The sequence below is a fragment of the Pelophylax lessonae genome (assembly GCF_965119305.1).
Source record: "Pelophylax lessonae genome assembly, chromosome: 4".
NCBI lineage: Eukaryota > Metazoa > Chordata > Amphibia > Anura > Ranidae > Pelophylax > Pelophylax lessonae.
The window spans coordinates 564,004,898-564,065,845 of NC_138771.1; the positions used below are offsets into that span (position 1 = coordinate 564,004,898).

The window sequence follows — 60,948 nt, forward strand, 5'->3', positions numbered from 1 at the left end:
GATCACGATTTTGTATAAGCGTAAGGGGGAGAGAGGGGATCTGAAAAATTGGCGTCCCATCCCTCTCTTGAACGTGGACTACAAAATCCTCGCCAAGGTTCTGGCCAACAGGCTGAAATCTGTCATCGGACAGATCATCCACCCGGGTTCAGACTTGTGGCATTCCTGGTCGCAGGATTGCGGACAGCCTTGCGCTTGTCCGGGAAACGGTCCAGTACATTCGAGGCTGCCGTGTGCACGCGGTCCTGGTCAGTCTTGACCAGGAAAAGGCCTTTGACCGTGTCTCCCATGAGTTTATGTGCAGAGCTCTGCGCAGGTTTGGTCTTGGGGACATGTTTTGTTCGTATGTGAATGTGATGTATAATGACATTTGTAGTACGGTGTTGGTGAATGGCTGGAAAACTGACCCTTTCCCTGTTCTCTCTGGGGTCAGACAAGGCTGCCCTCTCTCACCTCTGCTTTTTGTTTGCTGTATAGAGCTCTTTGCCGAATGCATCCGACAGAACCCAGAGATCAGAGGGATCACCGCACCGGGTCCGGACAGAAGGGTTGTCAAGTGCTCACTCTACATGGACGACGTAACGGTGTTCTGTGCTGACCAGCGCTCCATCGACTCGCTCGTCCAGATCTGTGAGGACTTCGGCAAAGCTTCAGGGGCAAAAGTCAACTGCGGGAAGTCAGAGATCATGCTCTTCGGAAAGTGGTTCCTGCCTTCTTCTGCAACTATCCCTTTCAGCATCAAGACGGACTTCATCAAAATTCTTGGAGTTTGGTTTGGAGCTGAGGGCGCAGCCCTGAAGTCTTAGGAGGAGAGACTGTCCAAGATGAGACAAAAGTTTGGACTATGGAGCCTCAGAGAACTCACCATCAAAGGGAAAACACTGGTACTCCGCAGCGAGATCCTCCCTGTGTTGCAGTACCTCGCCCAGGCCTGGCCCCCCCTGGTCAACACCTGCAAGGCCATCACCAGGGCGGTGTTCCACTTCATCTGGGGCTCCAAGATGGACAGAGTGAAGCGAGCAGTCATGTTCAAGGAACCCCTCAAGGGCGGTAAGGGCGTGCCTGACATCGCAACGTTACTGGGGGTGTTCTTTGCCTGCAACTGCATCCGCAGAACTTTGATTGACAGAACTTCAGACTCTGGAGGCAACTCCATGTCCCGTTTTTTCCTCCTGCCTCTCTGGAGGTCCCTTGGATGGGACAAATGGGACAGCTCCATCCCCTACAACTGGGACACTCCTTGGTACTACTTGGACACTTTCAAGTTCATCAAGGAGCTGGGGCTGCATGGAGTTAAGCCCGACTTGTGGAAGCCAAAAACTATCTACAAGTTGATCAGAGCATCGGACATTGCTGAGATTGTTCCAGGCCTCCCTTCAGCCACTTGTAAAGTGGTCTGGAGGAATGTTTCTTCAAAGAGACTCACCAACAGGCATAAAGATCTGGCGTGGATGGCTGTCCAGGGAGGGCTGCCACTCAGGACATTTATGCATGCCAGAAACTTGTGCAGATACAGGCACTGCCCCGTTTGGATCATCCATGAGGAAACGTCTTTTCACGTTTTCTGGGAGTGCTCATTTGCACAGAGCCTGTTGAGGGCCTTGGAACCTGAACTTAGAGACTTTGTTCCACAGACTGCCATCACACATTTTGCTGTGCTGAATGGACTTTTTCACTGAACTTTTTCACAGGAGGACATTGACAACGCCTGGCGTGTGTTGTGTTGCTTTAAGGGCGCTTTATGGTGCGCCAGAAAGTGCCTTATCCACCAGCGGGAGAGGATGTCCATTGAGGACTGTCGCAGACTGGTTCACAGTCTGCTCAGAGACTATAACCTAATGGATCTCATGGAGGAAGAGGAGGTCTGAAGATTTCCCCTTCCCCCACCTGTGATTTCATTCCCCTCCCTTTACCCCACTCTCCCACCCCCCCATCACACCTGTTGCTTTTTTGAAATGTCATATTATATCGATACAGTTTGAGTAATGCACGTATAGACAATGTTTTTAGTTTCATGCTTTAGGGGTATTGCGGCGTCATGCATGATGTGATGGCACGGGGTATCCTTACTCCGCACAACACATCAGGCATCATACCGCAGAATGAATGTATGTGATTGAATGTATTTATTAGTATGACCGGAAATGTATTGTAATGTAGTGTATTTATGTGCTGCGTCGCAGTACAGGGGAGAATGTACCCCGACAAAAGTATTGTTTTTTGTATATCTTTTATGCAAATAAAGATTACATTTTCAACCAAAAAAATAGGATATAGTAGTCTCCACAGTGCATCATTCTGTAATTGTCCTCCTGTCCCACCGCACTGATTCCCCTGCTGTCCTGGCCCTCCTGTGTGCCTGGGTCTCTTACAGGAGGCCCACTGGCATCCCCTGTCAATGGCCCAGCAGCCTACCAATCCTTTATGTGGCGGATGCATTTGTTTACTTTTTTCTAGGATTCTTTTTCCTTTATTATCATCCAGCCAGTACCACACTTCCTGTTTTAGGGTCTCTACTTTGAATGGAGGAGAAATAGAGACACATTTGGCCTGCAGCATTGCCAATATGTGGAGAGGGTAGTGTTAGATACACTATATAGATGGACTTGACCACTGGGTTAAAGCCAAACTCCAGGTAATGCTGTTTAAGCAGTTACAGCAACAGTTCATTTTCCTTTTAGCCAGGGCTGGGACAAGAGCTGGGCAGGAGGGGCGGCTGTCCTGGGCACTGTGGTATCATGTGAGGTGGGGGGGATTTGTGTTGGGAGGGGGAATTCAGGTGCAGAAGGGGAGAATAAATGTTCTAGGAGGGAAAAATTTGGGAGGTTTGCCAGGAGTGGTGAATTGAGGGGATTTGTGTTGGGAGGGGGGATAGGGGAAGAAGATTTGTGCTAGGAGGGGAATTTATTTTTTTGGGGGGGAAGGGATTTGTGCTAGCAGGGATGACTGGGGGTATTTGTGCTAGGAGGGGGAATTTGTGGGGGGGATTTGTGGTATAATTGGTATAATTGCCCTGGGCTCTAGATGACCTTGTCCTGGCACTGCTTATAGCTGTTTGTAAAAGTCACCACTTCTTAGGAGAGAGGCTTGCGACAATTCTCCTAGATCTACTACAAACTCATATTCACCTTATCAGCACACGTGTGAATCTGGCATCAGTTCAACTGTTTATAATATTACAAGGATAAAGGGTCATAAAGAGCATCTATAGCATTCTTTACAAATTCTAGACAAAAACTATGCTTTTTCCATTAAAAAAAATACAATTAATTTAATAAATAAAATCATGGTATTTCTAGGTCAGAAAGGTGATGTGCTCAGACGTAACAACTGGAGACGCACATTTCACATAGCCATGTGACTACCCACTAATCATTCCCTAGAACCAGAAGGATCCCCAGAGGATGTCCACAGCCACAATCCAGTCCCAATGACCCCCTAATCACGATAGGGAGACACAAAATCATATTCCCATATTATATTAAATTATATATGGAAAAGCGAAATGTAAGTAAAATATTAGGGACATCAAATATCCTACAGAAAGATCTCATATATGTCACATGGCACACATGCTCAGGTGCTGGTCACCTCCACAGAAGCAACAGGAATACTGCACAGCGAGATGCAAAATAATATTCTCGGCTTTGAGGAAAAATTAGCTGTACTGAATATATTTTCTCTTAAAAAAAGGTGACTTAAAGCGGAGTTCCACCCATTTTTAATAGGTTGGAATACATAGCTGTATGTAATCCCCTTTAAAACGGCTTTTACCAATGGAAACTTTTTTTTTTTGCTAGTAAGTACCTTAATTTCGGCTTTATTCCTCCTCTCCTCACTTCCTGGTCCGATCGGCGATGACGTCATTCGGCGATCCGCAGTGTCTGCTGGGATGTATTCAATTCCAGAAATCTCGGAGTAGCTGTATCTGTACTGAGCCGTGCCTGCCCCGCCTCCGCCCCGCCTCCTCTCATTGAGTTGCATTGTATGAATGTATTAAGGCCGTTCTCTGCCCCGCCTCCGCCCCGCCTCCTCTTACAAATCAATGAGAGGAGGCGGGGCAGAGAACAGCCTTAATACATTCATACAATGCAACTCAATGAGAGGAGGCGGGGCGGAGGCGGGGCAGAGAACAGCCTTAATACATTCATACAATGCAACTCAATTAGAGGAGGCGGGGCGGAGGTGGGGCGGAGGCGGGGCAGGCACGGCTCAGGACAGATACAGCTACTGCGAGATTTCTGGAATAGAATACATCCCAGCAGACACTGCGGATCGCCGAATGACGTCATCGCCGATCGGACCAGGAAGTGAGGAGAGGAGGAATAAAGCCGAAATTAAGGTATTTACTAGCAAAAAAAAAAGTTTCCATTGGTAAAAGCCATTTTAAAGGGGATTACATAGATCTAAAGTTCCAAAAATGGGTGGAACTCCACTTTAAGTGGGGTACACACTAGTAGAAAACCTGCCGAAAATTCCCCTCCGAGGTAAAATCGTACGATTTTCGCCTAGTGTGTACACAACTTTCAGCAGACGATGCCGACATTTTCAACGGAAAAAAAACAGAGGGACAAACACCAAAATTTTTATCGTCCGTCCCCAGACGACCAATTTTCGTTTAATGTGTATGCAGTACGTCCGTGAAAAATCGGATACGAAAGACCGCGCATGATCTGAAGTTGCTGACAACCCGGAAGTCTAGGAACAAATGTCCCAAAAAAAAAGAAAATCGGACGAGAAATTTCGTGAACATTTATGCACTGTCAACTAAAAACGGTAATGAACGCTGAGCAAGAGAGAGAAAAATCGGAGGATATTTTGTCCGATTTTCGTCAAGTGTGTACGAGCCTTAAGGGGGATAGGATGACCATGTATAAGTGGGCCATAGGGTGAACATGGTGTAAAGTCATTCACTTTGTAAACAACTGATATGTAATGTCTGTAGCCTTGCCATTGGAGAATCAAATGGTTTAACTCTTTGCTGCCAGAGCAATTCTTTTGCATACACCTAAAAAATTATTTTAGGCCTGAAGATTCCCTAAAACCCCCAAATATGTATGTATTTTCTAAAAGCAGAGACCCTGCAGAATATAATGTTGGTAGATTCCATATTTTTATGTGACACAAAATCAACACAAAGGTTTACCAAGTACAAATTTTCAGTAAAAAAATAAGTTAATTTTAGTGCACATAAATGCACTATATTATCCAATTACTCAACCTTTAGGTTAAATATAAAAGATGAGGTTGCATCGGGTAAATAGGTACTAAAATTGCACACGCCTGGGAATTGATGACACACTTTGATACTCACAATTTTCAGTAGGTGGTATTTTAAAGGCCCTGATATGTCATCAGTTTACAGCTATAATCTTCATGCATAGACACGCCTTACATTTGTGTTTGGACAGGTTCTCTTGGATGAAACATCAGGTGTCCCTCAGCCATTGACCCTGTACTGTGGATTTTAGGTTGGCAATCAGAGGGCAGTAGAACATGACTCAACCTCCTGTTTTTCCTGCTACCCATCTGAAAGAGAGGCCTTACAGCCAGCCTAAGCAGAAAGCACAGGAAGATTTCTGGCAGGTTGTACTGGTATTTTTTTCAATTATTAGATATAACATAATGGGTTTATCAGTGTATGTATGTATATACACTTGTGCTCATAAGTTTACATACCCTGGCAGAATTTATGATTTCTTAGCCATTTTTTCAGAGAATTTGAATGATAACGCAAAAACGTTTCTTTCACTCATGGTTAGTGTTTGGCTGAAGCCATTTATTATCCATCAAATGTGTTTATTCTTTTGAAATCATAATGACAACAACAACTACCCAAATGACCCTGATCAAAAGTTTATATACCCTTGTGATTTTGGCCTGATAACATGCACACAAGTTGACACAAAGGGGTTTGAATGGCTATTAAGGGTAACCAGCCTCACCTGTGATCTGTTTGCTTGTAATTAGTGTGTGTGTATAAAAGTTGAATGAGTTTCTGGACTCCTGACAGACCCTTACATCTTTCATCCAGTGCTGCACTGATGTTTCTAGATTCTGAGTCATGGGGAAAGCAAAGGAATTGTCAAAGAATCTGCGGGAAAAGGTAGTTGAATTGTATAAAACAGGAAAGGGATATAAAACGATATCCAAGAAATTAAGAATGCCAATCATTAGTGTTCAAACTCTAATCAAGAAGTGGAAAATGAGGGGTTCTGTTGAAACTAAACCACGGTCAGGTAGACCAACTAAGGTTTCAGCTACAACTGCCAGGAAAATTGTTCGGGATGCAAAGAAAAACCCACAAATAACTACAGGTGAAATACAGGACTCTCTAGAAACATGTGGTGTGGCTATTTCAAGATGCACAATAAAGAGGCAATTGAAGAAAGATGGCTGCATGGTCGAGTCACCAGAAGAAAGTCATTACTACATAAAGGCAATACAATATGCAATGCAATATGCCAAACAGCACAGAGACAAGCCTCAAACCTTCTGGCACAAAGTCATTTGGAGTGATGAGACCAAAATTGAGCTTTTTGGCCACAACCATAAACGCTACATTTGGAGAGGAGTCAACAAGGCCTATGATGAGAGGTACACCATTCCTACTGTGAAACACAGGGGTGGATCGCTGATGTTTTGGGGATGTGCGAGCTACAAAGGCACAGGAAATTTGGTCAGAATTGATGGCAAGATGAATGCAGTATGTTATCAAAATAATACTGGAGGAAAATTTGCATTCATCAGCCTGTAAGCTGCGCATGGGACGCACTTGGACATTCCAACATGACAATGATCCTAAACACAAGGCCAAGTCAACCTGTCATTGGCTACAGCAGACTAAAGTGAAGGCTCTGGAGTGGTCATCTCAGTCTTCTGACAGCAATATCATTGAGCCACTCTGGGGAGATCTGAAACGTGCAGTTCATGCAAGACAGACCAAGAATTTACAGGAACTAGAGGCTTTTTGCCAGGAATGGGCAGTTTTACCATCTGAGAAGATAAAGAGCCTCATCCACAAATACCACATAAGACTTCAGCTCTGAGGAAACTGACGTTGTAGTCGGTGAAACGCGTCAGAGTTTAGCGTCCACCGAATCGCACATTGTGCTACTGCCTGTCCTTGTGTCTGAGGATTTCCGTCCATTCATTCGTTGGGCTGTTCCCCTGTATGCACCCGGCAAACCGACAAACCGGATGTGACGTGAGTTGGTCACCTTCGACCTGGAAGTCTATCCAATCGGTGCCGGTGTAGCTCAATGCACGGGGTGAACGCCGTACTGACGGCACCACGGACCGGACAACTTGGACAACCGGACCAAATCACGGACCTCCGCAGCTTTTATCCCCGACCAAGCGGCTCTATTTATCTGATTCATCGAGTCATCACCGCAGCAGGTAATAGCTGCTTGTGAATTTTCACTCTGCTGACTGGGTCCCGCCATTGGGACCACAACGGCTTCCCTGCCGGATTGTGAATCTGAGCTAACTGAAGCCTTCCTAATACTGGATCCAGCTACTTTATGACCTATATACAACTACTTTATTGACTCTTCAGAAGTCCCAAACAGTTATTGTGTTTTCCACGCTGATCCGTGACCTCTATAGAGGGGTCCCCACGTTACGGACTATTGGTGCTGTGACCACACTCCATTTTCTGGATCCATTATAGATCCTGTCTGCTCCAGCAACAAGCACTATCATGTTTCTTCATTAGAGTCATCTCTTCATTTTTTCATCTTTTGGAACCTTTACTTTTGGAACAACCAGAGATAGTGGGACATTGAGCTCATAGTTTGTATTTGAGAGGTCCTCCCACATCACCGTACACGGCAATCAACTCACTGAGTGTGTTGGTGCATGTTCGGTCCTGTGATATTGTATCTCCTACACACTGGGTCATTATGCAACAAGTTGTGCCTGCTGGCCTTTATTACAAGCCGCATTGAGTTATCATTGCATTTATTGATGTTCCTTCAATGTGTTCAGATATCATGTTTTGAGTCCTTATAGCACATGTGCTCTTGTGTATTTTAATGCTTTTATACTATATTGTCATTCAGTGTCCCCCACACCACCCTGATACCTTTTTCTAATTATTTTTTAATTTCTAGGCATACGTGCCTAATAAAATTTACATTTTATACCAATTTCAGTCCTCAGTGCCCTTAGTTGGTCCTTTTTCTGAGATTGACAGACCACGGTTTGCCATCTCATATCTTCTTCTTCTAAGACTTCAAGTTGTCATTGATGTTAAAGGGGGCAATACACGGTATTAAGAAATGGGGTATGTAAACTTTTGTTCAGGGTCATTAGGGCAGTTTCTGTTGTCACTACGACTTAAAAAGAGTAAACACAGTTGATTGATAATAAATGGCTTCAGCCAAACACTAACCATGAGTGAAAGAAAACTTTTTGTGTATCATTCATATCCTTTGAAAAATGGAAATGAATTTCTGCACCTGCCTCTTGGGACAGGCCTTTTGGCTTGCACCAGAGGAATTTTTTATTCCGGCTGGAAGGCATGCCTTGGTTCCTCACATGGCACCATAGCACTTTCCCCACTTCCCCTTCCCCACTCTTTGTTTTGTTTGTCTCTTTTTCTTTGTAGTTTGTCACCTGCACTATCACCTTTGTTTTCTTTATTTTGCACGACTTGTAGGGTGTGGGTCCTCGGGCCCTACCTTGAGTCTTGGGAGGGGGTGGATATGGCCTTTTGGCTAAGTCCGCCCTCTCTCACGGGTTCTCCCTTCGGGGGAGCCCCACTTAGTACTCGGTGGGGGCTGTTTCGGCAGTCCCCCTGAAGAACGGGGTCGGTCTGGTTTCGGCCAGACAGACCATGAGTACCTTAAATCCCTGTCAGGAGCCCCGGGGGATCGAGGTTCGGGTCCTACCTCTTCGGAGGGAAGACCACTAGTTTCGCACACCCTGTGCACTTTTTGTGTTCTCACTTTGTGTGTGTGCACTTCTTTATGCACCGGGTGGAGTCTTTTGAGTGTGTTGCACATGCTACGGGCTAAAAAAAAAAAAAAAAAAAAAATCCTTTGAAAAATGGCCAAGAAATCATAAATTCTGCCAGGGTATGTAAACTTATGAGCACAACTGTATGTATGTATGTATGTATGTATAAACATATACAAGGTTGTATTTATTTAGACCAGAACACCTCATTTACACTTGCGGTTGGGGGGACCTGATGAAGGGGATGACCTTCTCCCTGAAATGCGTTTCCCACAATCCCTTGCAATTTGGACACAAGTAAGAGGCGATCTGGATTTTTTTTTGTTTTGAGAAACACCCATTTTGGCTTCTACGTTGGCAGTTCCCTGTGTATTTGTAGTGTCTGCATCCTACAGCTTCTCCAGCCTGAGGATCTGTTACCCTAGTCCTGGTACTGCCTCCACACAGTTAAATGCTGATTGCTTCATCTGATCTTCTCAGTGCATATATATATATATATATATATATATATATATATATATATATATAGTTGTTTTTTATTTTAATTACATCAAATAAAGCTCACCACACTATGAGGCTGCTTGGCACTCCTTATCTTCTCTTGTTATTTTAAACCAGTACCCTAAGCTTCTTCAATAGGTGGCAGCATGGGCATTAGCTTATGTCAGCTGTATGATGTTTAGTTATCAGTTTAGTTTCATTATTGTGCTCAGTTTATAGTAAACTCTCTCAGTTTTATCACAGTGGGTTCAACGGATCTCTGTGTTTATTTCTGAGTGAGACACATTTCCTTTTGTGTGTATGTTGTATCTAGCTAATACTATTGTAACATTTGTTATATTTTTATACACACCAGCTCTCTGAGCCCTCTGGTGGTTATTTATAGTATCACATGGGACTTGTGTCCTTTTGCTTATAGCTAACAGTGTCATTGAGTGCCCTACTGGCACCTTTCTTCTCTTGGTTTGCTTTAACATGTCAGCTTGGCCCGCCACCCTTCAGTATTTGTAGCTGCTGAGTTTTCATTTTGTTTTTTTGTTTTTTAAATTGAGTAATGTTCCTCTTTAACCCCTTCCCGATTAGTGTGTGCATTTACACTATATTACCAAAAGTATTAGGACACGTGCCTTTACACGCACATGAACTTTAATGGCATCCCAGTCTTAGTCTGTAGGGTTAAATATTGAGTTGGTCCACCCTTTGCAGCTATAACAGCTTCAACTCTTCTGGGAAGGCTGTGCACAAGGTTTAGGAGTGTGTCTATGGGAATTCAGGGAAGCAGGTTTTTATGTGTGTTTGCAAAGAGACATTACGCTCCCAGCACAGAGACCAAGCTCTCCCTGAGAGGTCGGGTCTCCTACTAACAATTGGGACCTGGGAAGCCCCCTGGGAAGTGCTCTCTGATTAGTTATAATAGTGATCACTCACTATTCAGCCCACCCCCTGTTTTTTCTCCTCTTGAATAGAGAAAACGATGCATTGTAACTTTTTCTTCTTGCTAGATAACAAAAATGTAAACAAAGCCGTGTGAGTAAAAAATAAATAAAGGCCAGGGTCAGTTTATTTCAGGTTGTATTAAAAAAAAAAAAAAAAAAAAAATAAGCTTTTAATTTTATTATTATTCAGGATTTATATAGCACAAACAGTTTGTAGAGAACTTTACAATATAATGGGAGTGCAATACAATTCAATACAGGAGCAATCAGAGGGACCTGCATGTTAGAGCTTACAATCTAAAAGGGATGGTCAAGTGATGCAAAATAAAACTGTGGAGGATGGGCTGATGAAGAAAATAAAAGTTCAGTTGTTAGGTGGAGGCAGGATAGGCTTCTCCAAAGAGAAAGGTTTTCGGAGATCGTCTAAAAGTGGACAGAGTAGAAGATAGTAGGACAGATTGGGGTCAGGAGTTCCATAAGATGGAACGATATGCCCATAGTGCATTGTGCAATATTAAATGCTATGCACAATCTAAAATGTAAGGCTATTAGGGATTGGTATGCCATTGGAGAAGTCCAGAAGCTGTGTAGAGAAACAGGGGATGCTGCAACCTTCCTATCTTGTGTGAATGCTGAAACCTAAAATATATCAATTTAGAACAAAGGTATTGCATTCATTGCTTAGTTTAAGGACCAAAATGTCACTTTTGCTCCAGTTTTGATAACTTAGAGTTAACTTATAGAAATGCAACCTCTCTTTTTTTTTAATTGCTTTAAATCTTTTTTCTTAGGTCAAATTAAAGATAAAGCCGAGGGGTTGCCTGTCTCTAATATCCCAAAACTGGAGCAAAAGTGACTCTGAGGACCATATCAAGCAAAGTAAATTATATAATAGGTTTCTTTCAACCAGCTCTATGTTTACTGCAGAATTGCTTTTTCCAATCTTTCCAGTTCACAGACATGAGATTGGGATAAGAAGGTTCAGATAGAGTCTAGTCTGTAGAGCCATCCATCCATCAGAAATGATGTCACCATACCTTCATATTTTAGTTTTCCTGATATCATTGACTATAACACAGCATGATATTGAAATATTAATATGTGTCTCCCTATCCTCATCCAGGGGTCACTGAAACTGGGTTTTAGCTGAGGGTTATCTTCTGTGATCCTTCTGGTTCTAGGGAATGATGAGTGGGTAATCACATAGTTATGTGAAATGTGCGCCTCCAGTTGTTACGACTGAGCACATCACCCTTCTGACCTAGAAATTCAAAGAATTTTTGTGTTGGTTGTTGTAATCTGTTAAAAAATAGAAGAGGTGTAGTAATTGTTTTCCATAGTGGTTAAAACACTCTCTCTACTAATTGGAAGTTTTTTTTTTCTTTTACATCAGTAGAGCTCTAATATATCAAAGAAATGTGTGAATCCAGGGCGTTCTGGTATTCAGAATTTGACTTCTTTTAGACAGTTTGTGTTTGTCCATCCCATCTTCTATCTCTCCCTATTGGTCCAGCATTGTGATGGACTGTCTCAATAACCAATTGGACAGTGGAGGAAACCTTACCAATAGCACACCAGGGCTTGTATCTATCCCAGAGGGCAGAATATGCCGCAATGCATCCTGGGATGGGATATAAGTCTGAGGGGAGCACATGACAGAGAGTCTTTGGCGGGAAGCAGTGTCCCAGGAGGAGGGTGACGTCTGTCTCTCCTCCTGTCATCGCGAGGAAGGTGTCCTAGAGCAGTGGTCCTCAACCCTAGTCCTCAGGGCCCACTAACAGGCCAGGTTTGCAAGATAACTGAAATACACCCCAGGGGTTATGATTTGCTGCTCAGTGATTGCAGTACTCTAGTCTGCATCTCCCCAAGGTAATACTTTAAATCTGGCCTGTTAGTGGGACCTGAGGACTGGAGTGGAGGACCACTGTCCTAGAGGACAACAGGTTGAGCTGAGCTGCAGAAAGGGATCCTGTGTGCTGAGGACCAAGTGGAGTTGTTGGAGCGGACATTTCCAGGAAAGCAGTGTCGTGAGTACTGTAAACTGCCCAGGGGTCTGCCAAGGATAGGGGAACCAGGTCAGAGGGATCCAGGAGCCAGCTAACCAGTAGAGGAGGCTTAGAGAAGGGGGTGCCAGAGTCTAAGCCCTGAAGAGAAGTCTGTGAAGAGGGTGCCAGTGTGGGCCCTGAAGAGTTAAGAGTTGCAGCAGTGTTTATATGTAGCTACCTCAGCCAGGAGGGCTAAAGGGAGCAGTACAAAGGGCTTTGTGTCACCGGGGAGTGTCAAAGTCAGTTAAGTGTTAACAGACAGCAAGTCAGCATTAACAAGCACCAAACGGCGTTGACCAGCATTCAGCCGGCATCAAGTCAGCTTCGAGAGGAATATTTCTCAGTTGTCCCATTACTTTGTGAATAGTTGAGCCAGAGGAGTATCCCACTCATTCCCTTCTCCCATCCAAGTTCCTAAATAAATACAAAACCCAAAGATACTGGACTGTTCCTTGTCTCAGTGCTCACACTTGGAGAACATGCTTAAATATGCTGTTACTAGCGGTAACCCTGGCGGACCCACATCCAGCAAAATGGCTGGGAATTTTGCTACACACAGTCTCTCTTTTCTGATTTTTCTTGTATGAAAATCGAACACATTAAACGAAAATCGTTTGTGTGTACACAATATAGGAAAATTGTATGAAAGGTCTTCGGACGATCTTTTTATAGGGTGTATGAGCCTTTACAGCTAACTCTTCTGACCTTTTTATAATGCCCAGTGTGCATGAGGCCTATTTTATATATAACACAATATATTACACAGAGGACAAGGGGGCACTCTTTACGTCTAGAGGAAAACAGATTTCGTCTCCAAATACGGAAAGGTTTCTTCACCGTAAGAGCTGTGAAACTGTGGAATAGACTCCCTCCAGAGGTGGTTCTCGCCAGCTCACTAGATTGCTTTAAAAAAGGCCTGGATTTTTTCCTGGGTGTACATAATATAACTGGGTACTAATATTTATAGGTAAAGTTGATCCAGGGAATATCCGATTGCCTCTCGGGGGATCAGGAATAAATCTTTTTCCCCTGCTGTAGCAAATTGAATCATGCTTTGCCGAGGTTTTTTTCGCCTTCCTCTGGATCAACTGCGGGTATTGGATTGTGTATATGGGATTGTATGGTTGGGTTTTCTTTACTGTTTGTTTTTTTTTTTTTTTTGGTTAAGCCAGATGGACTTGTGTCTTTTTTCAACCTGACTAACTATGTAACTATATATATATATTATGAATACCTTTAAAAGCATTGTGTTATCTCAAAGAGAGCAAATAGCCATCCCAGTATCTGAAGACTACTGACTGTTTAGCCATTATGTTGTGAAGATGGGAGAGTCTGAGAAGTTTGGCAAGACAAAGCTGGGCGGAGCTAACACCACTCAGTCCACTAAAATGCTGCATGTTGTAAGCCTACAACAAGAAATTGTAAGCTGAATCAATTTCTGGCACATGTTTATTTATTTTTATTTGTGGGGTTTTTAAATGGATAAAACATGGGGACTTGTGTATGTATTACAGAAATGCACTGCATATTTTTTTTCTTTTTTGCTCATACATAACATACACTTTAGGGTCCTTTCACACAAGCTTTCTGCCCCAGCAGATTCCATTTTGCTCAGCGGGGATCGATCCACTGATCCCCACTGTGAAGGTGGATGACAGATCCGTCTCCGCTCACTGTGATAAGACAGACCTGTCAGAGCCCGCTCTCCTCTATGGGGAGATCGGAAGAAAACGGACCGCCTGTCCGGTTTCATCTGATCCCATCCGATCCTCCAGACGGATGGAAAAAAGGGCTTCCATCCGTCTGGATTTCCCGAACTGGATCAGAGAGCAGCGGGTGTCACCACTGACATCCGCTGCTACATAGAGGTACATGGAGCATCAGATCTGGTCCACCTGAAAAACTGACAGGCAGACCGGATCGGAAAGCCCCGTGTGAAAGGGGCCTTAGGGACATAGAAGACAGCTATCTATAAACTGGAGTAATTCACTAATAGTAGGGTGACCAAACATCCCTGGTTTCCGGGGACAGTCCCTGGACTGAGGACACTGTCACCGGAACAAGTCTGTCCCTGGTTTTTGTCCCCAGATTGGATTTGAACAGGGGCCCGAGCAATTTCAAAGACAGCCAGTGCAGAATAAAAAAAAAAAAAAGATTCTGAATTACACACCCCCGCGCCGCTGCTTCCACTAGCTTAAGGGGGGTGTATTTTTTCCATTATCTGTGCCCCTCTCTGATGTTCATGTGCTGGTCGGACCGGAGGGACTATTTCTTCAGTCGCGGGTGCATGCCCATTCCGCTCCCGCCCGCATGTTATTCTGCCTTGGTTCAAGTCCCGGCCAGCCGCCTGCCTGCCTATCTCCTTGCCTTCCCCAGCGGATTGATCTTCCTCCGCTCCCCACCCTGTAGTAGCCAGGACCTGGAGGGTGAGACTTGAGAGGCTGTGAGGCGGGCGGCGGCGGCAGTGACAGGCAGAGAGAGGCAGCTGAGCTCAGTTGACAGTGTCCAACAGCAGGAACAGAGGGGAAGGGGATCCCATCATGGGGCTGCCAGTGCCTTCAAGGCTTCAGCACAGGGGTGCTTTGGGGGTGTCTGTGAATGGACTACATTGCACTGTGTCTGTCTCTCTGGCATCATGGATGTATCATAACTCACAGCAGCAGGCACTCTATCATGGCTCTGACTGGCAGTGCATTGTCACAGTGTGTCACATGACATGGCTGCTGGTTAACAAAATCAGCACCCAGCAGCCATGTTATGTGACACACTGTGACAGAGCCAGCCAGAGGCATGATAGCATGCCTGCTGCCTGTTAGTTATCATAATGTTGATGATCTTAACCAGTTTCCAACCTCCCCATAGCAGATTTGCTGCTACAGGGCGGTCATGCTGTGAGGGATCATGTATATATACGTGAGCCTGCATTTCTGGGTTTCGGAGCCGATCAGTGGGTCCGGTGGACTCATTGCCTGCTGGTACCCACCGATCGTTCTGTACATAGGCAGAATCTACCATGTAAACATGGTAGATCGCCGTTCTGTCAGTATGAAAGACATTGATTCTCTGTTCCTGCAAAGCAGGGACAGGGATCTATGCCTTCCCTTAGTAAAAGCACCTCCCCCACAGTGAGAAAACACTTGTTACACACACATTTAACCCATTGATTGCCCTAGATGTTAACCCCTTCCCAGTCAGTGTCATTAGTACAGTGACAGTGCATATTTTAGCACTGATCACTGTATTAGTGTCACTGGTTCCCACAAAGTGACAAAAGTGTCAGAGTCTGATTTGTCCGCCGCAATATGCAGTCTCACTATAAGTCGCCTATTGCCACCATTACTACTAAAAAAAAAAAAAAAAAAAAAAAAAAAACAACAACAAGTATGTCCCCAGATTTCATTTTAAAAGCTGGTTACCTTAACTAATAGGATATAGTAGTAGTATATATATAATATATATACTTATATTGTTGATGCAGTGCAAATCCTATTAAAAATGATACATAAAGAAATAAAGAAAAGAGTCCCAAAAGATGAATGAAACAAGAAAGAGGATATAGGAGACAGCGACTCCACACAGTGATCTCCCTCCACCAAAAAGCACACATATGCCCTCACCTCATGTTTTGACCACTGTTTCACCAGAGGTCAAAAATCGCCGTGAAAATCCACATCAATCAGCCGGCTTCAGGTACACAAGCATGCACCTGTTGATAACTAAGGACCGGGCAGGACTCATAGACCAAATGCCCCAGGTGATGGCATACACAGAGATTCCAAGGGATATAAATAAAAAAGAAACGGGACCTCTAAGTGCAGACTGCAATTAATAAAAACTTTTAATGAGTGGAAATGCACTTACAGTTTTTGTCTTTCAAGAAGACAAAAACAGGCACATCGGTATAGAACATCAGCGTTGTGGGCTCTGCATAACAGCAGCCAGCCACACACGTTCGAGACACCAGCAGCAGGTGACGTCAGACGGATGCGACTCCGCCTCCCGTACACGGCGTTACGTCCAACAGGACTTCGCTGATGAACGGGAGAGAGCTTGCAACAATTCTCCTACAGACTCATATTCACCTTATCAGCACACGTGTGAATCTGGCATCAATTCCACAGCTTATAATATTACAAGGATAAAGGGTCATAAAGAGTATCTATAGCATTCCTTTTTCATAAAAAAAAAAAAAAACAAAACACAAATAATTTAATAAATAAAATCATGGTATTTCTAGGTCAGAAGGGTGATGTGCTCAGTCGTAACAACTGGAGGTGCACATTTCACATAGCTATGTGACTACCCACTCATCATTCCCTAGAACCAGAAGGATCACCAAAAGTTGTCCACGGCCACAATCCAGTCCCAATGACCCCCCAATAAAGATAGGGAGACACAAAATCATATTCACATATTATAATAAATTATTTATGGAAAAGCGAAATGTAAGTAAAATATTAGGGACATCAAATATCCTACAGAAAGATCTCATATATGTGACATGGCACACATGCTCAGGTGCTGGTCACCTCCACCGAAGCAACAGGAATACTGCACAGCGAGATGCAAAATTAGCTGTACTGAATATATTTTCTCTTTAAAAAAGGTGAATAAGGGGATGACCATGTATAGGGGGGCCATATGGTGAACATGGTGTAAAGTCATTCACTTTGTAAACAAGTGATATGTAATGTCTGTAGCCTTGCCATTGGTGAATCAAATGGTGTAACTCTTTGCTGCCAGAGCCATTCTTTTGCATACACCTATAAAATGATTTTAGGCCTGAAGATTCCCTAAAACCCCCAACTATTTATGTATTTTCTTAAAGCAAAGACCCTGCAGAATATAATGTTGGTAGATTCCACATTTTTTATGTGACACAAACTCAACACAAAGGTTTACCAAGTACAAATTTTCAGTAAAAAAAATAAGTTAATTTTAGTGCACACAAATGCAATATAATCTCCAATTACCTAATCTTTAGGTTAAATATAAAAGATGAGGTTGCACCGGGTAAATAGGTACTAAAATTGCACACGCCTGTGAATTGATGACACACTTTGATACTCATAATTTTCAGTGAGTAGTATTTTAATGGCCCTGATATGTCATCAGTTTACAGCTATAATCTTTATGCATAGACACGCCTAACATTTGTGTTTGGACAGGTTCTCTTGGATGAAACATCAGGTGTCCCTCAGCCATTGACCCTGTACTGTGGATTTTAGGTTGGCAATCAGAGGGCAGTAGAACATGACTCAACCTCCTGTTTTTCCTGCTACCCATCTGAAAGAGAGGCCTTACAGCCAGCCTAAGCAGAAAGCACAGGAAGATTTCTGGCAGGTTGTACTGGTATTTTTTGAAATTATTAGATTTAACATAATGGGTTTATCAGTGTATGTATGTATATACACTTGTGCTCATAAGTTTACACACCCTGGCAGAATTTATGATTTCCTGGCCATTTTTCCGAGACAATGAATGATAACACAAAAACTTTTCTTTCACTCATGGTTAGTGTTTGGCTGAAGCAATTTATTATCAATCAACTGTGTTTACTTTTTTTAAATCATTAATGCAACAGAAACTACCCAAATGACCCTGATCAAAAGTTTACATACCCTGGTGATTTTGGCCTGATAACATACACACAAGTTGACACAAAGGGATTTGAATAGTTATTAAAGTTAACCATCCTCACCTGTGATCTGTTTGCTTGTAATTAGTGCGTGTGTATAAGGCTCCTTTCAGACGGCCGCTCCGCTGCTGCAGTCCGCTGCGGGACTTTTTTTTTTTTTTCCACAGAGCGGATGACATTTGTGTCATCCGCTCCGTGTGCCCGCATATCATCCCATCCGTTTGCGGATGATATGCGGACATAATGTAAGTATATGGCATTGCGGATGTCAGCGGATGACACCGCTGACATCCGATTTTCCTTCCTTTCCGTTTTTTACACGGATGGAAAAATGGGGTTCTGTTCCGTTCCAAAAAACGGAACAGAACTGGAAGGAGGAAAATCGGATGTCAGCGGATGGTATTCCGCTGACATCCGCAGTGCCATTCACTTACATTGATGTCCGCAAATCATCCGCAAAAAAATAGGATGATTTGCGGACACACGGAAAGCAGCGGAGCGGCCGTGTGAAAGGAGCCTAAGAGTTGAATGAGTTTCTGGACTCCTGACAGACTCTTGCATCTTTCATCCAGTGTTGCACTGACGTTTCTGGATTCGGAGTCATGGGGAAAGCAAAGGAATTGTCAAAGGATCTGCGGGAAAAGGTAGTTGAACTGTATAAAACAGGAAAGGGATATAAAAAGATATCCAAGGAATTGAGAATGCCAATCAGCAGTGTTTAAACTCTAATCAAGAAGTGAAAAATGAGGGGTTCTGTTGAAACCAAACCTAGGTTAGGTAGACCAACTAAGGTTTCTGCCACAACTGCCAGGAAAATTGTTCAGGATTCAAAGAAAACCCCACAAATAACTTCAGGTGAAATACAGGACTCTAAAAACATGTGGTGTGGCTGTCTCAAGATGCACAATAAGGAGGCACTTAAAGAAAGATGGGCTGCATGGTCGAGTCGCCAGAAGAAAGCCATTACTACGCAAATGCCACAAAGTATCCCACTTACAATACGCCAAACAGCACAGAGACAAGCCTCAAACCTTCTGGCACAAAGTCATTTGGAGTGATGAGACCAAAATTGAGCTTTTTGGTCACAACCATAAACGCTACATTTGGAGAGGAGTCAACAAGGCCTATGATGAAAGGTACACCATTCCTACTGTGAAACAGAGGTGGATTGCTGATTTTTTGGAGATGTGCGAGCTACAAAGGCACAGGAAATTTGGTCAGAATTGATGGCAAGATGAATGCAGTATGTTATCAAAAAATACTGGAGGAAAATTTGCATTCATCAGCCTGGAAGCTGCACATGGGACGTAATTGGAGATTCCAACATGACAATGATCCTAAACACAGGGCCAAGTCGATCTGTCATTGGCTACAACAGACTAAAGTGAAGGTTCTGGAGTGGCCATCTCAGTCTCCTGACCTCAATATCATTGAGACACTCTGGGGAGATCTCAAACATGCAGTTCATGCAAGACAGACCAAGAATTTACAGGAACTGGAGGCTTATTGCCAGGAAGAATGGGCAGCTTTACCATCTGAGAAGATAAAGAGCCTCATCCACAAATACCACAAAAGACTTCAAGCTGTCATTGGGGGCAATACACGGTATTAAAAACTGGGGTATGTAAACTTTTGATCAGGGTCATTTGGGTAGTTTATGTTGTCATAATGACAGAGTAAAGAGTAAACACAGTTGACTGATAATAAATGGCTTCAGCCAAACTAACCATGAGTGAAAGAAAAGCTTTTGTGTTATCATGTACATCCTTTGAAAAATGGCCAAGAAATCATAAATTCTGCCAGGGTATGTAAACTTATGAGCACAACTGTATGTATGTATGTATGAACATATACAAGGTTGTATTTATTTAGACCAGAACACCTCATTTACACTTGCGGTTGGGGGGACCTGATGAAGGAGAGGACCTTCTCCCCCCGAAATGTGTTTCCCACAATTCCTTGCAATCTGGACACAAGTAAGAGGCGACCTGGATGTTTTTTGTTTTGAGAAACACCCTAGTCCTGGTACTGCCTCCACACAGTTATATGCTGATTGCTTCATCTGATCTTCTCAGTGCATATATATAGTTATTTTTATTTTAATTACATCAAATAAAGCTCACCACACTATGAAGCCGCTTGGCACTCCTTATCTTCTCTTGTTATTTTAAACCAGTACCCTAAGCTTCTTCAATAGGTGGCAGCATGGGCATTACCTTATGAGGGCTGTATGATGTTTAGTTATCAGTTTTGTTTCATTGCATTCATTATTGTGCTCAGTTTATAGTAAACTCACTCAGTTTTATCACAGTGGGTTCAACGGATCTCTGTGTTTATTTCTGAGTGAGACACATTTCCTTTTGTATGTATGTATGTATGTATGTATGTATGTATGTATGTATGTATCTAGCTAATACTATTGTAACATTGTTACTATTTTGATAGTTTTTATACACACCAGCTCTCTGAGACCTCTGGTGGCTATTTATATTATCACATGGGACTTGTGTCCTTTTGTTTATAGCTAACAGTGTCATTGAGTGCCCTACTGGCAACTTTCTTCTCTTGTTATCCTTTAATATGTCAGCTTGGCCCGCCACCCTTCAGTATTTGTAGCTGCTGAGTTTTAATTTTTTTTTTTTTTTTTTTTTTTAATTGAGTAATGTTCCTCTTTAAACCCTTAGTGTGTGCATATACACTATATTACCAAAAGTTTTGGGACGCCTGCTTTTACACGCACTTGAACTTTAATGGCATCCCGATCTTAGTCCATAGGGTTTAATATTGAGCACCCTTTGTAGCTATAACAGCTTCAGCTCTTCTGGGAAGGCTGTCCACAAGGTTTAGGAGCGTGTCTATGGGAATTCAGGGAAGCAGGTCTTTCTGTGTGTTTGCAAAGAGACATTACGCTCCCAGCACAGAGACCACGCTCTCGTGGAGAGGTCGGGTCTCCTACTAACAATTGGGACCTGGGAAGCCCCCTGGGAAGTGCTCTCTGATTAGTTATCACAGTGATCACTCACTATTCAGCCCACCTAGTTTTTTCTCCACTTGAATGGAGAAAAAGATACATTGCAACTTTTTCTTCTTTCTAGATAACAAAAATGTAAACAAAGCCGTGTGAGTAAAAAATAAATAAAGGTCAGGGTCAGTTTATTAAAAAAAAAAAAAAAGCAGTTTTTACTTTTATTATTATTTGGGATTTATATAACACCAACAGTTTGTGAAGAACTTTACAATATAAAGAGAGTGCAATACAATTTAATACAGGTGCAATCAGAGGGACCTGCATGTTAGAGCTTACAATCTAAATGGGATGGTCAAGTGCAGTGGAGGCTGGTGCTCAAAACTTTTTTGGGGGGGGGCGCAAACAGAAAAATTTAATAGGCATTGCTTTGCGGCAAAAAACGCTGTAAAAAATTGCGTGACTTTGAGGTCACAAAAGTGTGAAAGGGGCCTTCAGTAATCAAGGTATAGTGTGCCCCCTTTCAATGCAGAGAGACCAGCGTGCCCCCTTTCAATGCAGAGTGACCAGCGTGCCCCCATTCAATGCAGAATGACCAGCGTGCCCCCATTCAATGCAGAATGACCGGCGTGCCCCCATTCAATGCAGAATGACCGGCGTGCCCCCTTTCAATGCAGAATGACCAGTGTGCCCCCCTTCAATGCAGAGAGATCAATGTGCCCCCCTTCAATGTAGAGAGATCAGTGTGCCCCCATTCAATGCAGAGAGATCAGTGTGCCCCCATTCAATGTAGAGAGATCATCGTGCCCCCATTCAATGCAGAGATCATCGTGCCCCCATTCAATGCAGAGATCATCGTGCCCCTTTTCAATGCAGAGTGACCAGCGTAGCGTAGCGTGCCCCTCCCGACCAGTGCACTTACCTGATGCAGTGGCGGCTTCTCCTCCCTTTTCTGAAGCCTATCAGAGCCTCTGGCTCTAATCAGGTGACTCGGTTAAAAAAAAAAACCCATTGAGCTTTATGAGTCCGGCGCCCCGCATGCAGATTAGGGGGCCGGGCACATGGATAGGGGGGCGGCACCCCTGCGCCCCCAACGCACCGGCCGCCACTGGTCAAGTGATGCAAAAGGTAACTGTGGAGAATGGGCTGATAAAGAAAATAAAAGTACAGTTGTTAGGTGGAGGCAGTATAGGCTTCTCTAAAGAGAAAGGTTTTCAGGGATCGTCTAAAAGTGTATAGAGTAGACGATAGTAGGACAGATTGGGGTAAGGAGTTCCATAGGATGGGAGAGGCTTGAGAGAAATCCTGGAGGTGAGCATGGGAGGAGGTGACAAGAGAGCAGGAGGTCTTTGGAGGAACGAAGAGAACGATTAGGTTGCTATTTTGAGACTAGGTTAGTGATCAGTGGCGGCTGGTGCTCCATCATTTGGGGGGAGGGGGGGCGGCGGGTGGCAGGCGGACCCCCCCAATCACTCCAGCCCACACCACCATATCCCCCTGTGCCAGTTTACTTACCTTGCTCTGCGAGATTGACAGGCAGCGGCGGCAGCTTTCCCCTCAGTCTCAATGTTCCCTCTCAGCGGCCGTCTCCTCTCTCCTTCTTGGCCAATAGGATGCCTTCTCCTTTCGGCCAATCGGGAAACAGGTCTCAGGACCTGCTTCCTGATTGGCCGGGAGGAGAATCAGTGCAGCAATAGCGAATATTAATTCGCTATTGTCACACAACTGGGTGGGCTCAGGGCGCAGTGCTCTGCGCCCCGAGTCCACCCTTTTTTGAAGACTATTAGAGCCTCTGGCTATAATCAAGTGCTTCAAAAAAAATCCCCCGTTGGAATCCATGCGTCCGGTGCCCCGCATGTAGATTAGGGGGCTGGACACATGGATAGGGGGGGCGGCGCCCCTGCACCCCCAATGGACGGGCTGCTACTGTTAGTGATGTTGCTGGGGGCTGAGTTATGGATGGCTTTGTAAGTTATTGTTAGTATTTTGAATTAGTTGGGTGAGTGGAAGCCAGTGGAGGGATTGGCAGAGAGGAGTAGCAGACACTGAGCAGTTGGTATGGCGGATAAATCTGGCAGCAGCATTCATGATGGACTGAATAGGGAATAGCCTATGTATAGGTCATCCAATGAGGAGGGAGATGGTCAGGGAGTGAATTATAACGCTTTGTGGTATCATTGTTTAGGCATCGGTGTGCTTTTGAGTAAAGTAAAAAAAAAAGCCAACTATGCACTATTGTTTCTGGACCTTACTATGAGTACAAACAACAAATAACATCCACACATGCGGTATCACTGTAATCGTCAGGAGCCGGAGAATTATTTTGGGTTGTTCTTTGGTGATAGATTATGGTAATAGCAATACACATACAGATATATTTTAAGCTTCATTCACACAGCCATACCAAAAAAAAAAAAATCATGTACAAGCATTTTTTAACAACTTGCCGACCACGCCATAGCCGTCCTTCCAGAACTGCGCCTGCTGTGGTATGGCGTGGTCTATAATCGGTCAGGGTAAAGGGCCAATCACAGTGGCCCTTTACCACGTAATCAGCTGTGTTTACTCACAGCTGATCACGATGTAAACACACTTGTCGGTTATCGTCATTCCTTTCCTCACGCTGTGCCCAGTGGCATCACTAGGGGGAGCCAGAGGGGGCCATGGCCACCCCATCATTATGCTGTGCCCCCCCCCCATGTGCCCCCCAACAAGATCCTGCCTCCTGCTCTGGGATGGTCTGCTCTCTACTGCAGTCACATGCTTCCTCCATGGCCGCTCCTGGCACACTCCGTTTGTGTCTCAGAGGAGCCAGCATTACCCGCCAGCAGTACCCGCCAGCAGTACCAGCCAGCAGTACCCGCCAGCAGTACCCACCAGCAATACCCAACAACAGTACCCACCAGCATTACCAGCCAGCAGTACCCGCCAGTAGTACCAGCCAGCAGTACCCACCAACAGTACCAGCCAGAAGTATCAGCCAGCAGTACCAGCCAGCAGTACCCACCAACAGTACCCGCCAACAGTACCAGCCAGCAGTACCCACCAGAAGTACCCAGCAGCAGTACCCACCAGCAGTACCAACCCTGGAGGCCAGCCAGCAGCAGCCACCAGCCATACCCGCCTGGGGAACAGCAGCAGCCAGTGATACCTGCAGAAATCCTCAAAAAGAAGTGAAGATTGCAGTCAGTTGAGTTGCAGGTGAAGCACAGTGCATCCCTGTGAAAGCAGCCTTAGGCCCCTTTCACCCAATTGGTCTGATTGGGTCAGCCTGTCTGTTTTTCAGGTGGACCCAATCGGAGCTTCCATTCACCTCTATTCAGCAGCAGATGTAAACGAACTTGTCTCCATTTACACCCGTCTATCTCCAATCCGATCCACTTAAAAAAACAAAAGGGGATCCGTCCCCTTCTGCCTGGGCAGATCCAATTGGAGGGCCCATAGACTAGAGCAGGCTGCGTCTGCTCTGCATATGCTGAGTAGATACGGACCTGTCATGTTGCCACTCCACTCATTGTGGCCCGCAACCAGTTACCAAGTCGCTAAGGTGGCCCTCGCTCCTCAAAAGGTTGGGCACCTCTGCTGTAGGGGTATGAGTGCCAGATGGAGAGGTGCGTTTAGTTTCACCGCGGTGTGTGGCGGAAGGAAGGAGTCTCTGACAGAGAGGTACACTGTACTATAGCACATCAGGAGACAAGCAGGGAAATCATAAAGATCTCCCATGAAGTTGATAAAATTATTAAGACCACCGCCACTGTCGCGGCTGGCCCTTACACTTTCATCAATGTGGTTAGCTGGTCTCACTATTCTTCCCTACCTCCTCCACGCTGAGAGCATGGCATCAATACTAGGCTTTATTACTGCGTAAACTAGCACCAATACTAAGGGGGATTACTGTGTAAACTGGCAAGTATTCATAGGGAGTGGACCCTCACGACATCGCACTTTATTTTGGCACGGAATGGCACTGATTTGCATAATAAGGAGCACCTAAGCACATTGCACTTTCACTGGCCACTTGCTTAAATTGGACTTTTCTGGGACTTTTTATATACATTATATATTTTTTTTATACCTTCATATTGATTAATTCTAGAATTGTTTTATGTACATGGAATTATTGAATTTTGCTTTGCACTGTTGCGGCACTTTAGAGAGATCTAAGGGTGTTGGGGTTTCAAGTCAGTCCAGACCTGACTTGAAAAAGGAGCGTGCACTGGTATTCCACCGCAGTGCGCATGCTCGGAAACGCGTCGTCATCACGCCGGAAGATTCTGTGGACGGCTAGTGCGGCTCACCCTGCGTTCCATCCTGCGGTCTCAGCCTCAGTTCCATGCCAGTGACACCACTCCACTTCCTGCCGAACAGGAAGGCCCGAGAGGAACACAGACCCCCAGCGGTGACCCCCATGCCGTAAATGGATGCCGGAAGGACCCACCTTACCTACATTTACTTACCCTGATGTAAGTTTTTAATGTAATCTGCCAATTAAATACTACAGTCTTTGGGAACCCGACAGGGGTGCCCGCTCTCCCCCTCCCTGTTTGCTTTGGCGTTGGAACCTCTGGCTATTCTGATAAGGTCCCTCCCTGCTGTTGCGGGGATCCCGGTGGGCCCCTTGATGGAAAAGACCTCCCTCTACGCAGACGACACTTTACTCTACCTCCCTGATGCGGGAGACTCTCTTGCTGCGGCCCTTGAGATTATAGATAGGTTTGGTAGATTCTCGGGAGTCCGGATTAATTGGAACAAATCCCTGCTCTTCTCGCTGTCGCCAACGCCGCCGCCCTCTCCACCCTCCCTTCCATTGTCCTGGGTTCCGAAATTTCGATACCTGGGGATTGAGGTGCAGAGAGACCTCTCCTCCTTCTTGTCGGATAATCTGTACCCTGTGCTCCAACAACTTATACTTCGGTGTCAGGCCTGGAAGACGCTCCCGCTCTCCCCTGTAGGTAGAATTAATCTTATTAAGATGACCTTTCTCCCTAAGTTTCTGTATATTTTCTGGAATACCCCAGTCCCCATTCCCCTGTCCTTCTTTCGTAAATTGGATACAGTCCTTTCAGCTTTTATTTGGTCCGGTTCTGTTCCCCGGATAGCGAGGAGTACGCTACAACTCCCGCTTTCACAGGGGGGGCTGGCGTTGCCCTCGTTTCGTCAGTACTACTGGGCGGCGGTCTTGGTGACGGTGCGATGGTGGTTTGCTCAATCTCGTTCCAATCCATCGGTTAACCTCGAGGCGGCCATCCTGGGATTGTACGCGGCGCTCAGTAACCTGGTCTACAGAGGCCCTAAGGCACACCCCAATGTGACTGTCCCAATGCGTACCACGGTTCTGGTCTGGAAGCAGGTGTCGGAGGCGGTATCGGATGCTGGGGATATCTCCCCCCATGGACCTCTCTGGGGGAACCCTCGTCTCCCTCACTTCTACTCAATTCCTGATCCGGCTCTTTGGGCCAGTTATGGAATCAAGAAATTGGAACATATTATGCCAGGGGGTAACCTACGTTCATTCGATGACCTTAAGTCTACCTTTGCACTCCCCTCATCTATGTTTTTCCGCTTTCTTCAGCTTAGACATGCGTACTCTAGCCAATTTCCCACTCCGCCCCAGGTAGCTCCACACACGGTGGAACGATTTCTCATTACCAAGAATGCGGATAGATTGCTTTCCTCCATCTACCTTAGGATCTCGACCCATGACCCTGTGGCCCTGACCAGACTATTTGATGCCTGGCGGGGGGACATTCCTTCCTTGACGATGGATGACTGGGAGGAGGGCCTGGGGAATTACATTCCGCTGGTCATCTCCGCAAGGGACCGCTACACACAACTCCGCTTCCTTCATAGAGTTTACTATACCCCGCAAAAGTTGGCCCGGATTTACCCTGATAGGTCTGACCGTTGCCCCAAATGCCAGAACGCCCTGGGCTCCTTTATACATGTGGTTTGGTCTTGCCCTTTGATCCAGGACTTCTGGAGGGTGGTTGCGGGGGAGTTGTCTACAATAACAACCCTGGATGTCCCACTAGACCCCAAGCTTTTCCTCTTGGGTGTGGCTGATGGCCTCCCTGCGGGGAAACACACTAAACTTCTGATTTTTTACGCTTCTTTCTACGCCAGGAAAACTTTACTCGCCAACTGGAGGAAGTCTGATCCTCCTACCGTGTCCCAATGGAGGAAGGTGGTAGATGCGGTTGTTCCCCTGTATAGACTAACCTGTCCAGGAAATGCCCTGCGAAGTTTGATAAAATATGGGGACCTTGGCTGGGTCGCTAGGCCTCTTCCCTACTGCTTGCTGGTGGCGAGGCTTCGGCCTCCTCGCCTTCACCCCACTTTTTCTCTGGCCCCCTCCCTTCCCTCCCCCCCTTTTTTTTTTTTTTTCCTGCTTCTCACCCTTTCTCCCTTTTCCCGGATCTCTTTGAAATGTCCTTTTCAGGTTTTTTTGTCTGTCGCCCCCATCGCTTGTTCCTCCCCCCCCCCCCCCCTTCCCCCCTCCACTTTCTTACTGCTATCTCAATCTCAGCACTGTGACATGTGTAGTATGCACTATTGTTGTCTGTATTATCTGCTATGATTTAATCGATTGCTTAAGTATCTCGGTTCTAGTTCTTTTTGATACTGTAATCCCCAAGTTTGTGTTCTGTATGTCCTTTGTTTTTGCACATAAATAAAAACTTTTCTGTTAAAAAAAAAAATACTACAGTCTTTACTCAGAGGCGCCTGTTTTCTCTCTTTGTTTCACTCTTCAGTGCAGCCAGAGGGGGGAAGAAGAGGAGAAGCTGGCAACATGGAAACACTGCAGGGGGAGGCAGAAGAGGATCAGTGTCTGCAATAATGCAGAACAGCCAGACCTCCTGCTCAGCACATGCCAGGGCCTCCCTTTTTAACTAATGGGGCCCAGACCCAGGACAGGAGGGCTAGCTGTACTGCCTTATCAGTAGCCATGATTGTGTATGCACAGTTCTGCCACTTTAGTCGTTTGTTGCAAGCACATTGGAACCATTAACCACTTAAGGACCGCCCCATGTAAATGCACTGCTGCAGGGCGGCCTTTAAGCGCAAAATCACGTACCAGTGCGTCATTTCTTCCATCGGCTCTAAGTTGCGCGAGCCGCCGGAGCCCTGCACCTGCTGTGATTAGACACAGTGGGAGCCAATCAGCGGGTCGGGTGGCCATAATGGAATGTCAGACAGGAAGACAAAGATCTTGGTTTCCTACTAATCAGGAACACAGATCTCTCTCTTCCTGCAGTCAGGCCACTCCCCCACACAGTTAGAAAGCACTCTCTAGGAGCACACTCAACTCTTTGATTACCCCTGATGTTAACCCCTTCCCTGCCAGTGTCACTTATACAGTGACAGCGCATTATCACTGTATTGGTGTTACTGGTCCCCAAAAAGTGTCACTTAGTGTCAGATTTGTCAGCGGAAATGTCGTAGTCCCGCTAAAAAATCGCTGATTGCTGCCATTACTAATAAAAACAATAAAAAATGAATAAAAAGCCCATAAATCTATCCCATAGTTTGTAGATGCAATAAATGTTGCACAAACCAATCAATATATGCTTTTTGGGGTTTTATTTAACCAAAAAAGTATAGCAGAAAACAAATTGGCCTAAACTGATGAAAAAAATTGATTTTCTAACTTTTTTATTAATTTATTATTTTTTATTTTTTATAGCAGTGTTTTTCAAAATTATCGCTCGTTTTTTTTGTTTATAGTGCAAAAAATCGCACAGATCATCAAATACCACCAAAATAAAGCTCTATTTGTGGGAAAAAATGACATCAATGTTATTTGGGTATAATGTCGCACGACCGCGCAACTGTCAGTTAAAGCACAGCAGTGCTGTATAGGCAAATGATGGCCTGGTCAGGAAGGGAGTCAAGGCCTTCTGGGGATGAAGTGGTTAATACAGTGATGTGTATAATTGATTAGAAAAAGAAGAGCAGCAGCAAGAAGAGAGGCGCATGCGCACTAAGCACAGGCTAGATTGTCTTGTGTGATGATAAATAGTATTACTTCCATATGAGATACATAAACCTGTACAGATTTCAGGGAATAATATATCTTTCATTACACATGACGTTTAAATCACTGGTCATGGATCAGACGGGTATTGTGCCAAGTCGTAACAAGAACAGGGAAGGCACATCTCACACAGCCGTGTGCTTACCCACTCATCATACCAATGAACCAGAAGGATCGGTAATATCATGTGACAAGTGACGACCAATTATTAGACACCCCTTTTCCAACTTAGTGTGACTCTATTCTCTACAAACTCAGTGACTTTTACTTGTCCGCTCAGACTGCTCTCTCCCCAGGCTCTATAACTATCACAGAAAACAGATTCAAGTAAAATAATTATCTTCTTATAAAATACACGGACGACACAAGCAGTAGAAGGCGATTTTTATGTATGCTAATACTTTCACAGACACTAGCCAATCATAGTACGAAATATTCTGAAATCCCACCCCGTTCTGGGCATGATTGCTTGAGGCTCACGTAGAACGTGGCGGAAATGCTTCTCGTTGGCGGAAGTCACGTTGGGAAATGCGGCTTCTCGCGAGATTCTGTCTTTGCAGATGGCTGCCTGCTGAGGTTGTCCACGCGTGTGTGAGTGTGGCCCCGGATCCGGAGGATTGTAAAGAGAGGCCGGCGGGATGCAGCACGATGATGTAAGCCGTAGGACCCGGTAACGGGGGGGGATTCATGTGAGGTTCAGCCGTTGCTGTAGTATTAGGAAAATTAGGTGTTATTGGGGGTGATGTGTACAATTATAAATAGTTTGATTGGTTCTGTCTGTACACTGGTGTTCGGTGTGTGATTGAGTGTCCTGTACAATAAGTGCCATGTGTAGAGTGTGCTGGCTGTGATCAGGGACTTCTATCATTAGTGCATGTCCCAGGGCTTCACAGATAGGGAGCTCCAAATACAGGGGATAATCTACTAAAACTGGAGAGTGCAAATTCTGGTGCAGCTCTGCATAGAAACCAATCCGCTTCCAATATTATAATAAATAAAAAAAAAGGGGGTTTTAGGAGTTTATATGAAGCACCAGAACATGCGCCTCCATCCCTGTTATAGTGAAAGAAGGAGAGAGGTTGGGGCTTTACATGTGAGGCGTGTGACACACAGATAGTAAAATTATTGCACGATGGTACATTTGTTTATTCATGAAGGTACACATAAAAAGACATAGTACATACAGAAATAAAGAGGATTATATGTGAGCGAATATGTATACATTGACAGCAAATTGTAAATGTATGATTGCACAAAATTCCATAAAATTCATACATAAGATCTACATATAAACACATGATTGTATAAAGAAACTGCATCCAAAAAGCTTGACGCGTTTCGTGGATGAAGCTCCACTTCCTCAGGAGCAGATGCAGAATGCGTATCTACAGAAATATATATATATATATAAGAATACCGATATGATCTGGTAGAAAAAAGGAGCGGGAAGAAGAAAAAAAACACACCCCTAGGTTACTTACAAATCAGCTCGGATTTGGAAGATGTGATGCTGAGGTTCTAAGTATATCACATGTTCCAAATCCGAACTGATTTGTAAGTAAGGTAGGGGTGTGTTTTTTTTCTTCTTCTTCTCCTTTTTTTTCTACCAGATCATATCTGTATTCTTATATATATTTTTTTTTGCAGATCCGCACTCTGCATCTGCTCCTGAGGAAGTGGCGCTTCATCCGTGAAACGCGTCAAGCTTTTTGGATGCAGTTTCTTTATACAATCATGCGTTTATATTATGGATCGACCGATTATCGGCAAAGCCGATATATCGAGGGCCGATATGCACTTTCCCTGATGTATCGAAATCAGCCCCTGAGGTTACCGATATTGCCGATATTTCGGGAAAGTGCTGTACCGGAGTGATGCCTGCAGCTAGAGGCATCACCAAGGTACCGGCGTCCATTGCCGACGGGCGGCTGTCTTGTAATGACAACCGAACACTGCCTTCTGCGGCTCACCCGGGTCTCCCGTCCCACCGGAAAAGACCCAGGCAACCAGCCTGCACGGGCTCCGAAAACCCGATCAAAGCCAAATTCGGGTCTCCATGTAAAACCCAGAAGTGATGTCATGACATCGCTTCCGGTTACTGGCGCCAGATTCAACAAAATGACAGCATTCAAAACAGCCAAACTTGGCGTTTTAAGTGCTGATGAGGGGTTTGGGGTCTTTTAGACCCCCAGATCCCTCCACAAGAGTACCTGTCAAGTAAAAAAAAATTAAAACTTTTTTTTAAATGTACGAAAATATCGACGCATATTGTCCGATACCGATATGCCATGACCAAAATATCGGTATTGGCAGTGAAAAACCGACATCGGCCGATCACTAGTTTATATCTATATCCTATGTATGAATTTTGTGCAATCATACATTTACAATTTGATGTAAATCTATACATATTCCCTCACATATAATCCTCTTTATTTCTTTTTTTTTTTTTGTTTTACAACAGACTTTATTAACAAACAGCACAGGCAGACATTTTACTTCTTCTTGGACACACCCACAGTGCGTCCACGGCGGCCGGTGGTCTTTGTGTGCTGTCCTCTCACACGCAGACCCCAGAAGTGACGCAATCCTCTTTATTTCTGTAATGTACTATGTCTTTTTATGTGTACCTTCATGAATAAACAAATGTACCATCGTGCAATAATTTTACTATCTGTGTGTCACACGCCTCATGTAAAGCCCCAACCTCTTCTTTCAGCCCACATTCACACTGAGGGCGTGTTTGAAATCATGCAAGTTCAAACCTGTATCTCAGTGCGACTTCGGGTTTGACAGACATCTTTGCAGATTCATGCACAGATGTCTATTGGAATCTCCCCCGAAGTCACCAAAAGTATTACATAAACTACTTTTGGGAATCAGTGCGGGGCCGCAAAGTCGGCATCGCACCGATTCGGAGGGTGCTGTTGTGGGCAATAGGCTCCGATTTGATGTGTCAAATCTGCCCAATGTGAATGGGGGATTAATCAGCTTCTTGGATTTGTTGTCAAAGTTTAATTAAACCAGCTGAAGTCAGAAGCTGATTGGCTACCATGCACAGCTGCACCGATGTTTGCACTCTCCAGTTTAAGTAAATCTCCTCCAATGTGTGTATAATACAAAGTACGGGGGTTAGCCCCTACCCAAAGTGACACCAAACTCTAGGTATAAAAAAAAAAACCTCCTAAAACCATTCCAGTTGTGCATAATCTATTTTCGATTTATCAATATTCTGTAACGTGATGACCTACCTAAACTAATCAATTTGTATCCAATCTGGAAGGCCCTTACACTACTTAGTTGTAGGTAGATCTGAAAGAGATTGTACAATCAGATTCTAAAGTGTACGGCAACCCTAAAGCCGGATTAAAACCCAAACCAAAAATGTAACATATTACAGCTTACCAATCTTTTTTTTTTTTTTTTAAAGCCTGTGTGAAACACACTCAAAAGACTTACACCCGGTGCATAAAAAAGTGCACACACGCAAACGTGAGACACACAAAAAGTGCACAAGGCGTACACATGGCCCGAAGAGGAAGGGCCCTGACCCTGATCCCCCGGGGCGCAAAGCTCCTGACAGGGACTGAGGTACTCACTTTGGTCCACCCAGCCGAAGCCGGGCAGACCCCATTCTCCAGGGGGACTGCCGAAACAGCCCACCCCAAGTACTAGGTGGGGCTCCCCCGAAGGGATACCCCATGGGAGAGGGCGAACTAAGCCAAAAGGCCATATCCACCCCCTCCCAAGACTTACAGGGCAGGCCCGAGGACCTACGCCATCCAAGTCGTGCAAGTGACAAACAACCAAAAAGGGACACACGTGAACAAACAAACAAAGAAAAAACAGAGTGGGGAAAGGGGAAGTGGAGAAGTGCTGGGTTGTGCCTAAGTGCAAGACCTCGGCAGGCCCCCCGGCCAGGAATAAAAAATTCCTCTGGTGTTGGCCAAAAGGCCCACCCCAAGAGGCAGGTGCAGAAAAAGTGTGATGGTGCAGTGACCAAGGTGCCACAAAAACTCAGGTGAGCTGCCCCTCACCAGTGAAATTGAGGCACCCCTGGGCTGCCACCCCAGGGGCACGTACACCATGGGCTTTTTCGGACTCAGCCCATGGCCAGACCAAGTGTAGCCCTTCCTGTCAGGAGGCCAGGAATGCAGACAGCTCAGGGAGAGCCCAACCTCAAAGGGTATAGAAAATGGCCCCCTTCTCAGCCAAATTCACCCAAGAGGAAGGGCCCTTCCCCTCACCATCCGCACTCCCACCAATTACATCCAGGAGCAGTACTAACCGGTTGACCACGCCGGCTTTCTCGCTCCCTTCAAACTGACAGGGACGGACCCATTCAAATCAGGAAGGCATTGGAACCGTCCGGCTTTCTCTGGTTTGGCCTACTCCGGTCCTCCAGTTACGCCCAGATCGCCCCGGTTAACTTCGGCCACCACCGATACTAACCTTCCGGCTCCATTCCAACACTGATAAGAACAGATACTACACTTGATCTTAGCCAAAAGGCCGAGAAGCTTACCAATCATTAGATGTGGTGGCTGCATTAGTTTTCTTTTCTTTGGCTTTTCCCCTCTGTTTTCTCCTGGTTATCTGGCCAGTAACAGACCTCCTGTATTAGTGAGATGCAACTCTGGAGTAATGAGAAGTGGAGGCACAGCACACAGCAGCATTGTCAGTCTGGGGGAGGGGAGTGGTAAATTTATTAGCAGATTTAGAACCACTACACATTGAAGCCAAACACCAGCTCATGCTTTATAATCAGTTACAGCAAACTGATTTTTTTTGGGGATAAAGGCTTTACCTAAAACTGATCATTGTAAGCAAATTAATGTTTATTGTTAAAGTTGATCCAGGGAATATCCTCTTGGGGGATGAACAGAAAGGATTTTTTTTCCCCTGCTGGAGCAAATTGCATCATGCTTTATTGGGGGGGGGGGGGTTTGCCTTCCTCTGGATAAACTGTGCATATAGAATTGTGTGTGTGTGTGTGTGTATGTATATATATATATAATTTTTTTTTCCTTCTGTTGGTTGAACTAGATGGACTTGGGTCTTTTTTCAGCCAGACTAACTAATGGTAGCTCATTGAAAACTAAAAGCCGACAGCGGCGAAGGCTGCCAGACCTTGTCGTTTTCAATGCACAGAGCCCTGTCAATCAGTGACATGGCCGGGCGAAGCCCCACTCAGCATTTTTTTTTTAATTGTGACAGCTAGTGAGGAGGGAAAAGAACCCTGCTAGCTGTCACAGCGGGGATTGGGGGCCGGTCCATTCATAACATGTTACACCCTGAATATGGGTGTGACATGTTACGAAAGGTGAACTTATCCTTTAAAGAGGGACTTCACCATAAAGACCATGGAGAAGGAACGTAGCCACCCTGTAACAAGAAGTAACCCCACCAGGGAGATGAATGCCAATCTCCCATCACTGTGTAAATTGCAGCATTGTGATTGGTGAGAATCTGAGAATATATGTGGTCATCTCTTTTCCAAACATACAATCTTCTATCTGCAAGTGTCTCATGTTCATTATTTTTCTTTCTTCTTCAGGTTATCTGGGACATTGTGGGGAACAAGCAGTTCTGCTCCTTCAAGATAAAGTAAGTACTTTAGGTATTCCCCCGGGGTCTGCAACCTTTCATTCATACCAATTCTGAGAGGAGTTGGAGTGCCAGAGGTTAGCCTGGCTGTATGTGCCACTCTAATGTCACCTCTGCCCATGTGTTTGGGTGTCAGACCTTTGTAGGATAGTCCAGAATCAGAGATATTTTCAGATATCGAATAATATGACTCGCACAAACTTGTCATACTATTATCATACTAAAATGTTCAAAAAGAAATCATGAAATATGACAGAGGGAAAATATATATTTTTTTTAACTTAAAGCTGAACTCCATGAAAAAACTGATGGGCACTGATAGACAGACACAGCTTGGGAGGAAAAGAATGCCAATAACCGGCAAGTCTGTTTACATGTAATCAGCTGTGATTTGACACAACTGATCACATGGTAAAGGGCCGCTGTGATTTGCCTTTTACTTTGATCTGTGATCAGCTGTGTCTGAGGGACACAGCAGTCAAAGAGCGTGCCCATGCATGCCGCAGGAAGCGTGTGAGGGGCAGAGTCCTGGGAGGACGTCTATTGATGCCCTCCCAGAACTGGACAACCACACTGTAGCCGTCTTTCGGCTATAGCACAGTCGGCAAGTGCCGAAGTATGTTCTGTACAAATTAGTTAGCATTTATTATGATAATCCGCAGCCCTACAGTGAGAGCTGCACTCTGCAAGACCACTGGAGGCTTCCATAAGTATGGCTACATGTAGGACTAATTAGGGCCACGGCACAGTGCAGTGGTACAGTTGTTCTTAATGACCACTTATTCTACCTATCGGTTTCAGTGCAGCCATCTTTTTGATCTTTTATTTGACTTAATCCTCAAAATGTAAGTAGAACAGTAACATGTTGGTGCATGAACAATTTACCATTGTTATTTGCTGTTTACAGGACTAAGACTCAAAATTTCTGTCGGAATGAATACAACATAACTGGCCAGTGCAACCGCTCCTCCTGTCCCCTCGCCAACAGCCAGTATGCCACCATTAAAGAAGAGAAAGGTTAGCATGTGGGTTGCCCTGTGTGCGATTATTACCTCTGAGCACAGCTATATCAGTTCTCACTTGTTTCTCTTTATTGTTAGGTATCTGCTACTTGTACATGAAGTCAATAGAAAGAGCGGCATTTCCAGCGCGGATGTGGGAGAGGGTGAGTGCAGCTGCCTGCTGATTTACAGTGTAGGTCTTGAACAATAAAAAAAAATTTGGTGTGCAAATTTTACCTCCTAATAAATGCTCCAAGTATGAAAAAATTTCTGATTATCCTGTCAGAAATCTAGTAAGCTTTTACCAGCCGGTAGTGACCTGAAAAAACAATTCATCTTCTGCAGTAAAATAGAAGGAAATCGTGTCCTTCTGTACCTGCAACAGACTTTCATAGAAGAGAGGGGCACCTTCAGGATAATTGTAGCTAAACCTGTAGAAATCATCATATCTAATGCTGCCCAATGTTCTGTTTGCTGCTGTTGAAGCCAACATTAAGCAGAAACAATTTAGAATTTCTACGATGCCATTAGTGGACAGGAATTGAACTTTGTGATGTCAATTATACTTTTTTTCTCTTTTATTTATTATTTTTTTTTTTTTTGTGTGTTTTTAATCCAAAAAAGTCATGCAATCATGTACATGTGCCAGGCAATGAATGCTCTCTAATGGGGGTATGTACTTTCAGTATTTTACATATAATGGCATTGCATCCCTTCCCAGTAAATCTGACAACAATTCACATCTTCAGAATTTATGAATCAAAGTATTAACACCCATACAGACTTCCTGGCATTGAGGATGGAAATATGTAGCCAGACCAGGGTGGTTTCACAACTTTTTACACCTCCAGTCCTGTTCTTGGACAACCAACATCTTGCTCGTTTTTGTGTCTATTGCTAGAGAGGTGTGTTTTTTTTTTTTTTTGGGGGGGGGGGGGGGGTATGCATGTGATCAGCACAGGGCCAATCAACACTGTCCAGACAGAGCGTCAGGGGTCCTGCAGCCTCATAGAGGGGAAAGAAAACTCCTCCTACAGGCTTTACCCAGACACTGATAGAAGTCACAAGACTGCTATAAACTGCTGATAAGAAAAGGTATTTAGCAGTTTATATTTACTAAAATAATTGCATTTCTGTGTACTGTGGGAGACCAGATATAGTGAATGCAGGGTCCTGGGTTTAATAACACTTGAACTGCTTTTGGTTCAGTGTGTGTGTGAAGGTTCACAATGGGGGATATTTTGATCTGCATATCAGTACTTTTCTATGGCAGCCTTTATATCATATACAGCATCATGAAGTGTGTAAAGGTCGTCTCCACTGAATGCACACAAGTCTCCCAACCTGGCATTCTCATGCAATGGCCTATATGAAGTCTTTTTTGGTGCTTATAGAAACAAATTTTCATTGCAGGTACGACTCAGCAAGAACTATGAGCAGGCTCTGGAACAGATAGACGAGAACCTCATCTACTGGCCACGATTCATCAGACATAAGTGCAAGCAGAGGTTTACCAAGATTACACAGTACCTGATCCGCATCCGCAAACTCACTCTCAAGAGGCAGTAAGTGAAACCTAAAATTTGTAAATACAATGCATGGGTGCTTGTCACAGATAGGGATCAACATTCTATAGGACTCAAACAATTAATAGACGACACTGTTGTGCCTGCAGTGTGTGCATGTGATGTTACTATTTTTAGTCTTTATAAAGAGCATATAATAAAGGGGAGACACCTAACTCACTGGCATTATTTTACATGACGGACCATTCAAGTCAAGTTATAACACATCATTTTTGTACAGAAAAGTGCCGTTAGGGGGGTGGTGTTTTAGATGGATTGGCTTCCTTAATTTTGAAATAGTGAAAATCGTGATCAGTGGATCAGGGGTGCAATGTCAGGCTTCTACAGACAAGCCTCATCAACACCCTCGCCGTTCATTCAGAACTACAAGCCATCAGTTGCAGTGGATGACTGTAGTTGTAGTGCTGTACAACTGTAGTTGTAGTGCTGTTCTTAAACTGTGACAGCAGATGCGGGGAGAAGATCCGTCAGGATCTAAAATGTTACATGTTCCACCCTAAATATGGGTGGAACATGTAATCTGTTCCAAAATGTGAACTTAGCCTTTAACTCCAAGGCCATGGCTGCAGCATCAGAGTGTAGTCTGTGCGTAAGCTGCGATTTGCTTATCTCATTGTAAACGTGCTCAGGGAGCACCTTTAACGCTGAAATGCCATTGGTGCAACCATCAACATGTAGTGTTCAAATGTAAATAAACCGGCAGACCAAACTAAAAAAGTTTTGGTCCCCAAGAGCTTTTTGCTTTAAGCTGCTCGTATACAGCATATTATTACATCCTGGCAAACTTACCTAGCAAAGTGATCTCTTCCAACACTGCAATGGAAGATTGGTGGAACTTCTATCTTCTGCTGGTGTTTTTCCAGGTTCTGAGTCTTTGGACTAGAACCAAATGATGTCACTTGAATGCTTGTGCGATAAGTTACTTCATCCCTGCTCAGAAATGTGAAAAAAGTGCCGATAGGCAGAGAGAAACCTCTATTTTCAGGACTTTTTACAAAAGCTATTTTAGTTCCAGGATCTTGTAAATGCAGCTACTTGCAATGTGCCGAAACCATACACATTATAGCACACAAGGCTCTCAAAATCGTATGTTTTGGTGCCAAAATAAGAGTGAAATTGTTTGTTATAACTCTCTCATTTTTACTTGCAGGAGGAAACTAGTCCCGCTAAGCCGAAAAGTGGAAAGAAGAGAGAAAAGGAGAGAAGTAAGTTCATTATTGGAAATATTTAGTTTTACTATATATTGTAAAGTGTTGTAGGAGGGGAGCTTTGAACAAGCGAAAAACTTAGTTCCTCACTTGGAGTATTGTGCGCAGTACTGGAGGCCATATCTCCAGAAGGATATAGATACTCTAGAGAGAGTTCAGAGAAGAGCTACTAAACTAGTACATGGATTGCAGGAAAAAAACTTACCAGGAAAGGTTAAAGGACCTTAACATGTATAGCTTGGAAGAAAGAAGAGACAGAGGGGATATGATAGAAACTTTTAAATACATAAAGGGAATCAACTCGGTAAAGGAGGAGAGCATATTTAAAAGAAGAAAAACTACCACAAGAGGACACAGTTTTAAATTAGAGGGGCAAAGGTTTAAAAGTAATATGAGGAAGTATTACTTTACTGAGAGAGTAGTGGATGCATGGAATAACCTTCCTGCAGAAGTGGTAGCTGCAAATACAGTGAAGGAGTTTAAGCATGCATGGGATAGGCATAAGGCTATCCTTCATATAAGATAGGGCCAGGGACTATTCATAGGATTCAGATATATTGGGCAGACTAGATGGGCCAAATGGTTCTTATCTGCCGACACATTCTATGTTTCTATGATGCAGTAGAAAAAAGTGTTGCCTTGTTCTAGTTAAAATGGGCCTTCGCCCCCAATAAAAGACTTGATCAGCATCATTCTTATCCTCCCCCTCCCTGTTGCACGTCTGCAGGTTTTTTTTTTTTTAATGTAAAAACAATTGCAATATCTGCAAATGTTTTGAAATTTGTCAGAAAAACTACACATATTTTAATGAGTGCTTCCAACATTATCAAGACTTCTTTCTTGTCAACCCAAAGTGGAGTCATGCATGGAATAGGCACACTGCTAGTGATAAAAAAAGCTGGAGAGCTGGCCTTTGCTCAAAACACTGCTGCTCTGGAATCCCACAGCGTTATTTTACTTGAACATATACCTAGACCAGGGTTTCTCAACCAGGGTTCCTTAACCAGGGTTCCTCCTGAGGTTGCTAGGGGTTCCATGAGCAATGGGCAATTTCTGCCTCTCAGATAAGTTTCCAGTGACACCATTGTTCCTTTTAGCTATCTGTAAGGGGGTAATTATCCCCAATGATGACAAGAGTAAGGAGCATTCTTCCCACTGACTGTCACACCAATGTGTCATGAGTTGTAGATTTTTTATTTTTAGCAGGGGTTCCCCGAGACCTGGCATTTATTTCAAGGGTTCCTCTGTGTTGAAAAAGTTGAGAAAGGCTGACCTAGACGTTTGATCACATGAGCTCCATTGAAGTGGATGATCAGCTAATCTGAACTTTGATCCTCACTTCAGCAGAGATCACATGACCAGTTGCCTAGGCACTGAACTGGTATGATCCCTGTGGGATCCTGGTGTAATGGTTTACACAGCAAAAGTGAGAATGTCCAAGTCATTTTGTAGCATTTATTAGTAGTGGTGCACCGAAATTTCAGCAACCAAAATTTTCGGCCACAAATGGGCCTATCCCATTTCGGCCGAAAACGGGTCAAAGATGCTGAAAATTAATGGCCGCCGCGAGAAAGAGGGGGGCAGCGCAGGTGAAGTATATATGAACTAACACCCCGGCCGCTAATAGCTGTAATGAAGTGAGCCCTTCAGTTCCCTGTCAGGTGGGTATCTCCGCTGACAGGGAAGTGAAGGGCTCACTTGGTTACAATTATTAGCGGCCGCACGCCCACCCGCCTGGTGTGTTCATATACGTAGTAGTGACATCACTGAGAGGTAGGCCGCCAGCCAGAGGCAGGATTTTGAAAGGAGGACCAAAGAGGAGAGGATCAGAGAGTTCCCCTGCCTGTGACATGGAGGAGCCGGCATGCGGGAAGAAACAAGCACATTTTCAATCCCACAAGTAAGCACTAAGCAGATTGCCATAATTAACTCTTGGAGGGGGGGGGGCTGAGGCGAGGTTAATTACCAATGGTATTTGTAAAATGCAGCATGAGGGGGTTAATGTATTGCCACTGGTCACTGATGCATTAGTGACCGACCAGTGGCAGTTAATTAACCCCTTTGTGCTGCCACTGGTCAGTCACTAATGCATCAGTGACCAGTGGCAATACATTAACCCCCTCATGCTGCATAATACAAATGCCATTGGAAAATAAATTTCCACTTGCCATCCCGTCACAGTACATATACTGTGACAGGGTGGCAGCTACAGGTGTACGTCGCTGCCTGTTTCTGGCGTATGCCCCTGTTCTATCTATTTTAAAATAATTTGGGGGAAAAAAGTCGGTTTCGGTTTTCAGCCAAGGGCATCCTGAATTTTCAGTTTCTGTTTTAGAATTTTCATTTTGGTGCATCCCTATTTATTAGCTTTAGGAAAGTTGCTGAAAGGTCAGCTGGACTCCAGACAGATATATGAAATGCCTGTTATTACAGTTACGTGTTCATTAAGAAATGTACATTATTTAAAATGCAGCTTAACCACTTGCCGACTGCCTAACGCCGATCTACGTCGGCAGTCAGCCCCTCACAGGCAAAGTGACATAGGGCTACGTCACTAGCTTGTGAGGGTCTAGGGAGCGAGCGCGCGCCCCCGGAGGCGCGCTCCCGCTCCCGCTCCCGCGTGGTCACGGACCCCCCCGCGCGTGTGACCGGCGGACCCGATGTCCGCCGGCCACTCGGCGATCGGCGGGGGAGAGGGAGAATGTCAGGCAGCTTGTGTAAACAAGCCACCTGTCATTCTCCTTGCTGTTAGGATACTGATCACTCGGATCTAGTATGTAGATCCGTTGATCAGTGTCCATACAGCTCAAGCCCCAGCCAATCACAGTAGAAAGCACGCCCCTAGGGATACACACAGCCCCTCCCTCCCAAATAAAGTTAACCCCTTCACTACCAGTGTATTTTTACAGTAACAGTGCATATATATAGCACTGATTACTGTAGAAATGTCACTGGTAACCCCAAAAGTGTCAAAAATGTCAGTCAAGGGTCCGATCTGTCCGCCCCAATGTCGCAGTACCGCAAAAAAAAATCGCAGATCGCCGCCATTACACGTTAAAAAAAAAAACAACAAAAATGACAGAAATCTTTCCCTTTGTTAGTAAACGCGATAACTTTTGCGCAAACCAATCAAAATACGCTTTTTGCGATTTTTTTTACCAAACATAGGTAGCATAAAACAAATTGGCCTAAAAAGTAAAAAAATTTTGATTTTTAAATTTTTTTTTTGGGGAATTTCATATAAAAAAATGTGAAAAATATTGCTATTTTTGCAAAATTGACGCTCTTTTTTTGTTTATAGCGCATGATCAAAAAATCGCACAGGTGATCAAATACCACCAAAAGAAAGCTCTGTTTGTGGGAAAAAAAGGACGCCAAATTCGTTTAGGTACAGCGTCGCACGACCGCGCAATTGTCCGTTAAAGTCACGCAGTGCCGAATCGCAAAATACCCCCTGGTCGGAATGGGGGTAAAATCTTCCGGGGCTTAAGTGGTTAACTATGACAGTAGCTGACTTTCATTATATGTATGGATTGACCACTACACATCTTTGATACCCTTTTCTCTGATTTCAGGAAAAAGCCCTGGTAGCTGCTCAGTTGGACAACGCTATAGAAAAAGAATTGCTTGAGCGCCTCAAACAAGGAGCGGTAAGACATACTACTTGGAGGAACAAGTGACTTTCTGGGGAAGGGACAATCATGTTGTCCACCATATTATATACCCAGCAGTAAGAAATAAATGTCCTAAAGCTTTATTCATAAGGTTCTACATCTTTAAGTAGCAATGAATTTTGGACAACTTCTGCTTATCTTTGTTTGTGATAACTGCATTTAAGTGCTGAGAAAGGAAACAGTTGGCTGAGATTTGATCTGACTCACAAGATTCTGGGTGAGGACTAGAGTGCTGGAGAACACAGCCGGTCATAGCCTCATTAAATTATATGTAAACATTTGTCTTGAAAAACAACCTATTCCATTTAAAATAGAAGTGAAAGGCAAAACATATGTGTATAGGTATAAAAAAAAATTATAAACACCCCCCCCCCCCTCACATTCTCTCTGTTCTCAGCTGAATAAGAGCTAGAGGAGGAGAAACAACAGCTCACTGCACTTCCCAGTGCAAGGCTGTGTAGGGAAGGAGGAGGGGTGGGGAAATCATTGGAGGAGAGCAGAACTAACCACGCTGTGTTCTCCTGCATAGTGTGGTCAGTTTTTAATAGCACAGCAGAGGGACTGGTAGGAACACCAGAGATTTCACACAAAGGAAGCAATACAAAGAGAACAGGATTCTTTTTCAAGCACATGGTACAGCAGGCACAGATCAGGAATATGAAATGTTGGGTTTACATATTATTTAATTATAGTATTGTACTGAGCCACTAAGCTCCTTTGGTGTCTATCAAAAATCAATATACTTATTACAATACCAAAAATGAGGAGGCAGAAACTTGTAAGTGCCATTAAAATGACTTTAGGTAGACACTGCAGTAAGAATTCAAAGGGGGATATTTATGAAGAAGTGGATGTTATTCACCAAACATTCACTGCTAGTAAATCAATCACTATAACATAAAATACTTGCACTGTATGTTTGATGAATGTCGCATGTACTGCTTCAAATATATAGCCCAAAAGTGTGTGTAATAAATAAAATATATATATATATATATTACACACACTTGTCTTTACAAGTATGTGATACTGTGACTTTTGATCAGATGTGGAGTATTCATATAGCAGCTTGCTTCCTATATTTTACAATTGCACTGTGCCTGACTTGCCTTGTCCCCTGATGGTTCTCTTCTCTCCCTACAGTATGGAGACATTTACAACTTCCCCATTCAAGCCTTTGACAAAGCTCTGGAGCAGCAGGAAGCAGCAAGTGAATCGGAGTCCTCAGGCGAAGAAGAGGAGGAGGAGGATGAAGATGAAGTATGTAGCTATAAATAAAGCTAACATTAATGGCTTACTTCCACTTAAGGCCCCTTTCACACATACGTCCGTTTTTCATCCATCCGTTGACAGATGAAAAACGGACATCAATGAATCTCTATGTAAAAATGGATGACAACGGATGATCATCTGTTTTCATCCGCTTCCGTCAATGTCCGTTTTTTGGAACGGATGAATGCCCTATTTTACATCCGTCAAAAAAACAGATCGGATGAAAAACGGTTGTAAACGGACAAATGGTCAGTTTTTCATCCGTTTTTTCATTGGTAGGGGATGTAAAAAAAAAACAGTTTGAAAAACGGATACATTTTGACGTGACTGAACTGAAGAGACCGTATGTGTGAAAGGGGCCTATGTCAGCCATACGCGGTCATGTTTAATGGATGTTGACTGCACTTTATTGCCCCCCGTATGCTGGAGTACTCTCCTTTTTGTGTACCCTGGGAATGCATGGAGAAAGTAACTGCAGAACTATGCACCTATGCATATCTAAAACATCTTCTAATGTGTAAACCAACTATTACAAACACAAGAATATTATGTGCAGAGGCATGAATAGGCTTTTACAGTTAAAGACCCATTAAAGTTAAGCTAGAAAGAAAACCAAGGATTTAATAGTATTCCAACAGCTTTAATTGTGGAGTCATACTTCATTCAGTCTTTTCATTTCATCCCCTGCACTATCTACAAATCCAAGAATAGGCAGCAGGTTACACACAAAAAAGGTCGCATTGTTCATGCAGTCAGCTGTAGGACTGCAAAGGTGAGGATTGGGGGGGGGGGGGGGGGGCAGAAGGTAACTTTAGCCTTGCAGACATTGAACACAAAACTGGCCCACTTCTACCACTGCCCCTATACACGTCAAAGCATTTACATTTGTACTCCCTACAGCCCTCTTATTAAAACTTGTACCACATTTATTATTACTTTTAGCGAGATCAATTATTAAAGATCCGAGGGAAAAAAACAAAGAACAGTAATAGACAGCACAGAAAAAGTAAGATATTGTGAAAGGAGTAAACCAAACCATTACCTTCTGCAAACCTCCTTAAATAGCATTTTTCCTTCACTGCCTTGAGTAAGCACCAAAACAGACCATTGTCTGCAGGGGCCCTGTGGGCTGCACAGTATGTGCCAAAGGGCTGCAGGTCGGGCACTAGGGCTTTATATAGTAAAAGTGAACAAGGCTGAGAAAAATGCCACGCTCCCTCTAGTGGTCATTAATTAGAAAGTCATGAGTCCTATTAAAAAGGTAAAGACTTCAATCAAATCTCAGGACATTTCCTTCTGTTATATCTTTTATAGTACTAAAGGCAAAACCTAAGGGATATTAACCCTCCATTTGTCCCATTTTCCAATATCATTGAAAGTAAAAGAAAATCCCACATTTTGGGTTTTCCCCAGAAAAGTAATAGAGGGGAAATCTTCCAATGGAGACACTTTATTCTAGGGACCAGGGGGGTCCCTAATTTGTAGGGATTTCCTCCCACCACCTATTTTTCCTATGGGACAGGAAGTGAAGGAAAATCTCCCCGATGGGACACCGACCATGGATATAACCCCTCCTTATTCTATCCAAAATGGGGGGGGGGGGGGTTTGCCCATGGTGCTACTTCAAATCAAAGTATACATTTGCCAAAAAAAGACAATATATTGGCAACATGTGTGTTTGTATATTAGAATGTGTCCATTCTGCCTGATATTTGCACACTGTTTACATTCCCAGTGTTCCCTGCATTGCCATTAGGTACAAGTAACATGCATGAGAGGAATGTTGGATAGGGGTCAGTGCTTTCCTTTCATGGAATGGGCAGATAAAGGATTAATATCTTCTTTAAAAAGGTTTGCATACTTGCATTTCATTTGCATAGCCTATTATGAAAGCAGGGTTTTTTGCCTTGGGCTGGGTTCACACTGACACTTCTGTGTTTAGCTTTTCTAATTGCAAGAGAAGTTACTTGGGAAATCTAAGCCACCTTTATGCCTCCCAGTCACTTTTCTGTGCATTTTAATTGTTTCTGCTTTATAGCAGGTTTAGCCGTGTTTACATGCATTTAGTCTAATTGGATCCTGGATGTACAGAATTCTATTTTTCTCTAAACACAGCTTAACTGACCATATGTAAACACAGGCAAATGTATAGTGTGAATGACACCATTGAAAATGTAATACAAGCATTATTATGCGTTTATAAATAGCCTACAAGTACTGGTTCCCAATAGCACTTTTTCTGATGCGACTTGAGTTGCACAGAATCACATTAAAAGGGAAATCACATTATATTCAATGGTGTTTGTTCTCAATAATGAGTCTCGGCATGGTGGGATTTTGGAAAAGGTTCCTGTACTACTTTGTACAGTGTTACTTGTCTCATTACAAACCGGCTGACAACTCGGCCATTGTGTACAGTAGCTGGTCATGAAGGGGCTTGACCGAAAAATATTTTCCAATTGGCATTTGATCAGCGCTGACCAGTGTGTTCTGGCAGGGGGGGCATCCCCCTGTTCAAACACAATAGCTGAGTGGGAGAGATTTCTGCATGAACATAGGATTGTTATTACAAGATCTTCTCCCAAGCGCTTCTGTTTTTTTTTTTTGTTTAGCCCGCTTTGTTGAACAAAAAAAAACCTGATAGTATGTACTAGGCTTTACTCTCATTTAGGCCCCATCCATACAGAGCATTCTAGAAGCAGTGCTTCCCAGTGGAAAGAGTGCAGCATCTAGCCCTACTGCAAGCAACCGGTCAAAGACCTTTATCCCTGAATACATAGTGCTTTAAACACACATACTACTCTGTACAGCATCCAGCCACAGGCTGCCTGTACCAGGGCTGGACGCTTCACCTGTCCCATTCAGGTGCACAAAAATGCTGGGAGGGGACGCACTGCTCCTAGACAGCCCCGTGTACAAGGTACCTAACTCTTCAATTCTGTCTTCTGTGCGCTTGGATAACTTGCAGTTTGTGTAGATTCAGCTGTTATGAGAGATTCTCATAGTATATTTTGTCCTGTTTTCAGGAGAGTGGTAAGAGAGAGTTTGTGGAAGATGAAGATGTGGAGGAAAGCGACCTCAGTGATTTTGAAGTAAGTTTGAAAGTCTTACAATTGGAACGTGGAATGTATATACACTGCACATTGGTCGTCTTCCTCTTTAAATGGAAGCTGTTCAGCTACATAGGTGACAAACCCCATGATGTGCTATTTGCTTAAGCAGCATTGGCACCTTAAGATGGTGCTACAGAACACCTCATCCTCTCCATAACACAGGAATAAGTTCTGTAGTCCTCACATAGCTGGGAACAATTGTAATTGATAATGGTGCAGCAGAAACACAGCTCAGGAAGTTCTAGGCTCACTGCGTTTATGGAAGGATCAACAGGTATTTTTCTTGTGCTTGTATCACTGACATCATTTTGTTACTTTGTTTGCATCAAAGGAGCACAAATAAAGAGAAGTTCTTTGTAACAGTTTGCCTATGCTTAAAACTAAAGAATTCCAGTAGAAGTTTTACCCAGCATCACTGCTGTACAGTTAACATTGAAGCTTGGTGAAATCCAACACTCCCACTAAAGTGGAAGTGAAGATGATTTGCATTTATTTAAGAAAGCACAGCGAAGTTGGTGATCCGACTTCTCTATGCTACAGTTTAGCAATACAGCTAAGGTCAACTCCCTATCCCCAGGCTGTGATTGGACAGTAGTAGTAACAGACTGATGTGTGTGTGTATAATATATATATATATATATATATTATACACACACACACTCTTATCTCACAAAAGTGAGTACACCCCTCACATTTTTTTCCATGTGATAACACTAAAGAAATGACACTTTGCTACAATGTAAAGTAGTGAGTGTACAGCTTGTATAACAGTGTAAATTAGCTGTCTCCTCCAAATAAAATAATATTTACAAAAATGCGTGGGGTGTACTCACTTTTGTGATATACTGTGTATGTTTGTATATATACCTAGAGTTTAGATTACTGTTAGGCAAGAGCTGGAGCACACTTCAAATGCTACCTTGTGAACTCCTAAATTATCTGTGTGTGCCTATATTATCAGAGAGGGAGGCCAGCTGGATGGCTGCTGTCTGCCAACAATAGTCACCGACTGGGGGATGTCAAACACTGCTTTAGAGAATAAGTGTAGTATCAAAGTATAGGAGAAAAAATGATTTACCATCTGCAAATCTCAGATTTGCTAAATCTTTTTTTTTTTTTTTTAAACAGGACATGGACAAATTAGATGACAGCAGTGATGAGGAAAATGAATCTGGTGAAGAAGAGTCATCAGAGGAGGAAGAGACTGAAAAGGCCAAGAATGCAAAAGGAAAGTCAAAAGGCAAGGCTCCTGTGAAAGGTCCAGCACGAAAGAAAAGAGCTTATGTGGAAATAGAATATGAACAAGAGACTGAGCCACAGCAGAAAGTTAAAACTACTTGACCAGGACTGTTTTCTTAACTTCTTTGAACTTTTTTTTTTTTTTTTTTTTATTTCAATAAACCCCTCATCCACATAAATATTTGTGTCAATATCTTGCCCTGTAGACAATACTGGGCCCAGGGGTTGACTCATCATTGAATTATCGTGTGTAATGGGGTTTTTTTTTCCAATTAATTGAGTAAGATGCTTTTAATGTTTCTGTGCTCAGTTATACCGATGTATAGTGCTGTCAGATTGTTAGTGCAGGCACCAACAGCAGAAGGGCCATAATCCTGGATGCTCCAGTATGCAAACACCAGCAAGTCAAATCTTGGTCCTAAGATTAGTCAGTGAGTCGACCCATTATACTAATGTGCCTTTCACAAGACAGAGGAAGGGTCGTGGCCAAAAGCTGGCTTCCTAAAGGAAATCTGTATTTGATTGAATATGAGAGTTTTAAGAATGTAATGTAACACGTGCAGACTCTGATGGCACTTTACATAGAACTGCATAGAGGTACATTACTATAGAATGGTTTCAAAATGTCTAGACTGCTAAAGGTTAAGAGAAATCTGTTTCATTTATATTTGTGTCTCTTTTTACTATCTAAAGCTGTCATTTATACGCTGTAATAACCTTTAGGGAAGCAGAAGGCTATGTTAAAATATAATTTGGGGGGCAGGGGATTTGGAAAGTATGAACTCTCAAAAACGAGTCAGCAGGTCTCTGGAGCTCAGTAGGAGGAGCCACTCTTTGTAAGATATATTATGTTGATTCTCATTAGAACTTGCAGCCTGCCCTCATGGTCCTCCATTGGCCTTCCTGGCTTTGTAGCCCTAGAGATAAAGCTTGATTACCAAGAGCAGCCTACCAACCCAGTGGGAGGGGGATTTGCTAAAACTGGTGAACTCAGAATCTGGTGCAGCTGTGCTTGGTAGCCAATTGGCATTTAACTTCAGCTTGTTCAATTGGGCTTGAAAAATAAGGCTAGATTCACACCGATGCATGTTCCTTTTGAGCCTTTCTGTAGTGCTTTCCACATTTCTTTACCGTGATTTTGCAGCGTTTTTATGCTTTTATTTTTTTTTTTTGGGTAAATTTGTTGTTTGGCAGATTTAAAAACGCAAAATTGCTGGAAAAATGCAATACTTGCGTTTTGGACGCCAGTCCAGTTGAAGTCTATTACATGCAAAACACTGCATTTTGCGGGGAAAGGATCCCTGACCCTTTCCAAAAACACAGAGGCACAAAAATGCATCGATGTGAACATGTTCCATAGGAGCACGTGTTAAAAATTAAATGCATTTCTGCAAATAGCATGAAAAAACGCATTAGTGTGAATGGAGCCTAAAACCTGGAAGCCGATTTGGTTTCTAAGCCGAGTTGAACCAGATTTTGCACTCTGTTTTATAAATCTTTCCCAATGTGTTTTTTCTTAACCTCCCTGGTGATCTGATTATGTCCAGATTTCTGTGCTAAAAGCGGTACATTGTTTTGCATAGAAATCTGTTGTTTTACATTTCAAAACTCACCTTCCCCTACGATCCCCCGCCGTCCTCTCGCTCTGTGCTCGGCCGATGCCGGCACCTGTCTTCCAGTTCCTTCCCTGCGAGCGTTGCGACGCAGGGGGGTGGAACCGGCGGCAAATTCAAAAGTGTAAATACACTAAATGACACGATACAAAGCTGTGATCCTAACGGATTACACTGTATCATGCCATTTCAGCACAGGATTTCACCTGGTGACCTTTCCAGTTCTTTGTGCCTGGAAAATAGAGAACGACCATGGCGTCCAAAAAGCATTCTTTGCGCAAAAGCGCTTTTAGGCGAACTGGAAAACAGCTACAGCGAAACTGAGTTACTTGAAGAACTGAGCGGTAGCGATTCATGGGAAAATTCGTCATCAGGTACGGAAAGTGGCGACAGCGATGATTCTGATGTCTCTTTCTGGCACATCACTCTGAAAAATCATTTGATATACTTCCCAAATTCCACAAGCTATGTGCCAGAAAGAAACATTAGAATCGTCGCTGTCGTCACTTTACGTACCGGATGTCGAATTTTCCCACGAATCGCTATCGCTCAGTTCTTCAAGTAACTCAGTTTCGCTGTCGCCGCTTTCCAGTTCATCTAAAAGCGCCTTTGCGCAAAAAAAAACACTTTTTTGACGACATGGTCGCTCAAAATTTTCCAGGCACAAAGCACTGGAAAAGCACAGGCAGGGCACTGGAAAAGTCACCAGGTGCAATCCTGTGCTGAAATGGCATGATACATTGTAATCCATTAGGATCACAGCTTTGTATCACGTCATTTCGTGTTTTTACACTTTTGAATTTGCCGCCGGTTCCACCCCGGGAGGGAACCGGAAGGCAAGCGGCCGTGCACAGGACAGGGAGGACAGCGGGGAGCGCAGGGAAGGTGAGTAACATTGCGGGGTAATCCCGAGTGTGGCTCGGGGTTACCGCTTTTGGTACTAAAAGTTAACCCCGAGCCACACTCGGGAATACCGCCAGGGAGGTTAGAGAGGAGCTCTAGTTCCCCCCCCCCCCCCAAAAAAATTTAAAGTCAGCAGCTACAATCCAGCAGCTGCTGACTTTTAAATATAAGGACACTTACCTGTCCAGGGGGATGTCCTCACCTGAGCGGCTTCGGTGCAGTCACCTGTATCTTAGGTAAGGGAAACGGGCAGTAAAATCTTGCCGCTTCGCAGCTGGTTTCTTACTGTGCAAGTCGTGCTGCAATTTGTGAATGGTCCCGCAGTCTCCTGGGATCCGTGAGGTATCCCAGAAGGCAGCGGGAAAGAGGAGGAGGGGGCTTAATGTCGCTGCAGCAATTGAACTGCAATCTTTCTCTTAGATTCTGTCCATGGTCTGCCATCAGGTGTAGGTCATCATTTACAACACAACTGCCTTTTCTCCTATATTTGGAAATCATAGAGCTACTGCCCAAAAAAGGGTAACAGGAGTCCTCCTTCCCCCAGATACTATAAGCTTGTCTGTAGTGGGTCTGTTCTCCCTTATGCTTGATGTCTGCTTACAGTATAGGACAGGAATGATTGCCTGCTGGACCTCATCTCCATCACTTTCTTCAATCGCTTCTCGGCCTTTTGGCTGCGATCTTGTATCCAGTTGAAAGGTATCCGATAGTACCAACTCTGCTCGGCCTGGGGGTGTTTCCTAAGGGTGCACCCCCTGCTGCTATTGGGCAGAGCGCTACTAGAGGTTAGCGAGAGGGCGGCGGGCCGGAGCGTGGAGGTGTGCTCGGGGGCACCCCTTGCGGGGTAGCCCTCGGGTTTCTCTTCTGAGGCGGCTAGTACCTGTTGGTACAAAATGGCGGGTCGAGGACTTCGTGACTCACTGCGATTTCTGGTGAAGCCAGGCTTTAAAGAAAAGGTGACGTTGAAGACGATCGTGGTCGATGTGTTGACGGATGTATGCAACGTTAAGGTGAGAGAGGTATTATGTCTGCAGGACTTTCCTATGCAAGGTATTTACGATGTGACGTTTCAATCTACTGAGGTCTGCTGGAACGTATATGAAAGGGTAAAGAAAAAAATGGATGTGGAGATTATGAAGTGCTTGCAGGTTGTCCCGTTATTTATGCAAGATGAGAAGATGGTGATCGTACATATGTACAACCCCTTCGCTGACCAGGCTATGGTAAGAGCTTTTTTGGCTGGGTATTGTGAGGAATTGAAGGGCGGAGAAAAAGTTTTGAATAGATTTGGGATCTGGACCGGCAAATATCGTTTTTTTTGTGCGCTTTAAAATAGACAAGGACTGTATTGGGGGTGTGAGGCACCCTCCATCTGCTTTCACAATTGGGGGAGAGAGGGGTTTTTTGTATTATCAAGGACAGCCCAAATATTGTAGAAAGTGTTTTATGTATGGTCATGTCAGCACCGAATGTGAAATGATGCAGAAATGTCGTTTTTGCAAGCAAGTAGGTCACAAGGCTAGTGAATGTGGGGCCAGTAGGACATGTGACATTTGCCACAAAGCTGGTCACATGGCAAGGTAGTGTGCTGAATACCAAAAATGGAGGAAGAAGTTTGCTGAGGCAGCCGGTAAAAAGGCATGGGGGGAAGGACAGAAGCCTCCGAGTCAGGAGCGGGGGGAGGGGGCTGTGGGGGTCTCTGTAGTGGGGCCTTCAGGTGGCGAGCTCCCCGCCGCTAAGATTGATGATTCTGGACCTAAGGGGATGGTGGGGGACAGTGCGGGGGCCGCGGGTGTGGTCAACGTTTCTGGCCCAAGTGTTGTCATTCCTGAGGGAAATGTGGTGGAAGACATGAGGGAGGGAAGTCTTGGTGTGGCTGCAAGACTCCCCCAGGAGGAAGATGAAATGGATGTAGGCGAGGAGAATGGGCGGCTACTAGGACCCCAGGAGGAGGCGGGCAGGTCTTGGGCGGATCAGAGTCTGCTTTCCCCGGTGGCGCCTCTGGATGGGTCAGCCTCTAGCGAGGAGGATGAAATGATAGAGGTGGAGAAAGCTTTGAGTGCGGGCAACAAGAGATCTTGCCGGTGGAATTTGTCGTGCATCCCGCGGTGAAGCGGGTGCGGAAAGAAGGGGAGGAATGTGAGAGTGAAGGGGAAGATCTGCTACAGATCTCTCTGTCTGGGGCTTCAGATGACGGAGCCGCCAGTTCACCTGTACCCAGGAGGAGACAGAAGACGGAGATGGATGAGAGTGGTGGGAGAGGAAATATTTAAATGTTATAATGGCTTGTATGATTTATTTTTTATTAGTGATGGCATTGACCATTAGTTCTTTAAATGTGAGAGGTATGAAGACAGGATGGCGGAATGCTCTTATTCTTGATTATTTGAGTACAGCTAGTGCTGATGTTATTTGTCTGCAGGAATGTGGGTGGAATAAAGGGGCTGCTGTTTGGGCCCCGTGCTGTAAAACAAGAGCGGAAGGGGTGGGGGTGCTGATAAAAAATGATAATATTAAGGTGGTGTCCTATGAGATTGTGATACCAGGGAGATGTCTGTCCGTTATATTGGATTTTCTGGGTGTGGAGTTTCGCCTTATAAATTGCTACGCCCCTGCTGAGAAGGGGGAACGGAGGGAGTTTCTTGAGACCCTGAAGTTGTTTCTCCCTGGCAGAAGGGCGTCCTTGGTGGTGGGGGACTTTAATTGCATAAGGAGAAATGAGGATAGAAGAGGTTTGAGAGATGGGGTGAGTGTGGATATCACCTCAAGACTCCTTAATGATTTGGTCAAGGATTTCCGTTTAAAGGATGCGGCTGTAGTTGTGGAGGGGGACATGCCTTCTCACACCTTTTTTTCAGACAGAGGAACAGTATCCTCCCGGATAGATTTTTTTTTCCTTTCCGAGACTTTGGGGGTAGCAGGTTATGATACCTCTCCCGTTTTATTTTCTGATCATGCCCTGGTATCCTGTAAGGTGGATGTTGGTGTGGGGGTGAAGTTTGGTGGAGGCCTGTGGAAACTCAACTGCTCTATATTGGAGGATGTGGAAATATGTAAGAGGTTTGAGAGTTTCTTTGAAGGATTGGAGTTCGCTAAAAATGAGTACGAGAATGTACTTGTATGGTGGGATTGGGTGAAAACCCAGGTGGCAGCTTTCTTTCAAAAAGTGAGTGTGCAGAAAGCTAAGGTGAAGAGGGAAGAGCAGGAGAGAGTGATGCGTAAAATCCGCTTTCTGCACCAATGTAGAAGGATGGGTTTGCAGGTGGACGCGGAGTTGGAGGAGGTGAGGGCTGACAGAGATAACATTTTGAAAGAGAAGGGGAAGGGGATCATATTTAGGGCTAAAGTGCAGGATTTGGAAGAAGGGGAGCAGTGCTCCAGATTTTTCTTTAAAAAAGTTTTGAATGCCAAGAAGGTTTTAAGTTCAGTTTTTGCTGGGGAAGTGGAGGTGGAAGGCGAGAGGATGACGGAGGAGATAATGACCTTTTATAAGGAGTTATATAGTGGGCAGAATTTTTCTTCGGAAGAAGAGTTGGATGAATACTGCGAGGTGGTGGGTGAGTGTTTGGGGAAAGAGGAGATAGATGACTTACTAGACCAAGTAACGGAGGAGGAGGTAGGGTGTGCTTTGGGGAAGATGGCAAAAAATAAGACCCCAGGGAAGGATGGACTCCCTGTCGAGCTATATGTTAAGTTTTGGCCTGTTTTCAAGAAACATTTGGTGGAAGTGATAAAGTATTGTATGGAGTGGGGAAAGGTGTCTCCTTCGATGAAAGAAGGGGCGATTACTCTGATTTTTAAAAAAGGAGAAAGGAGGGATATTAAGAATTGGAGGCCCATCACTTTGCTCAATGCGGATTATAAGTTATTGGCAAAAGTTTGGGCTAATAGGTTGAGCTCGGTTGTGAGTAAGTTGGTGGGGGAATGGCAGGTCTGTGCGGTTCCTGGCCGCAGGATCATGGATAACTTGGTGCTGCTGCGGGACTTGGCCGCATATGCGCAGCTGAATAATTTGCCGTTAGCATTTCTGGGGATAGACCTCGAGAAGGCCTATGATAAAGTGTCTCATGCCTTTTTGTTTAAGACCTTGGGGAAGATGGGTTTGCCTGGGGCCTTCCTGAGTATTCTGAGAGGGTTGTATGATGGAGTGAAAAGTCAGGTTCTGGTGAATGGGAACCTGACGGGCGCCTTTCCGGTCCTCTCAGGAGTTAGGCAGGGGTGTCCACTCTCGCCGATTTTATTTATCTGTGCAGTGGAACCTTTGTTGAAACATGTACAGGGACAAGATATTGAAGGGGATGTTTGTACCTGGTAGTGGTGGTGAAGTGGTTAAGTCAGTCTGTTATATGGACGATATGACTTTTATCTGTTCATCTGAGATGGATATTCGGAGGGCTGAGTTGCAGCGGAGTCTTTTTAGCTGTGTATCAGGTCTCAATGTCAACTGGAATAAGAGCCAGGTGTGCGTTATGAGTGGTACATGCCAGATAAGGAATGTTAAAGTTAAAAGTGAGGATTCGATAGTGGTACTAGGTACTCACTTTGAGAGAGATCTGGCTAACCAGGTTAATACGGAGAAGGTGATGGTGAAGGTTGACAAAAAATTGGACTTTTGGAAATCTAGACGACTAACCTTGACCGGTAAAGTCCTTGTCATCAAGGCGGTGGTGTTACCATTATTGTTATATTTTAGTTTGATTTTCCCACCTGGGACTAGGTGGGTTCAAAAAGTATCTAGAAGCCTCGCTGTGTTTTTTTGGGGCTCTAGAATGGAAAGAGTTGCCCGAACGGTGATCATGAAGAAGTCGCATTTGGGGGGCTGTGACTTTCCAGACATAGCCACCTTTTTGGATATACATTATTGGTTGGGGCACTATAAAACCTTTTCAGGTGGTGGAAAGGTAGCATGGTTGATGAGGTATTTGGCTGGCTGGTCCTTGATAAAGTGGGGCTGGTGTGGCAGGGACCTGACAAGACCGATGGCTTTGGTTCCCCCCTCCTTTTATGCTAAACTTGGACGGATCTATCAAGCGTATGGACTGAGGGAGCTGGGGGTGGGGGCAGTTGGCAAGATGGGCGTGAAGAGGTGGCTTGGAAGAGATGACGTGGTGGTTAACATACGAGGGCTTGGCTCTAAGTGGACGGAATTATGCTGGAAAAGATTCTCTATAGGTGGGGTCACGAATCGGCAGAAGGAGGTCGCTTGGTTGGCCTTTCATAGGTGTTTGATGACTAGAGAGTTTTTGAAAGCCAGAGATTTGGTGAGGAGAGAAGAGTGCCCGAGAGGCGGATGTAGAGAACCAGAGTCTGTGGAACATGTAATGTTTGATTGCTCATTTGCCCGTCAAGTAAGGAGTGTGCTGCGTCGATTTGTGGAGGAAATCCTTGAGGTCAAAGGGGACGAATTTACGTGTTGGTTCTTCGGGCTGGTGGAAGGATCGAAGGATAAGCAAAGGAAAGTGTGGATCTTTATGGCGATTCTGAGAGAGGTGCTGTGGGATGTAAGGTGTTGGGAAGTAAAAGGAAAACGTGTGATGTCAAAAGAAGATTGTGTGAATTTGTGTATGGCAAAGCTATACATAATTCTGCTGATGGATAGGAAAGGGATGGGGGAGGACGAGGCCAATAAATACTGGAGATATGAGGAGTGGAGAAAGGGGGTTGGATAAGGTGTTAACGGAAGGAGGTTGGAAGACTAGGTAAAGTGTGTCTTGTTATGTTAGTTTGAGTGTGTTGAATGGTAGGGAAGGGGGGAGGAGGATTGGATGTGTTGTGTAGGAGTGTATGAGTAATTTTGGGAGGTGGGATTTGAGTCATTCCTTATGATTATTTTTAGGATGAGTTGGGTTAGTGTAGGATTAAAAAAAAAAAAAAAATCTGTTCTTATCAGTTGGTATGGAACCTGATGGTTAGTATCGGTGGGGGCCGAAATGAACCAGGGCGCTCCGGAATAACCGGGGGACTGGGAAGTAAGCCACATCAGAGAAAGCCGGATGGTTCCATTGCCTTCTGATTTGAATGGGTCCGCCCCTACCAGTTTGAAGGGAGCGAGAAAACTGGATTGGTTCCGTGGCCAGTTAGTACTGCTCCTGGATGTGATTGGTAAGGAACGGCGGTGGCGGTGGGGGAGCCTTTCCTCCTGGGTTGAATCTGGCCTTGCAAAAGGCTTGTCCCCAGTTGAAGGTAGGTTCTCCCTAAGCTGTCCAAAGTTCTGATGCCTCCTGGTAGGATAGGGCTACACTCGGTCTGGCCTTTGGGCCGGGGTAGAAAAAGCCCGTAGTGTATGTGCCCCTGGGGTGGCAGCCCAGGGGTGCCTTAATTCTCACTGGTGAGGGGCAGCTCGCCTTGAGTTTTTCGGCACCATGGTCACTGCACCTACGCACACTTTTTTAAGCACCTGCCTCTTGGGCAAGGCCTTTTGGCTTCGACCAGAGGAATATTTGTTCCGGCCGGAAGGCCTGCCCTTGTATTTTCACAAGGGCACTAATTCACCTCTCCACTTCCCCTTCCCCTTCCCCTTCCCCACCTTTTTGTTTGTGTGTTTTTTTTTTCTTTGTAGTTTGTCACTTTCTATCACCTTTTTTCACTGCACGACTTGTAGGGTGTGGGTCCTCGGGCCCTGCCTTGAGTCTTGGGAGGGGGTGGATATGCCTTTTGGCTTGGTCCACCCTCTCTCATGGGGTCTCCCTTCGGGGGAGCCCCACTTAGTACTCGGTGGGGGCTGTTTCGGCAGTCCCCCTGAAGAACGGGGTCAGTCTGGTTTCGGCCAGACAGACCATGAGTACCTTAAATCCCTGTCAGGAGTCTTGCGCCCCGGGAGGATCGAGGTTCGGGTCCTACCTCTTCGGAGGGAAGACCATTTGTGTTCGCACACCCTGTGCACTTTTTGTGTTCCTCACGTTTGTGTGTGTGCACTTTTTTATGCACCGGGTGAAGTCTTTTGAGTGTGTTTCACACGCTACGGGCTTAAAAAAAAAAAAAAAAAACTTTCTTCAATCTCTTTAGTAACCTAACATCTTAGGTGAGCCATAAAGTAACATCTTAGGCGAGCCATAAATATGACACCTTTTAGGTACAGGAATCAAACATGAATGAAAGTGGTTTCCTGCAAGAGAATTTACCACCTACAAGTTTGATCAACCGCCTTTTATGGAAGTTGTACACCATGTAGGACACAGCAGAAGTGATGGACACCCTCTGAAGTCCAGGGAGTGTGTCAGAGTGAGCTTAATGGGAGACTGGGCATCTACTAACAGTGTGCCTGCTCCAATGCCCTTTAAAATAAAATTCAGAGACCACTATATGGAGGATGGGGGGGATTACAGAGCTACATAGTTTTCCCATCAAGCACATGGGATAGAAACAGCTGATTCTGGAGTTATTTAAGTGCAGCTGCTGTAAATACTGACTTGATTTCAGCCTCTTTTTTTTCTTCTAAGTAAAGCAGCACTAAGGTAGGCCATACAGTTTAATCCTGACCGGTTCAGCGAAAATGGGCAGGCTGAATATTAGGGATGTAACGATATCAAAATCTCACGGTACGATACAATTTTCGATATTGACCTCACGGTACGATATTTATTGCGATATTGTGGAAAAGCTAAAAGCTGAATGTAAAAAAACATTTTCTAGGCTAATGGGAAAGGGATTATGAAACAAACAGCATGGGTGGCTGGGCACTGCCACTGTGGATAAGTACTAAAGGAAAATAAATGTTTAAAAAATGTTTGGTTGGTGGAGAATGGGGAGTAGCAATTTTTATAGTATTTTTAAGATCATACCTTGGCACATCTGTAGTACGATGTATACAACCAACCTACTACATCAAACCTTACATTTACAAAGATCAATATGCTGTTTAACTTTCCAGCAAGTTACAATTTCAGCCACTTTACTTCTGTTTGTTAATTAAGAGCCAGGCATTCCCTTGATCAATACCAGACCCTTTTCCTAGATGCTGTTCTGATATTATTAAGCTCTTCCTGCTCAGCCTGGCATCCCTTTTAAAGGTGAATGCCCCAGAAGGGACTGGTGATCCTGTGACTACAGGCCATTAGTCTTGTTGCTGTGCTGAGAGCGCGCTCACAGTTCTTGGTCATCTGCTGCCCAGCAATGCATATGTGTGCTCACTGTGCTGGCCTTGAGTGGCGTCAGTTTTTTTTTTTTTTTTCATTTAATTTCGAATCTTTCTTTTACACATAAACTGACTCACCGGCGGTCCGGTGTCACTGTCTTCCTCTTGCCGTGGTGCTGTCAGCCTGTCACGCTGTGGTCACGGTGCCTGCCTGGAAGGAAGCTGCTCCGACTCCGCCGCTCTCGTGCGCTGGCTCCGCCTCCGCTCCACAAGCCCGCCCACCCACACTGCTCCAAACCAACTGGCAGCCGCTCGCCTCTGCTCGGCCAGTAGCAGTGCAGCATAGAGGTGAGTGACCGCAGACAGCAGGAGCCGACAAGACACAGAGAGAGACACAGAGACGGCGGCCAGACACCGTGCACCCACCACGACGATATCGGGCCATGTGAACAACCGCGATAGCGGTAATATCGTTACATCCCTACTGAATATGTCAGGTTGATTAAGCAACTTGGGTACAACCAGCCTGCTGGATTTTATGTAAAATTATAGCTGCTAGCAATAACCACTGTCTTTGCCTGGCGGGAATAGCCCCCCTCCTCCCGCTGCGAGAAGGCAATGGCTTGGCAGGAGGGATTTGCGGCAACAATGTTGTCTGTGTTGATGGGGGAATGCTCCATGTATAGCCGACTTAAGACTGGAAGAAAGAACAACAGCACTAGGAGCGTATTAAATGTCATCCAGTATTCTTGTGCTGACAGGAGGAGAGAGCAAAGCGATATCAGCGTGCTGTTGATCTTAAAAGAGAAGTTCAGCTTTTAGAAAAAAATAAATAAAATATGCATACTTTTTGGCAGGAAAAAAAAACCTAAGCTAGACTTACCGGTGACGGTATTTCTAAGAGCCTTTCAGGACAGCAGCAACTACCCTCCCTGGTTCTTTCTGTTCTATTGTGTTGGTAATTTTAACCTGTGGTGGTTGTTGTATTTCATTATGTTTTCCAGCATGTCGGAGGATACCCTATAACTGAGGCTTGGTGGAAGAGGTGGAGCTTTTAAACTTGCAGTGTTTCCTGTTGAAATGGGTGGAGCTGCGCTCTCTCCAGGTGCTGTCCTGAAAGGCGATTGGAAAAAATGTGCATATTTTTCTTTTGGAGCCTGTAAGAAATTACTGATCGCTGGTGCCATGCATGTCTCCTTCAGATCGGTCAGTATATCTGTGTACCCGTACAGGCAGGCAGATACACTGACAGGGGAAAAAACCAATCAACTTCCACAGCGCTAGTGCATTGAGAACTACAAGCCAACAACCGCAAAGGATGTCAGGGCTTGTAATTCATTCACACACAGAGCTCTGTGAATGAATGACGCGGCCGTGTGGGCACAGAGAAGAGGGGGATTAGCAAGCAGCGGCTGCAGCATTGGGAACATGTGACATGTTGTAACGCTCCTTGCGTTTCTTATAAGGTGTGGATTTTCAGCTGCAGAAGTAGTTCCACGTCAGTAGTCATGTAGGAGATATGCTGAGATACCAATCCCAACCTCAATGACTCATCATGTATGGAAGGTCTTATTTCAGCAAGTAAATACACACAGTAATTAAGCTGGTTCCTAGTGTGACTTTATATACATGTGGTAGTACAATGATAAAGGTCTTAGGGATAGGTTTGAGTGGAAGTGGTAGGTGACAGACACTTGAGGTGAGACAGTGCAGATGGATGCAGGAAGGGTTAGCGATCATGTATGATAACAGATGACAGAGTAGCAGGTGCATACAGGAGAGATCAACCCAGTGCAGGAAATAGCAGCAGTAGCCTCAAGAGCTAGCAATCTAGTTATGCAGATGTAAAAGACAGTCCTTGCTATGCAGAGCTAAATAGTGTAAGCCTAGTACAAGTCTATAGAGATTTCCCCTGTGGGGTACTTAGCACTAATAGCGATAGCCGAAGGATCGCTCAGGAGATGCGGATGATCCAGTAGCAGGATGCAGGGATCAGCGCAGCGAGGTTCGTCAGCGAGGAGAGCTTGCAAGCATGGAAGCTTCAAGCAAGATTAGTATCCAGGTACTGGTGTTTGAACGAACACATGTGAGTGAGAACCGACGCCCTAAATAGCCATCTAGTCCGGCGCTGGGTGATGACAGCTTCAGCCTTAAAGGGAAACACACCTATATGTGTTTCTTCTGTCTAGGTAGATGGAAATCACCCGGAATAAATGTGATAGGAGGCACTGAGAGTGCCAGAACCTTACATTACCCCCCCCGTAAGGCCGGCTCTGGAAGGCCTCTAAGGCTGGTTGTTGATATAAGAATCACATGAGACTGGTTGCCGATGCGAAAATCGGAAGGAAAAAAAAAAATTTCTCTTTTTTTTTTTTTTTGTTGCCGATATGAGAATCGGAATGAGACTGGTCTCCGATGCGAGAATCGGATAAGACTGGTTGCCGATATGAAAATCGGGAAGAAAAAAAAAAATTGGTTGCCGATATGAGAATCGGATAATACTGAATGCCGATATTAGAATCGGATCAGGTTGGTAACCGATCTGAGAATCGGATCCCTTGTTGCCGATATGAAA

At 44.5% G+C, this 60,948-nt stretch overlaps 1 protein-coding gene across 1 annotated transcript; it reads left to right on the plus strand.

Moving 5' to 3' along the window:
* The first annotated feature begins 29,616 nt into the window (after positions 1–29,616).
* On the plus strand, positions 29,617–47,943 carry MAK16 (MAK16 homolog). Its single transcript, XM_082255598.1, has 10 exons — positions 29,617–29,736; positions 34,641–34,690; positions 35,598–35,707; positions 35,791–35,855; positions 37,105–37,256; positions 38,428–38,482; positions 42,061–42,135; positions 43,303–43,419; positions 46,458–46,523; positions 47,673–47,943. Exons 1-10 carry the CDS (start codon positions 29,722–29,724, stop codon positions 47,883–47,885), a joined length of 918 nt encoding a protein of 305 aa, XP_082111724.1. The 5' UTR covers positions 29,617–29,721; the 3' UTR covers positions 47,886–47,943.
* Positions 47,944–60,948: the final 13,005 nt, after the last annotated feature.

Coding starts and splice junctions, on each gene's coding strand:
- MAK16 (XM_082255598.1), top strand. Junction 38,483..42,060: donor GAAGAGAGAAAAGGAGAGAA/GTAAGTTCATTA, acceptor CTCTGATTTCAG/GAAAAAGCCCTGGTAGCTGC. Junction 42,136..43,302: donor AGCGCCTCAAACAAGGAGCG/GTAAGACATACT, acceptor CTCTCCCTACAG/TATGGAGACATTTACAACTT.